Here is a 71,091-nt window from a genome sequence, read left to right on the forward strand (position 1 = left end):
GAAACTAACCCCAGTAAACATCCCTTTGTCTGCGCTTCTGAATTCTGGTCTTTTGCTGCTTGCTGTCTGCCTGACAAGAGCCAGGGAAGTGGGCGGGGGAAGGGAAAGCCCTCTAACAATGGCTCCTTGCTCCTCTCCCTCCAGGCTCAGGGGTCAAGGATGGGCAGGACTCCAGGCTCTGCTTGAGGGATCCTGGCACAGGGGCTGCAGGAGGGAGGGGGGGAGAAAGGATTGCAGGTTCTGACCTGTGCTCTGGAGAGGAGGTAATAATTGAAGGGGGTGTTTTTGACTATTCCCCTGCCTCAGGGTCCCCAGGGCTGGAATTCTACGTTCCACAGGGCCAAATAAGGGGGTGATGCCATGTGGTCAATGAAAACCAGTGCTCCAGGTGAGGTTTGAACTCACAACCCCAGCATAGCTCCTCTCAGCACTGCCCTGTAAGTACTACGCACTAACCAATTGCACCACTAGAGCACCTGTTAATTATAATTCTGAGACCCCCCTAGGCTGATACAGGCAAGGAGTGACCCCTCCAGCCCCTGTGCCAGGATCCCTCAAGCAGAGCCTGGAGTCCTGCCCCTGGCGTCTGTACTATTGACAAACTCTAAGTGACAGGGACAAAACACTCAAATCCTGCCTGGTGCGGGGAGCCAGGTTTGCTCTTCAAATTCTGTCGTTGGTACATTTCCAGGCCTGGGAATGTCCCACAACAGTATTTAATGGGAAGTTGCCTGCAGAACAGTTACACTGCACAGAGCTCCTGTGGAGGAGGGGTGGGAATTAGTAACATTTTGAGGATCGTTTGGGAAATGAGCCTTTGCTGACAAGGTTTGTCTCTGTTCATATTTCACCTTCAGGTGTTATGTTGAGGGATCTTTAGTGTATTTTTGTGAGGTTAATAACTATCTCCTCAACTTTATTTACTCAACTTGAAAATTGGTGTCACTTGATTTTTGCATCTCCCTGTGAAAATACAACTGACACGTGTGGCTTTCTACAGGGGGCCATGATGTTAAAGTTGGGGAATTCAGTCTCTGTACTTCGGGGGGGGGGCGGGTGTTGCTTTTTTAACAGCTGCCTCACGGCCAGGCACACCGGGCTGTTAGCTGCACCCACTGTCCTTGCCAGGGGCCCCTGCTGAACCCTGGGCGGCTGCACTGCCGTGCTGGGGTGACTCTGCAGGGGGAGAAGCTGCTGTGGAGCAATGTAGAGCGGGTGCAGGAAGGAGACAAGGTCACTATTCACATTCTGAACTGCACAGTTTTCACTCCCAGCCCTACCGGTGCCCCTCAGTCCCAACCCGCAGCCCCTGCTATCCCAGTCCTGACCTCCAGACTCACAGCTCTGCTGGTGCCCCTCACTCCCGACTTGCAGCCCCCTGGGCTCCCGCTGAGCTCCCCAGTCACTGCACTGCTGGTGACCCTCACGCCCGACCCGCTACACCTGCTATCCCAGTCCTGACCTCCAGATTCACAGCTCTGCTGGTGCCCCTCACTCCCGACCTGCAGCCCCTGCTATCCCAGTCCTGACCTCCAGACTCACAGCTCTGCTGGTGCCCCTCACTCCCGACCCGCAGCCCCTCGGATTCCCCCAGCCCTACCGGTGCCCCTCACTCCCGACTCGCAGGCCCCTGGGCTCCCTCCAGCTCTGACGGTGCCCCTCACTCCTGACCCGCAGCCCTTGCTATCCCAGTCCTGACCTCCAGACTCACAGCTGATTGCTTTGAGAGACTGGTAGTGAGTTGGGTGTGGTGGCTAGAGAACAGACAAAGTGGTTACTGGTTTATGATTTTCTGTTTGCTCCTTTCGGGTAAGGGAAATAGGGAAAGAAAAATAAGCAAACTAATGAAGAGTGAAGAGCAGAAGAAGCTGGAACTGCACAGGTTGCAAGTTGCTGCCCAGAAAGGCTGAACACTGGGCGCTGGGAAAGTCTCTGTTAACTAAGAAGCCCCCTGAGCTGAGTGCATCCCAGTTTCAGTGAACTGCAGAGGGGGTGTCTCAGCACAAGAAAGGAGGAAAATGACTACCAGTGAGGCAGCTACTTAACTATTCGGTTTGTCCATCCGTCCGTCTGTCCAACCAATGTTTCTTTCTTCATCCTTCTGGTTCTGGCTGCCCCTTACTACAGCCATAACTTTGGTCTTGAACTTTATAGAGTAGTGAGGTACCTTAAGGGTTAAATGCTAAATACCAAACCCAAACAACACTAGTTAACTGTGTCTGGCAAAAGGTGTCTGGCAGTTTTGCCACTTTGAATGATTCAAATGGATTTTCAGAGGCATTATATAAAAATCCCAAAAAAGCAGAACCAAACCAATTCATCTTAAACCTACAAAACAAGAGTTTTACAAACCATGAGTGTCAGTTTAGGTCCTTAAAACCTTACATCATCACACACAAAGTTCTCTTTTGCCTAACATCCCTTGCACTGCGATTACTCTTTTTTACACAACTGTACCCTGATTACATGTCCATCTTGTACAACCAGAGACAGCCAGGGGCAGGCAAGTTAAGTGCCAATAGAAACCCCGGACATTCCTTTAGTGATTTTGCTTACATTACCCAGGAGTCAAATCATTTTGATGAGATTATCTCTCCATCTGCTGCCTGCAGCCGTCCCCTATAGACCATTTCTGTGGGCAAAGGGCCCATTTCCCCTCAGAATGGCTGTAAAGGCTTCTGGGGACAAAACATAGTGGTGGTAGTAGCCACTTTACCTGACCCTCTTGTATAATATAATTACCAAACTTCTATCAAATGTGACTGCACAGAGCTGCACATACAGTTACATTCACTGAAAGTGAGCAACTGTCCCCAGAACTCACTGCCAGTGGCACAGATACCTTTTAAGTACCGAGATGTGCAGTGACATCTTTCATGGGAACCGGCCAGCGTGTGCACGGCCGGCATGTGCAGAGCAAAGGTTGCCCACGGGCGCTGTGTCAGGCTCTGGCACCGCGTGAGACAATGGACCACTTTCTGGTGGCTGGTTTGTTTCCCCAGCAGGTGTGGGGACTTCTGGCTACATGATGGCAGCTGCCAGACTCAGTTGGACAGGATTCTTTTCAGCTCACCTGAGGCTTGTTCCTGGCCGAACGAGGGCAACCACAGGGCGCCAGCAGAACCAGCTGCAGCTGCAGCCAGGGCGCCCTCAGCAGGGGCCCCTGTATAGCGGGCGGGTGTCATGGGACACACTGCGCCTGCTCAATGTCAGAAAATCCCCTTCAGACTAAACCAGTTTGTTTCTCAAAATCAAAACAAGTGGGATGAAAGTTCTTTGCAAAAATATTTTGTTGCCAAACAAAAGCATCTCCTGTTTGTCACAGTGTGTTAAATTGTCTCATCACACACAGAGGGGAGACACTTAGATCACAAACATTAGATAAGATGCTTCAGTCTGAGCTAAGTAGTTGCTGCTCTTAACAATTGCAAAATAAAAAAATACAAATCAAATAGACTATTTCAGGTATTCTATTATGTCATAATCTGATCGGAGTAACCATGATAGGACACCTCATATTATGCACTACTCCTAGTGACACGCTCCAATGGATCCCCGTCCTCCACCCACTGTGAGGCAGGCAGGAGCGGATCATTATTATCCCTACTTGAAAGAGGGAGAAGCTGAGGCTGAGAAAGGAGAATTGACTTGTCTCAGGTCACACACCCAGCCAGTGGCAGAGTTGGGAACAGGACCCAAGAGCCCTGATTTTCAAACTAACCATCAGATCTTGAATTTCACACACTGAATGACCTGAATAAAGTGCTCTCAGATGAGCTCCAGACTAACAACACTGCACAGTAATTATTCAGCAAGTATTTGAGGAGAACTTCAAGGTTAGAGAGAATCATGAACTGCTCAGAGACCATTAATGCAGCGAAGCAGCAAAATTCATCAAACATAGAACTGGTTATGACTTATTTACTTGGTCTTAAAAGAGAACAACAAGGACCGGAATCTCCTCCCTGTCAATAACCCCCTGCTCAGCCAATCAGGGTAGAGACTGAGGACGGGAGGCTGAGGGTTCTCACCAGAGAGCCCAAAGGATGGCCCAGGTCACCGGTGCGGATCACTGCCCAAGCACTATTTCAGCCCCACATTTTTGGGTGGACCTCCCACAGTGGGAGCTGCAGAGCACTCCCCAGCAAAACACACACACACACACACACACACACACACACACACACACACACACCGTTCCTGCTGTTGGGAGGGGAACAGGTGAAAGGACAAAAGAAGCAAGAGATGAAGAGAAAGGAGGGAGGGATGGATGGAGGAAAAGGTGAAACAAAAAGGACAAACCCTAATGTCCCCAGTGATTCTATGGGACATAATCCCAAGTGTGAAATAAAATTCTGCCTCCTTAAGCTCGTGTTTTCCATGCCTAGAATTCAACTGTGACCAGATGGATCAGACTGAACAGGTTTCAAACCTCGAGGAGGCTCTTACCTTCTAAACAGGGACGGCTGTTTTCTAGTAAAATCACTAAAAGGGAAGGAGAAAACTCGAAAGAGGTTCCTCCTGGCGCTCACGTACGTGAACCCGAATACTCTCTCAGTCCTCCAAGAGAGACCTGGAGAAAGAGACTTGCTGAAGCAAAGCCACAGGGGTCTCTGAGGTTTCCCTGGCCCCTCACCCCGTCCTGCCTGGCTGATGTCAGCATCTCTCTGTAAGGTCACCTCCTCCCCACCACCTTTCACCAATAGTCTGAGGTCCTGCAAAAGGCCTTTGTGATGTCACTGCCACACCCCTCCCTTGCTGTGCTAATGTCCTGCCCCTGCCCAGGCACTTTGGAGGTTTGAGCTACTCCCTGTGGCTCACCCCACTCAAGGAGCGTTCGTTCTAGGCAGCAAGCCGGCTAGACAGGAAAACATCAGACGCTGCTCCCAATGCTACATTCAGCTTTTCAGAAATTAGTCAACTTTATGGCCAGAAAAGACCATTAGAGCATCTAATCTGACCCCCTGCATATCACAGGCCTCCTGTATGACACAATAGCTACTTTTGGAGCAAACACATTCCAGAAAGGCATTTAGTCTTCATTAAGTGACATCAGGAGATGGTGAATCCACCACTTTCCTTGGTAGCTTGTTCCTGTGGTGAATCATCCTCGCTGTTGAATATTTGTGTCTTATTTGTAATATGAATTTGTCTCTTTTCACCTTCCAGCCATTGGGTCTTGTTATTCCTTTCTCTGCTAGATTCAAGAGCCCTTTAATACACAACCTTTTCTCTCCATTAAGGCCCTTCAACACTTCAATGAAGTCACCTTTCAATCTTCTTTTGATAAGCTAAACAGGTTGAGCTTGTTCAATAGCTCACTAGAAGGCATTTTTTCCAGCCCTCAGAACATTTGTCATCAGACTCCTGAACTACAGCTGTATGTGGTTCTTGTTCTTCTGCACAACATAGCTCCTGGAGAAGAGGGATCTGCAAATGTGCATTCATATGATACCTTTGTTTAATTGATGAAAAAATAAACTAGACACTTAGAGGATTGGAACTGATTTCAGCTGATGGACAGCTTCGCTAGGTTTTTATGCATTTGGACAGCGAAATCTTGAGTGTTTACATTCATATCAAGCACTCCCGTATAGAGGAGCCCCTGAACAGAATGGAGAATGGAAATGAAAATGTTTTCCTTTTTTTTAAAAAAAGGAAAGAAGGTTATAAGAGAACACTGGGGTTTAAACTGAGGATCACTGGAGCTGCAATCAACCACTCTACCACTGAGCTATACCAGCACAATGAGCTGAATAGAGAATTGTGATTTTCAGGACTTTGAAGGACAAACCCTGCTTCATCGAGGTCCTTTGCCATTCCCAGACCACAGGTGGTTTTAAAAATGGGGTTTGATTAAACTTCTTAAATGTGGTAAACACCACAGCTTGCACACCCACCGATATAGCTTCTCCCACTGACATAGCTGCCACCTCTTGGGAAGTGGATTAACTGCACCCACAGAAAACTCTCTCCCATCAACATAGAGCAGTGGTTCTCAAGCTGTGTGTCAGGACCCCAAAGTGAGATGTGACCCTGTTTTAATGGGATTGCCAGGGCTGGCATTAGACTTGTTGGTGCCTGAGGCTGAAGCCAAAAGTCTGAGCCCCACCACCCAGGTCTGAATCCCTCAAGCTCTGGATTTGCCCTCCCCTAACTGGGGCAGAGCTCAGGCTTTGTCTCCCCTGCCTCTGCTCAGTGGGCAGGGGCTTAGTGCTTGATCCCTCTTTCCAGGGCCATGCAGTGAGGTTTTTTTTGGCAGAAGGGGGTTGCAGTGAAAGGAAGTTTGAGAAACCCTGGCATAGAGCCTCTGGATATGTCTAGACTTGGCTCCCTGTGGCAGATCAGACACTGAAAGTGCAGCCATGGAGACACCACACCCCAGCCTTGCCTAGCAGGCAAGAATCAAACCTCCACAGAGAGATGCTTGTTGTTTTTTAACCCATCTCCCTAAGCCCTCAGCCACCACCACTTAACAAAGGGGCTTTTCTACACTATGGTTCTGGTCTCACTGAAGGGTCATTTCCAATTGTTTGCTCAGACCAGCATTAGGGGAAATGGTGCCCTGGGCAAAGCTTGTACTTTGGCACTTCCCCATTGCCCCTGGACGATCCCCACTCCCCCTTTACTGCTAGCTCCTGCACTCCCAACCCTTGCACCTCCTTCACCCCTAACTCCTGCCCCTGCTGTGCCCCCTTTGCCCTTAACTCCCTGTGCCACCAGCCATTGCCCCTCTCCTGCAGCCCCTTCACATGGCTCCAGTGCTGGGGGTCCCGCACTTGTTCTCCCTTTCCCTGGGCTTTGGCATCACTAGCCCCTGCTTAGCGAGTAGGGTTCAGTAGTTCCCAAAATGTGGGGCATGACTCCTAGGGGGACACAGAGGAACATGCATGGGGGCACCTCAGGGCCTGAGCCAGCCCCTATGGAGGGAGCAGCACTCAGCCCCACTCTGCCCCAGCTCTTCCCCAACCCCACTCTCAGCCTGGGCCTCTGGCTCCCAGCTCGGCCTCAACCCCCTTACCCCTGTCTGCACCCCTCTCCCCACCAAGCAACGGCCCCACTCCCAGCCCCGGTTCTTGACTGCAGACTAGGGGGATTAGGGATAGAGGAGGGTGGGGTTACCAAGGTGCATTGTGGGAAGGTGGGATTTAGAGAGCCCAGAGTGGATGGGTGGGGGTGGGTTGGAGGACCCTACAGTGGCTGAAAAGGGGAACCCGGCAGGTTGGGGGGCAGCAGAGATTGGAGCTGAGGAACCTCACACCCTGGGGATGGACTCGGCCGGTGGGGGGATGGGAAAGTGGGGCCCAGCCATGGGGAAATGGGCTGGAGGCAATTAGGGGTGGGACGCTGAGGGGGAGGAGGAGGGTGGAGTGGTGAGGAGGGGGAGGAGGAGGTCGGGGCAATAAAGGTAATAATTGGAGATATACCAATCTCCTAGAGCTGGAAGGGACCTTGAAAGGTCACTGAGTCCAGCCCCCCGCCTTCACTAGCAATACCAATTTTTGCCCCAGATCCCTAAGGGGCCTTCTCAAGGATTGAACTCAGAACCTGGGGTTTAGCAGGCCAATGTTCAAACCACTGAGCTCTCCCTCCCCCCAGGGAAGTGGGGAGTGGGGGGTGAAGGGAAAGGCCAGGCAGAGTGGACAGGGTGAGGGAGGGGATGCCGGGGGCGGGGCTGGCGGGAGGGTCACAGCGGGGGGGGACACTGCGGGGGCAGGTTGGGGGGGGCTGAGGAGCCCCGCGGCCCCAGGCTGCCGCTTGTGGAGCTGCTCCCAGGCAGCTCAGCCCCGCCCCCCCGCTGCTGCCCCCCAGGCCCAGCTGGGGGGGGGTGAAGCCCTTTCACTCCGCGCTGCCTCTGCCCTGCGCCCCCCCCAGCCCGGATCCCACGCGGGATTCGAATCCCAACGGCCGCAGCGCGCGCCCGGGGAGGGGGGGGAGCAGCGAAGCCTCGGGGCGAGGGAACCGGGGCCTCCCCCCACGCGCTGAGTCTCTGTCCCGCGCTCTCTCCGCCAATCAGGGAGCGGGGAGGGGCGCGGCAAAGTGACGAGTTACGGCCCCTCCTCCAATAGAGGCCGCGTGTGAGAGAGAGAGAGAGAGAACTACGCTTCCCAGAGTGCACCGGGAGGGGGCGCGTTGTCTGAGCAACCGGCCTCGTCTCTCCCCACTCGGGGACGGGGGTGGGGGCAGCTGTTGGATGGAGCCATATGGAAATACGGGGGAGGGGCAGGGCTGGGAGCCAGGACTCCTGGGTTCTCCCCCAGCTCTGGGAGGGGAGGGGGGTAGAGTGGGGGAGAGGTTGGGGTGCCTGCTGCCCTCGCGGTGATCAGCAGAGCCCCCCCCCCTGCAGCTTGCCCCCCAACCATGCGCTGGGTGTGCTGGTGCCTGGAGCCGCCCCTGGTTCCAGCCCCTCTGCCCAGGCAGCTCCCCCAGCCTGACACACACACACAGCCCCTGCACCCGCCCCACCCCAGGGCTCCTCAGCCCAGAGGGGAGCCCCCCGGCTGAGTGGGGAATCAGAGCCCCCCCCCCCCGAAATTACCCTGGGACCAACATGATCTGTCCATGACAAAGTGTTGATCCTCGCTCCCCCCAGCCCCACTCTTGACACCCACACACTCCATCCCCATTCTGTGCACACACCTTGGGTCACTGTGACATTGAATACTTCAATTGGATGGGGGGCCCAGCACCATGGCTATTCCCTGCCCCCCAGGGCTCACGGGGCCGATTGGGGGCACAGGGGGCATGATCCAGTGCCAGCCAAGGGTGGATCAGAGGTGGGGATGGGGCTGTGGTTTCTGCACCACCCGGTTTCTGGCACAGGCTCCTTCGAGGATTTGCATTTCTTGATAGTTTTCACCAGTGATGAGCTGCCAAAATGCTAACAACCGGTTCCCTCCTCCTCCTCCTCACCCCATGAGGGGTCATGCCCCCCACCGGGACTTCTGCCCCATCCAACCCCCGCCATGTCCCTTGACAGCCCCCACCCCAGGACCCATGCCCTATCCACCCCCTTCCCTGTCCCGACTGCCCCTTGCCACCTCATCCAACTCCTTCTCTGATTCCTGATGGCACCCTGGGACCCCTACCCCATCCAACCACCCCTTCTCTCTGTCCCCTGACTGTCCCTGGAATCCCTACCCATAACTGCCCCCCCACTGCCCCATCCAACCCCTGCTCCTTTCTGACTGCCTCCCCCCGACCCTTGCCCCGTTCAATCCCCCTGTTCCCTGCCCGCTGACCGCTCCGACACTAATCCATTCCCCCCCCCCAACTCTCCTGCCCTCTATCCAACACACCCTCCCTGTTCCCTTACCGTCCTACCTGGACCCGGGGCCAGCCCCCCCAGCTGGACCCAGCCCCGGGCAGGCAGGAGCCGCGCCCCCCTCCCACCTCTGGCTGGACCCGGACCCGGGGGCCGGACAGGCAGGAGCCGCGCCCCCCCCGCGGCTGGACCCGGGGCCGAGCAGGCAGGAGCCACCCCCCCGGCCCGCTGGACCCGGGCCGGGCAGGCAGGATTACATGATAATCAGTAAGAACAGAAGGCACAGATATCATTACAAGTAAAACAAACAAAACAAGCTTTCTAGTGACTAAAACTTAACTTCATAGAGTTACAATCTTTATCTAAGCAGGCAAGGTCCCAGGCGGGTGTTGTGTGAGGAGCTGTGTAGGCCCGAAAAGGCGTCCTGCAGGGCAAGGGCAGGTGAGGAGGGCCAGGGCTTTTCCCAGGGCTGTTGCTGCGGCCAAAGCCTTTGGGAAGCAGAAGAGGGCCAGGGGTGCTGTTGCCTGCTGCGGCCCATGCGACGGTGTAGGTGTACGCTGACCATAGCTGGTCTGTGGGAGCTGGGGCCACTCACCATGCCCCTTCCCTCGTTAGTATAGTGGTGAGTATCCCCGCCTGTCACGCGGGAGACTGGGGTTCGATTCCCCGACGGGGAGGGTGACCCCTTTTGAAGGGGGGACAAAGAAATCCCTGGCCTGCCCGCCACATGCCTTGCGTTCTCCTTCGACGGCCACTTCCCTTCGCACCCCGCACTGATGACTTCCACCTCCAGAGATACAGTTACCTCGCAAGGACACGCTCGCCCTAGCCAAAGCCTCCCCCGGGGCCTGCACGTGGGGGCACGTTTCAGAGCGGCAAAGGGAAATAGGCTGGCCAGGGCCATGAGGACAATGGCCCAGACAAACGGGGAGGGACTTGGTCCAGGGGTGGAGGAAGACAGAAAAAGGGACAGGCATGGGATTGGCTTCCTGTCTTTTTTCCTTTGCTCAGCATTTGACCTGTGTCTGTAATGGGGAGACTTGAGAAAGACCTGTGGCCGCCGGCGAGGTAGGTGGCCGCCCCGAGAGCGCAGAGCTGAGCATTTTCCGCTGGGCTGCTGCCTGCGCCCCCAGCGCCTGGCCGTGATCGTATAGTGGTTAGTACTCTGCGCCGTGGCCGCAGCAATCTCGGTTCAAATCCGGGTCACGGCATTGCTTTTTGGTGGGGAGGGGCTATCCTGCAGCACGCCTCGTGGCTCAGTCTGATGGCGTCCGTTTGCAAAGAGAGCCATCAGCCGGTCCTCAGTTTCTGCTTGGTAAAGGCAAGTCAGTGGGGTCCATCGGTCAGAAAAAGAGTACCAGGAATTCTTGCTGGGCGCCAGGGTCCAAAAGCAGGGCATTCCCTCCTGGAAAGGGCTGTGTTTGGAATGTCCGTCCAGTGCGCGTTGAAGGGAAGGATCTGCGTGCCTGGGAAGCTGCGTCCCGCCAGAGGCGCTTGAGAAGCCAAAGGGGCCGTGGGTGAGTTTGTGATGAGGTGAGTGTGAAGTGTGGAAGGGGGAGGGTGGCAAGAGGAGGTTTTGAGAGGAAAAAAGGTGCTGCTGAGCTGGTAGGGGAGGGCAAGGTCCCAGGCGGGTGTTGTGTGAGGAGCTGTGTAGGCCCGAAAAGGCGTCCTGCTGGGCAAGGGCAGGTGAGGAGGGCCAGGGCTTTTCCCAGGGCTGTTGCTGCGGCCAAAGCCTTTGGGAAGCAGAAGAGGTCCAGGGGTGCTGTTGCCTGCTGGGGCCCATGCGACGGTGTAGGTGTACGCTGACCGTAGCTAGTCTGTGGGCGTTAGGGCCACTCAATGTGCTCCTTTTCTTGTTAGTATAGTGATGAGTATCCCTGCCTGTCATGCAAGAGACTGGGGTTCAATTCCCCGATGGGGAGTGTGACCCCTTTTGAAAGGGGGACAAAGAAATCCCTGGCCTGCCCACCACATGCCTTGCATTCTTCTTCTACTGCCACTTCCCTTCGCACCCCTCACTGATGACTTTCACCTCCAGAGAGACAATTACCTCGCAAGGACACGCTCGTCCTGTCCTTCCGCCCCCGGGCCCAGCTTCGGGGTCTGCATGTGGGGGCACGTTTCAGAGCGGCAAAGGGAAATAGGCTGCCCAGGGGCATGAGCAGTGATTTCCCAACACCCCCCCCCTAGTTTTGTGAACTAGTTACATGCCAAACCTGGTGGCTGAACTTCACGACTTTGTCCTCACCCACAACTATTTCACATTGAGGACAATATATATCTTCAAGTCAGCGGCACTGCTATGGGTACCCACATGGCCCCACAGTATGCCAACATTTTTATGGCTGACTTAAAATAACGCTTCCTTAGCTCTCGTCTCCTAATGCCCCTACTGTACTTGCACTACATTGAAGACATCTTCATCATCTGGACTCATGGAAAAGAAGCCCTTGAGGAATTCCACTGTGATTTTAACAATTTCCATCCCACCATCAACCTCAGCCTAGATCAATTCACTCAAGTGGTCCATTTCCTTGACAGTACTGTGCTGATAAGCGATGGTCACATAAACACAACCCTATACCGGAAACCCACTGACCGCTATACTTACCTACATGCCTCCAGCTTCCATCCAGGACACACCACATGATCCATTGTCTATGGCCAAGCTCTAAGATACAACCGTATTTGCTCCAATCCCTCAGACAGAGATAAACACCTACAAGATATCTATCAAGCATTCTTAAAACTACAATACTCACCTGCTGATGTGAAAAAACAGGTTGACAGAGCCAGAAGAGTACCCAGAAGTCACCTACTACAAGACAGGCCCAACATAGAAAATAACAGAACACCACTGGCCTTTACTTTCATCCCCCAATTAAAACCTCTCTAGCGAATCATCAAAGATCTACAACCTATCCTGAAAGATGATCCCTCACTCTCCCAGATCATGGGAGACAGGCCAGTCCTTGCTTACAGACAACCCCCAAACCTGAAGCAAATCCTCACCAGCAACCACAGAACAACAACACTAACCCAGGAATCTATCCTTGCAACAAAGCCCGATGCCAACTCTGTCCACATATCTATTCAAGTGACACCATAATACGACCTAATCACATCAGCCATGCCATCAGGGGCTCGTTCACCTCCACATCTACCAATGTGATATATGCCATTATGTGCCAGCAATGCCCCTCTTCCATGTACATTGGCCAAACCAGACAGTCTCTGTGCAAAAGAATAAATGGGATGCAAATCAGACGTCAGGAAATATAACATTCAAACACCAGTAGGAGAACACTTCAACCTCTGACCGTTCAGTAACAGATTTAAAGGTGGCAATTTTGCAACAGAAAGCTTCAAAAACAGACTCCAACGAGAAACTGCTGAACTTGATATGCAAACTAGATACAATCAATTTAGGCTTAAATAGAGACTGGAAATGGCTGAGCCATTACACACATTGAATCTATTTCCCCATGTTAAGTATCCTCACACCTTCTTGTCAAACTATCTTAAATGGGTCATCTTGATTATCACTACAAACGTTTTTTTTCTCCTGCTGAGAATAGCTCATCTTAATTAATTAGCCTCTTAGAGTTGGTTGGGCAACTCCCACCTTTTCATGTTCTCTGTGTGTATGTGTGTGTGCATATACATATATCCTCACTATATGTTCCATTCTATGCATCCGATGAAGCCATTTATCAACATTGAATTTCATCTGCCATTTTGTTGCCCAATCACCCAGTTTTGTGTGATCCCTTTGTAACTCTTCGCAGTCTGCCTGGGACTTAACTCTCTTGAACAGTTTTGTATCATCTGCAAATTTTGTCACCTCACTGTTTACCCATTTTTCCAGATCATTTATGAGTATGTTGAACAGTAATGGTCCCAGTACTGACCCCTCTGGGATACCACTATTTATCTCTCCATTCTGAAAACTAATAATTTATTCCTACCCTTTGTTTCCAAAATTTTAACCAGTTACTGATCCATGAGAGGACTTCCCTCTTATCCCATGATGGCTTACTTTTCAAAAGTCAATTTACATTAAATACATTTTTTTTAATTATATATATTTTTAGAAATCTAGACCTGTTATGTGTAACTTGCATTATCCTTATATTAAATTTGCATTATCCTAACAAAACATTTACTTTATTCACATCTCTTTTATATATCTCATTGGCCCTGACACCCCCCCTGTAAATTCAAACACCCCCCCCCAATTTCAATTCCTGGGGAAACTACTGGGCGCCGCCTCCTGCCTGGCGAGAAGCCGCAGCACCGGGGGGGGGGTCACAGGGCGTGATGGGTTTCTGCGCACCTCTGTTTTCTGCCGGTCGAAGGGTGACGGTTCCTGCCCGTGGGGGCCGGGGGGTCCCGATGGCAGCTGGGGGCTCTGGCATCCACCTGTGGCAGCTGGGAGCTACAGGGCCATCTGCAATGGCCGGGGGCTGCGGCTTCTCCTCACCCCCCCGGTGACTGGGAGCTCCCGGCTCTGCCTGCAGTGTCTGAGTGCTGGGGGCTCCCTCTCTTGCCTGTGGCGGCTGGGAGCTCCAGGAGCTTCGGCGCTGCAGGGTCTATTAGCAATGACGTGGGGCTGCAGGGTCCTCACGCCATCAATGCCTGTTGGGAAATCCTGGGTCCATCCACAGTGGCTGGGAGCTCTGGGGTCCGCTCGTAGGAGCTGCAGGGTCCATACGCAGTGGTGTGGGGCTGTGGGGGCTCCCCGGCCACCCATGGCTGCTGGGAGCTCCAGGGTCTGCCTGTGGGAGCTGTGGGGAGATGAGGGGTTTGGGGTGGAGGATGGGGCTCCAGCCTGCAGGATGGGGCCGAGGGATTCAGAGTGCAGGAGGGGGCTGTGGGTTGAGGCAGGGGGTTGGGGTCCAGGACGGGGTGATGGCTCTGGGGTGGGGGCAGGGATGATGGGTTCCAGGTGTGGGAGGAAGCTCTGGGCTGGGGCAGGAGGTTGAAGTGCAGAGGGGTGAGGGCTCTGGGGTGCAAGAGGGGGCTCTGGGTTTGGGGGGGTTCAGGGCTGGGGCAGGGGGTTGGGGTGCAGACTTACCTCGGGCGGCTCCTGGTCAGCGGTGCAGCAGGGGGGACCTACTGGCCACTTCCAGGGCACAGTGCGGTGCCCTAGGACACGTAGGGACCAGCCTGCCTGAGCCCCGCAGCACCGCTGACCGGACTTATAACGCAGTCACCCGACTGGGAGCTCCAGGGTCCCCCTGTCACATGTGGTACCTGGGAGCTCTGGGATCCACCCACAACAGCTGGGAGCTGTGGGGTCCATCCGTGGTGGCATGGGCCTGTGGGAGCCCCTTCCGACACTGGTGGCTGATAGCTGTGAGGCCCCCACCGGCCGACAGCTCCAGTCTTGCTGCCCCAGGGCTGAGGAGGAAAATGTCACTGAGATCTCTGAAAGTCACAGATTCTGGGACCCCCTTTATATAATCGTAGCCTTAATAGTTGTTGACTGTCTCTCTCAATCTAGTGGTCTGCTCTAGCGCAGATGGGACAGGGAAGACAGAAGCTCACCCCCCAGCACAGGTTTGGGCAGAAATGGCTCTTGGGCTATTTGCTGTGCATGCAGAGGACTTGTCTAGGCCAGTGGAGCAGCTCAGCCAGATGAGGAGCTGGAAGAAGGAGACCTGAGCAGCCTGGAGATCACACTTTTTCTCCACAGCCACTGCCTATCAGCAGGATTCCTCCTTCTCCTCAGTGAGACCAAATCTAAGCACCTAGACAGCCAGTCCGTCCGCTTCCTGAGCCTCCCTGCCAAAGTCCTGCACCTGGCTGCAGAGAATTGTCTCACATCTCGCTGGGAACTCGACTTCTTGTGCCCAGAGAGTCTCGGCCCCCCTCAGTAGAGGACCTGAGAAACACAGTGTCTGCCTTTTCCAAATAAGTGCTTGGAAAGGTTTTGTTTCTATGACCTTGTGGCCTAATGGATAAGGCATCTGACTTTAAAGCAGGCAATTGAGAGTTCAAGTCCTGTTGTGGTTGTGCAATTTTACCTTTGTGCTGAACGTCCTGCTCCCTTCAGGGCTGGAACCTCTTCTTTGCCACTCAGGCCAATGCTCTGGCTTCAGCTAGTGCCCCGGGAAGGAGTGGGGGGTGGGCGTCACAAAGGCTGGGGCATGAGCCCCAGGTGCTTCCAGTCTCGCCTTTGCCATTCCTGACTTGCCAAAGAAACTGGGCAGCTGCCCGGGCTAGCGTGTGGAGCAGTTTCCCTCTTCCAAGTGTGCACCTGTCCCTGTGCTGGAGGGTACTTGCTACATAGCACCTTGGGAGCCTGGGTGTTTCTCTGCTTCTCACCAGCTGGGGAAAAGCCTCCTGGGGTAAAATCTCCTGCCCCACTGCCAAAGTGAGCACAGAGAGTGGGAACGGTAAGAGGCCCCACCAGGGGGGCTGGCCCTGCTTTCCTACCGTCTTCTGATGTTGGCCACAAAGCATCAGCAGCTGGCTGTGGGTGGTTTTCAGTGGGGGTTCGGCATGCCAGGGAGCAGGGAGCAGCCTGGCTGGGTGTCTCTGTGGCTGTCTGCTGGCCACGCATAGGCATGGTTCTCCCCTCCTCTTGCCCTGCCCTTGGTTGCTCTGTGGCTTTTAAACCTTCCCTTGGATCTGTCAGCACCAGCTGCCTCTGCTCCAGGTGCCCAGAGGAGGAGAGGTGCTGGGCTCCAGCCTGGGACTCTGCCTCCCTCCTGCCTAGCCCTGACTATGAAGCCTGGCCCTGGCCCTCCTTCCTTTAAATGCCATATGGGCAAGAGGAAGAGTGTGGCAGCTGCAGGTACAGGGACCAAAGTTGTGGGCATCAGGTGAAGCAGTGAGAAACAACCATATGGTCAACCCACAGGACTCTCTAGCCAGACTGTTAAGCTCATTGAACCAGACAGACCAAAGCCCTATCTCCAGTGGGCATCAGTCACCCAGCAGGAGGGAAAAACCTCACTCTAGTTCATCCTGAGAGAGGGTAGCCAAGCACATTGAGCTCCAGGGGTTTGCAGCAAAATCACATATCTCCAGGAGGTCCCACTGACATTTAAACTCAGATTGCAGGATTCAAAGTCCTGAGTGCTGCCCATTACACCATGGGACCAGCTCTACGTGGGTGGCAGACATTGGGAACAAGGGGCCTGTCCCTAGAGCATGTGGCCACTGCCAGAGCAAGTGTCCAGCCCGTGGTGTCCCTGCAGCACAGCCAGGGCCTGGGGAGGAGGCCTGGGACATGTGAGGGAGAGACTGTGACCTGCCCTGACCCTCCAGAGACGCTGGTTGTGATCTCCCTGCGCCACAGAACAGCGTGACGTGTTTTCCTTTCCCATCTTTCCTTGTGTTTTACATTGATTGCTGGGTAATAAATGGTGTTTGCTTGAAGCACATGCAATGAGGAGTGGGTCAGGGAAGTGCCCAGAGTGGAGACACTGTAGCCCTGTTCAAGTGATCATGACAAGATTGGGGAGGTCAAGCCCCCCAGGATTCCTGGGCCCAGCCTTGTTGGGGTTACGAGGACTCTACCACACACCAGAGTAGAAAGAGCATCCTTGGGGTCGGGCAGCCTCTGGGTAAGGGGGTGGGGACTCAGATCCTTCCGCCAGCCAATTCCACTGGGGTCTTGTAAAATCCAGGGAAGTTCCCAACAATAGCCAGACCAGACTCTCCTTACACTTACGGTCTGTCCTCATTGCTTCTCTCTCTCCCTTCCCCCCATCTCTGCTGCTCCACCTCTGGGCTTTCTCAGCACCTGGCCCCACAGCGCTTCCTGCCAGCCAGAGACTGCATGTTCTAGGCCTGCTCCTGTGGATGTGGCCTCTCTCCTGATTGATAAGGAAAGGAACCTTTCCAGGAAATGGCCACAGCTTCTGGGAATCCAGCTGTGGCTGTGAACAGAATTTGGGTCCTTGCACACAAGGCTACTTAAAAGCTGAGTGCCCAGACAGGGGCTTGAACCCTGGACCCTCAGATTAAGAGCCTGATGCTCTACCAACTGAGCTACCTGGGCTTGTTGAGAAACATTTTCACCGTTCAGCACAAGAGTGAGCAGGCAGGCAAAAGAGAGGCAAAAAAGTCCCAGGAACCCCTCCTCTTTCTGTTCAGCCACTGCCTGTCAGCAGGATTCCTCCTCCTCCTCAGGGAGACTAAATCTAAGCACCTAGACAGCAAGTCCGTCTGCTGCACCCCAATTCCCCATGCCTGAGCCTCCCTACCAAAGTCCTTCACCTGGCTCCATAGAATTACATCTCACGTCTTGCTGGGAACTCGACTTCTTGTGCCCAGAGAGTCTCCCCCCCCCCTCAGTAGATGACCCAAGAAACACAGTGTCCACCTTTTCCAAAAAAGTGTTTGAAGTAGCTTTGCTCCTGTGTCTATGTGGTCTAATGACTAAGATATCTGACTTTGGCTCAAGTGATTGAAAGTTCAAGTCACTTTACGGTTGTATTGCTGCAGTTTTACCATTGTGCTGAAAGTCCTGCTCCCTTCAGGGCTGGAACCTCTTCTTGGCCGCTCAGGCCAATGCTCTGGCTTCAGCTAGAGCCCCGGGAAGGAGTTGGGGGTTGGGTGTCACAAAGGCTGGGGCATGAGCCCCAGGTGCTTCCAGTCTCGCCTTTGCCCTTCCTGACTTGCCAAAGAAAATGGGCGGCTGCCCGGGCTAGCGTGTGGAGCAGTTTCCCTCTTCCAAGTGTGCGCCTGTCCCTGTGCTGGAGGGGGTTGCTACATAGCACCTTGGGAGCCTGGGTGTTTCTCTGCTTCTCACCAGCTGGGGAAAAGCCTCTTGGGGTAAAAATCTCCTGCCCCACTGCAAAAGTGAGGACCATGAGTGGGAACAGTCAGAGGCTCCACCATGGGGGCTGGCCCTGCTTTCCTACTGTCTTCTGTTGTTGGCCACAGAGCATCAGCAGCCGCCCCGCATGGTGGTCTGCGGGTGGCCTTCAGTGGGGGTTTGGCATGGCAGGGAGCAGGGAGCAGGCTGGCCGGGAGTCTTGTTGCCTGTCTGCTGGCCACACAGGCATGGGCCTGCCCTCATCTAGCCCCGCCCTCAGTTGCTCTGTGGCTTTTAAGCCTTCCCTTGGAGCAGTCAGCACCAGCCGCCTCTGCTCCAGGTGCCCAGAGGAGGAGAGGTGCTGGGCTCCAGCCTGGGACTCTGCCTCCCTATCAAGCCTGGCCCTGGCACTGCTTTCTTCAAGTGCCATGTGGGCAAGAGGAAAGGTGTGGCCACAAGCACCAAACTTGGGGGCATCAGGTGAAGCAGTGAGAATCCCACCCACCAGACAGCCACAGCCACTTCTGGACCCCAACCAAAGACCTGGCTCCAGTGGGGAAGGAGTCACCCAGCAGGAGGGAAATGATTCACTCTTATATAGGTGGAGCTAGGAAAGCACTTTGAGCACCAGATCTTTACCACCCACTAACACAAGGTCCTACTGACATTTGAACTCAGATTACAGGATTCAGAGTCCTGTGTATTACACCATGGGAGCAGCTTGTGCTGCCATCTCTGGACATTGGTGACCCTCACAAGACTGGCTTGTGTAAGGGACTGTTGGCCCTTTACTAAAACTGAGTGGGTTTTTTTTGGTTGGCTAGTTCCCAGTCCCAATAGAAGGGGGAAGGGTCAATGGGAAATCAGGACCCTGAGACTGACAGGCCCCTGGGGCAATGGTCACCAACTGGTAGGGAACAAGTGAGAATTTGTTAATGGAGAAAAATCCCTGGTGAAAATTGGCAAAGTTGTGCAGATTTTGAAAAGTTCCAGTGAATTTACACATGAAGATACAAACAGAGAGACAAACACACACAGAGAGAATGAGAAAATCACAGACTGCACAGGCCCACACAGACATAAACAAAAACCAAACCCACACAGCACACAGAGCCATATACACATAAGGGAAAGCCACACAAAATATAGAAAGAACAAATCCACACCAAAAATACAGCAAAAGCCCACAACAGGAAACACAAAACCCACATACCAAAAGAATACTAAGCAAAAACCAATCTGCATGCAAAAATCATACACACACCCACGCACACAAAACTATGCCAGGCATCCACCAAAATCGCACAGGACCCACATGCACATCAACACGACAGATGAAACCCCCCCCCCCAACATAGAGAAAGCCAGGCAGGGTTTGAGTCTCACAGCGAAGAGGGTGAGCACACAGGTGGTTTGGGGAGCAAAGACTGAGGGGGAGTCGGGGGCAGTGCTCTGGGCTCTGCCTGACCCCTCCTGACACAGGTGGCTGGTGGAAAGCAGAGCCTGGTAGATCTGTGGACTCTGCCCTGCTCTCTGTAAAGCAAGGGGACCCCGGTGTCTTCTGAGCTGCAATTGTATTTTCTGCAGGACAAAATGATTGGCAGAAGCCATTTGCTTAAAAGAAACTAGCGCTGTAGGTGAGGTTTGAACTCACAACCTCAGCATGACTCCACTCAGCACTGCTCTGTAAGTACTGGGCACTAACCCATTGCACCTCTGGTGCCTGAGTGAGTGTCTTTTCTCCTTGATTCATGGATGGATTAGGGGTTGAGGGGGGTTGCATTAGCTAAAACAAATCCATATTAAAGGCTGCAGGATGGCAGCAGCAGAGGTGGGGAGCCTCCTTCCATGTGATAGAGCTGGTTCCCCCTTCCGTTGCTGAGGGGAAGGTTGGTGCTTTGAGCCCACCCGGTGCTGGAACGTCCCATGGGTGAGATTAACGGGACTCTTGGGAAGGGAGGGGAAGTCTTTTCTATCCCTGCCTAGCTCCATTGGTCTCCTGTGGCCCTTTCGGCTCCCTGCTCCCCTGTTGGGGAGATGCAGAGACAAGCCCCCATCTGAGTAACTCACCGAGAGGCTGTGTCCCATGGTGTGTGTGGGGGAGAGGGGGAGGGTTGGATTGGGCTCAAGGGGAGACGGTTGTGTGTGACAGTGTGTGGGGGAGGGGGAAATAAATAATGGAAAACACAGGGGCAGTGACAGTGAAGCCCCGTGTCTGAGTGTTATGACCCTGTGTGGTGCTGCCGTTCACCTTCCCCTCCTATGGTCTCAGCTTTCATTGAATCCAGCATTTTTTCACCTGTCCTCACCACAGAGGTGTCCCACATGCCTCAGCTACCGAGTGTCCCTCTTAGAGACGCTGAGGACTGGAACTGATTTCAGCTGCTGGACAGCTCTGCTAGGTCTTTATTGATTTGCACAGGAAAATGCTGAGTGTTTAAATTCATTTCAAACCCCTGCCCCCCTGCTGGGGATTGGGGTGCAGGAGGGGTGTAGGCTCTGGGGGGAGTTTGGGTGCAGAAGGGGTGAGAGGCTGGTCTCTGGGAGGGAGTTTGGGTGGGGGAGGGGTTCTGGGGGGCAGGCTCTGGGATGGAGTTTGCAGCGCCGTAACAAGGGTGAGGCGAGTGAAGCACTTGCCTCGGGTGCACAGAGTGGAGGGGCGCAGCTCTACCACGATCAGCGGCGCTTCAGCGGCAGCTCTACCGCTGCTGCTTCTTTGGCAGCAATTGGGCGGCAGGTCCTTCCCTCCAACAGGGACTCAGGGACCTGCCGCCAAAGATCCTGGAGCCGGCCCTTGCCTCGGGCACAAAAATTCCTTGTTATGGCTCTGGGAGTTTGGGTGCTGGGTGCAGGCTCTGGGCTGGGGCAGGGGGTGGGGGGAACAGGAGGAGGGGTGGGGTGCAGGCTCTGGGAGGGAGTTTGGGGGGTGGGGGTGGGGGTGGGGAAGGAGGGCGTGCAGACTCTGGGAGGGGCCAGCAGCCACTGGAGCGAGCAGGCAAACGCTGCTCAGCTCCGCTGCACTGATGGGGCCCCTGGGGGGGAGCGCCTGGGGGTGGCCAGTGGGGCCAAGGGAGTGACCTGGTCCCAAAACTGCTGGAGCCCCACAGGCGAGACCTGGGAACCAGGACTGCCAGCCAGACAAACACCTTTAAGAGGAGGCATCCCTCTCCCTGTCAAAAACTGATCTTCCTCCTTCAGTTCAGTGACAGCCTGAATTGTTCCTTATCCCGGCAGAGCCGGAGGATTGAAAGCAGCAACATCCAACCCCTGTGTAGCTCGCAGGAATGGACATAAACACTCCCTGGTATCTGAGGAGATGTTCAGCTTTGCCCTTGGTCAACTACAAGGCTAAAGGGAAAGGAGGTGGCGCCAGATATAAAGAGTGAAACACGACACATCATAGTTATGCCCATGGTGGCTGCAAAATCTTTTGACATACTTCTTCTTATCAGCAGTGTATTGTTTTCTCTGGAGCCTAGGCCTTGACCAAGAAATTTGTACTTTGCTAAAATAATCGACTGCCCCTGGTGAAGACAATGGACTTGACACCCACTGGGGTGTCCCTACACAGGTACAAGTACTAACAACAGTGGCTGCCTTTTAATCAGGGCAATAAATTGAAACAAACCCCTGTTAAATCATTTCTCAGCCCGAGTCCTTCACCCACATTCCCTAGAGCATTGGGCCACCATGTGGACGTTTCATTTCTGACCTCAGTTTCACACAGAGACAAAATTTCCTTTGCACAGATCCATAAACAGCAAAACCTCCCTGTGTCTCTGGTCTGACCCACCGCATTCGATGCCAGTGAACCTTTTTCTCCTGCTGTGGCGACGGTCAGACAGAGGGGACGTGGCACCTGCATCCCTGCCAGGGAGATATTGGCTCAGCTCTTTCTTTCTGCTGCTGTTGTTAGTCCATGAAACATCAGGGATGGAATGCAAGGCTGAGTTCACGCACCAGCTGTCTGAAAAATTTCAGTGCCCAGAGAAATCCTGACCCCTGCTATTGGAACGATGTGCTGGAGATTTGACTAGGAAAGGGAATGTCTGAATTGTCAGAGTGGGGAATGAACAACAATCTACAGCAATGTCATTAACACAAACACACTCTCATCCTGCTCCAGCCGGAAGGGAAATGGGCAGGAATTTTCGCTGTTCAGCCAAGGACACACTTACACTAATGCGCAGTCGTGAGTGTGCTGGGGAAGCTGGTCTGAGCAAACAATTTGAAGTGACAATTTAGTGAGAACAAAATCATCATGTAATGATACAGGAGTACATCAAGTAGTTGTGGCTGAGTGATTAAGGCGATGGACTAGAAATCCATTGGGGTCTCCTTGCGCAGGTTTGAATCCTGCCAACTACGCAAGCTGTGCTGCTGCTGTTGTTATTATTGTAGTCTTAGTGCCTGAGCATCCACAGTGCGAACTGGAGATAAATCTAGTTTCACTCTGTCTACACTTAAAACGCTGCTGTGGCACTGCTATAGCACTTTGGAGTAGACAGTGACTGGAGGGGTTTTCCCATCCCTGTAATAGCTACATGGACAGAACAATTCTTACTTTCCTTCAGCACTATCTAACCAGGGCTTAGGTCACCTTAACTCTATGGGTTTGGAGAGGGGGTCACACCCTGAGAGACGTCGCTCTGCCAGTTCAGTGCCCAGCATACACCAGCCCTTATATCCCGCTGGGTATTTCAATGCAGGCACTGACCTGTGAGAGGAAAACATCAGCTCACAAACACAGAGACTGAATTTCCCACATTTAATCTTGCTGCACTTTCCAGAAAGTCACAAAATTCAATTCATTCTTGCTAGGACAGAGAAAAAATAAGTGATACTAAGTTTTTGGCTTGATTAAATAAAATTAAGTGTTTAATTAATATAGTAAAAATCTGTACTGATTCCTCTAACTAACACCACAGCATGAAATAGGAACAGAGACAAATCTTGTCAGTGACGACTAATTTCACAAATGATCTTCCCATTATTAATTTCCACATTGCCCCTATTGGAGGTCTGGGCATCTCCAGTGTCATTGCTCTGCGTTCACCTTCCCCTAGAATTGTTCTCGGAAATTCGACTTCCTTTGCAGCATGGGGCTCGGGTCACTTGCTGGAGGATTCCCTGCACCTTGAGGTCTTTAAGCCACAATTTGAGGACTTCAATAACTCAGACATAGGTTAGGGGTTTGTTACAGGAGTGGGTGAGTGAGATTCTGTGGCCTGCATGGTGCAGGAGGTCAGACTAGATGATCATAATGGTCCCTTCTGACCTTAAGTCTATGAATCTATGAATCTAGTCCCAAATTTGGAAAACTGTGCAGTTCAGAATGTGAATAGTAACCCCATCTCCTTCCTGCACCTGCTCTACATTGCTCCACAGCAGCTCCTCTACCTGCAGAGTCACCCCAGCATGGCAGTGCAGCCGCCCAGGGTTCAGCAGGGGCCTCTGGCAAGGACAGTGGGTGCAGCTAACAGCCCAGTGTGCCTGGCCCTGAGGCAGCTGTAAAAAAGCAGCCCACCCCCCCAGAAGTACAGAGACTGAATTCCCCAACTTTAACATCATGACCCCCTGTAGAAAGCCACACGTCAGTTGTATTTTCACAGGGAGATGCAAAAATCAAGTGACCAATTTTTAAGTTGAGTAAGTAAAGTTGAGGAGATAGTTATTAACCTCACAAAAATATACTAAAGATCCCTCAACATAACACCTGAAGGTGAAATATGGACAGAGACAAACCTTGTCAGCAAAGGCTCATTTCCCAAACGATCCTCAAAATGTTACTAATTCCCACCCCTCCTCCGCAGGAGCTCTGTGCAGTGTAACTGTTCTGCAGGCAGCTTCCCATTCAATGCTGTTGTGGGACATTCCCAGGCCTGGAAATGTACCAACGACAGAATTTGAAGAGCAAACCTGGCTCCCCGCACCAGGCGGGATTTGAGTGTTTTGTCCCTGTCACTTAGTCTTTGTCAATAGCACAGACGCCATGGGCAGGACTCCAGGCTCTGCTTGAGGGATCCTGGCACAGGGGCTGAGAAAGGAAGGTAGCTTCTGACCTGTGCTCTGGAGAGGAGGTAATAAGTGAAGGGGGTATTTTTTATTAGCCCCCTCCTGAGGGCCCCCAGGGCTGGAATTCTACATTCCACAGGCAAAATGAGGGGGTGACGGCACTTGGTTAATGAAAACCAGTGCTCCAGGTGAGGTTTGAACTCACAACCTCAGCATAGCTCCTCTCAGCACTGCCCTATAAGGGCTGTGCGCTAACCAATTGTGCCACTGGAGCACCTGTTAACTATGACTCTCTGAGACCCCTAGGTTGATACAGGCAAGGAGTGACCCCAAAACATTCTCAGTGGAGTTGAGAGCAGGTAGCGACAAGTGTTGTACTCGGTGGGGTGGATTCTTCTTAAGGGTTCCAGGCACCATTTGACCCTTTTGTTCTTCCCTGTGTAATAACAGAGGTGGTTAAGACTCAATGGAGAGTCTTGCTGCGGACCAACAGATCTGAAATCACTGATAACCAGCTCTAAGCATTAGTCCTGCTTTGGGACAGTGTCTCTCATGCAAGAAACTGCCCAGTCTGCGCTAGCAGTGAGGCTCCCTCACTAAGAGCTGAAATCAGGGAGAGCTGTGGGAAGTGCAGGGACCCAGGGGTGCCTGAACAGGGGGGAACAACACCCCAGGTGCCCAGAGGAGGAGAGGTGTGTTGGGCTCCAGCCTGGGACTCTGCCTCCCTCCTGCCTAGCCCTGACTATGAAGCCCGGCCCTGGCCCTCCTTCCTTTAAATGCCATGTGAGCAAGAGGAAGAGTGTGGCAGCTACAGGGACCAAAGTTGTGGGTATCAGGTGAAGCAGCAAGAAGCAACCATATGGTCAAACCACAGGAATCTCTAGCCAGACTGTTAAGTTCTAGGACCCCAACCTATAGCCCCAGCCCATTGAACCAGCCAGACCAAAGACCTATCTCCAGTGGGCATCAGTCACCCAGCAGGACGGAAAAACCTCACTCTCTACCTGAGAGAAGGTAGCCAAACACATTGAGCTCCAGGGCTTTGTAGCAAAGCAACGTATTGCCACGAGGTCCTACTGAGATTTGAACTCAGATTCCAGGATTCAAAATCCTGAGTGCTGCCCATTACACCATGGGACCTGCTGCTATTTTATTTTCTAGACCCCTGTGACTCTTGGCTGGTTTGCACTCTGCACTTATTGCTTCCCACCATCAGCTTCCTCTCGCGGGACTCTCTCTCCTCCTCCAGCGACTGTGGTCCTGCACTACCAGATCCGCAGGTCCTGCTCTGAGTCCCCGTATCCCCCTGCTTTGTCTCCATTCCCTGCAGGCTGCAAAAATGTCAGGGGAGTCTGCTCCTCCCTTCACTCGATGCTCCCGCTCATATCAGCCAACTGCAGCCTCATCTCCTTGAACTCAGGCAGCTGTCGCTTGATCCGGTCGTACAGTCACACGCTGACTGGCTCCCCTGCCTGGATGCTCTTGTGGAAATCCCACAGGCGACACTGCAGGACTTGGCACTGTTGGTTTCTTTAATGTTGTGGTGTTTCCCCAGCCGCCGGAACAAAGCAGCCAACTCCTCCCTCACCGACTCCCACCAATCCCCCTGGTAACCACAGAACCCTCTGATGCTTTCCCGTTCTGCCAACACCGCCAGGCCTCACCCCCCTGCTCCTTTATCTTGCAAGCTCTGGATGTTCAGCTTCCAATGTCCTCTGCCCTGGGTCAGGGAATTGCCCACGTTGAGCACACGGTGAGAGCTGCGTGATCCGAACAGTCCATTGGCTCCAGCCTGCACTGGGCTGTCGATGTACTCTCCTTCATGTAAATCCGGTCAGTGCGACTCCTGGCCTGTCCCCGCAGAAAGGTGTATCCCCTCTGCGGCTGCTGTGAGCTCGGGTCAGAGGAATAGGAGGCTACCGCCCGCCCTCCACTGGTTCACTGTGCAGAAACATGTTCTCCAAGCCGACCTCGCTACAGACCTGCGCCAGGTAGTGCTCATCATAGAAGAGTTTCCTCTGACAGTCGGGAAAACAGGACCAGCAGTCCTCAGGCCGGTGCAACAATTGAAATACCCCCCAACACCAAACACCGTGCGGTCTAGAAGAAGGGAGCAGTTCCTTCATAGAACTTTCCTTTTCCACCTTAACTGGGGACCATACACACTAATATAGCAGTAACCAGTGCCATGGAGCACAAAGCCACCAGTAATGCCCTCCCTGGTCGGAGCTCCAGCACCTTCTGTACTCGCACTGTGAATGTGAAGAACACGACTCCAACCCCATCATTCTTCCCTGGCCTGGAGGACCAGAGAGATGGGCCCTTCCTCCAATCACCCTCTGCCCGTCAAGCTACCCTAGAGTTGTTAATGTGCATTTCCTGAACACCCACCATGTCCAAGCCCAGCTGCTCCAAGGCACTGAACATCAAGTGCCTCCTCCTGGGCCCCCAACTCCCTTCCACAGGGCCACTTTCACACATGCCCCTTCCCTGGTACTGCCCTCCCTCAGCTGCACAGAAGAGTTTTCATCCTCTATACCTGCCTGTCACTGTCCAGCACCCCCTCTGGCACTCTCTTCCTGCCATATTGGGTCCACCAATAACTCACTTAGGAGAGACAGCTCCTGTCCCTCATTGTTAAATGTCAGGCCAGCCAATTAGGGGTGGAAGCCCACAATAACTTTTCCTACTGCAGAGCCCAAGCTCAGGGACTCACCTTGGGTGCAGGGACCATTGTGCTCCCAGAAAACAAGCCAGCACTGTGCAAAGAGGGGACAAAGGGCCTGCCAAAGCCTGGGATTGAACCAGGGACCTTTAGAACTTCAATCTAATGCTCTCCCAACTGAGCTACTTTGGCAGCTGCGTGGTAATACTTTGGCCTGTTGCTTCTCCGCCCGAGATATTTTTGCAGCGGTTGCACACAAAAAGGACGTCATTGTGAGCGGCCCATGAAGACAAGACTCGCTTTTGCCTGCCTTGCTCAGCTTGACTTGCTGCCTCACCCCGTTCCTGCCCTAGTGCCCGGATTGACCTGGCGGTGGAAGGGGACTGGGGGCCAGTGGTGCGGGGAGGAAGTTGAGCTGGACCCTGAGCTAGACTAGACCCTGGCGGTGAGAGTCTGGCCACCACTTGCCGCCCCACCCTGTTGTCCTGGCTTCCCCCACTGGGCGTCATTTCGGGAGGGAAGTGGGGCTTCTGCCTCCCCTCCCCGATTTTCACACCGCAGAGGAGTGCGAACAGGAAAACGAACGGCTGCTCCACACCCCCACCGGAGGATCCCGACGTCCTTAGCTGCTCCCCCTGCTCCCCCCAGCTGTGCTACTGAGTGGAAGTGTCCTGTGCCCATCACACAGAGGTCGATTAATCAAAACCCTCTTCTGCCAGCACCGGGCCTCCTGCTTCTTACACTGGGCCTGCAAGCGAGGGGGCGGCTGGCACAGCACCCAGAGTCTAACCTGTGTGGCAGGAGGTGGCTGATGCCCTCAGCCTGCTGGGGAGCTCCCAGAAGTTATTAAGGGACAGAGACTCCTCAATGCCCTTAGTAACAAGGGTTTGGGGGTCACCGAGGCCAGTAAGGGGGTCACTATATCGGCCCTATAACCCTGGGTGTCAGGTCACTGTGCAGCTTTGATCTAAAGCTCGGATCCCAACAACCAACCAGCAGCCCACAGCCTCCCCCTGGGTCTGCCCCACCTGGTTACTCCTTACAGGGCGATCTTACCCCCCTTCCAGCCCCGGATTCGCCCCCTAATCATCCTACTGCCACTCAGAGCCACAGCCGTGGAGGTCCTGAAGGAGGGAGGGGTGACTCTAGGGTGGGGTTCTTCTCTAAAGATGGCTGGCAGAAAGGTGGTGCTCAGCTCTGTCAGCGACCTGCCCAGTTGCCTCGCTGCCAGGGGATGCAGACGTTTCTGTAAGGCCATTAAATGGGTATTTGGCTTCTGAGTGAATGTGAGGAATGTGCAATCCTGAGAGGGAATTTCCATCCTTCTTTTTACTGCTCTTCTGGGCCCCAGTGTCCTAATGGATAAGGCATTGGCTTCCGAAGCCAGAAATTGTGGGGTCCAGTCCCATCTGGGGTGGAAAAACTCCTTCCTTCTTGTATATTGCAACAAAGCCTTGGTGTTATTTTCCCCAAGGAAGCTGGGAGACATTTGAACCCAAAGTACTGGATCTTGGGAGCAATCCCCCAGAAACAGCAACTTCCACTTGACAAATGCTTTCTAGACCCATCAGTAGCAAACACTTAATACTAGTGTTTGTCTGAGAATAGAAGGAAGGGGAGTGTTTACTCCAACACCTCAGACAGAAAGAGCAAGGCCGTCCTGAAAGAGAATGGATCTGTCTGGAGACAAAGCCGAACCTGAGAATGAGCAACAGTGTGAAAAGAAGAAATTCAAATGGGTGTTAGGTGTTAGTTAGGTTGGTCTGAGAAATTTCAAGAAAATACCAATGCTCATAGACTGATGCGGACACTGGCTGCTTCTGATCTTTTACTGAGAGTTCATTGAGAAATATTTTCCTTAACTATGTTATGGAATATTGGGTGGGCTCTGAAGGCACCATTCCTCCTGCTTTCGCCCTTGGAGACAACACGGCTACATGGCATGTGGCCAATGCTCACCTTCCAGTCAACTGCTAGAGAAGACAACACAGACAGGGATGGCAGCAGGGCAGACTGGAGCTCCACGGAGATGGTGGGACCAGGTCTCACCAAGGGGGAGGTGGCCACCCCACCATGCACATGGCTGAGCCAGCAAGTGTGGTGTGTGCTTCACTGTGCCCCTACTCACTGCACATGGTGGTGGAGGGCAGTTACTGAGTTCAGTTGGTCTGGCAAATTTAGGGCTTGGCTACACTGGCAGATGTAGAGCACTGGGAGTTAAACCACAGCAGGGAAACCGCTGCCGTGTGTTCACATTGACAGCTGCAAGCGCACTGGAGTGGCCACATTAGCAGCTCTGGCAATGCCACAGAGAGCAGTGCACTGTGGTAGCTATCCCAGTGTGCAAGTGGCTGCAACGTGCTTTTCAAATGGGGAACGGGGGGTGGAGTGTGACAGGGAGCGTGACAGGGAGCGTGTTGTGTGTACGTGGGGGGAGAGACAGTGTGTTTGGGGGGCTGAGAGTGTGTCAGCATGGTGTCTTGTGTGTTCGGACAGCAGCAGACACCCCACACACACACACGCACTCACAACAGCAGCATTCCACACTAACGGTTGCTTTGTCCCAGAGCAGATAAGCAGCCGGCTGTCAGAAACGGAGCGTTGAAAGGGGATCTCCGCATGCCTGCAGCCGATTTCAAAACAATGACCAGAGTGGGCACTTGACTTCAGGGGATTATGGGACATTTCCTGAGCCCAATCACAGTGCAGTGATGCAACACGTCGTCCACAGTGATGCCCGGGTATTTCAGCAGGGCTCAGCGAGCTTTATGCTTCTCATGGAGGTGGATTACCAGGAGCGCTCCACCTACAGAGCCCAGGTGCTCCATGTGCCTTGCCAGTGTGGACACCTCAGGAGTTAGGACCCCTGGGGCTCCTTTAATGCGCTCTAACTTGCAAGTGTAGCCAAGCCCCTAGACTATGTCACTTGTGTGACTTACTTGTGCTATTGTAATAAATACAATAGATGTGCAATGGCCAGAAATCGCACCAGCAGAGACGTATATTGCAGGGAAACCGTAACAAAATTAAGAGTTTAAATTATCCTCCACATGTCCCGCGTCCCACTAAAATGAGTCCAACCCACAGGGCACGTGGGCAGAAGTATCGGTGTCAGGATGCTACATTGTTAGCGCAGTAAATGAAGCTGCAAAATAAATGATGTTTAAATGACCTCACTCTATTTTTTACAATCCTGTGTTAAGAGGTAATAGATACAGATGGACACCAGGCAGGGTCGTTTGGAGGATGAAGCCTTTATGCTTCCATCGCCCACCACTGTCAAGTTTGAGCCAGTTAGGACAAGTCAGCAAATAAGAACAACCTCAGGTCTCAGTAACTGCTGCAGGTAGCAAAGTCCTACAGGGAGCAGTTTCTGGCACTACACCTGCCCAGCTCTGCTCCCCGGCTCTTCTCGGGCTCCTGCTCTCTCCTTAGCTCCGCCCCACTCTGGCCCAGGCAGTTCCAGCTCCCACGGAGGATGGGACCCCCTGGCCTGGTGACTCCCTCATTACACTGCCTGGCCTGTCAGTGCAGCTAACTTAGAGCTTTGGCCTCTCCCCATTGCCCCTGGGGACTGTCAGTTTCAGGGTCTTGATTTCCCATTAATCCTTCCCCCTTCTATTGGGACTGGGAACTAGCCAACCAACCCCCCCCACACTAAGTTTTAGTAAGGGGCCAAAAGTCCCTTACACAAGCCAGCCCCATGAGGGTCACGACTGTGCAGAGAAAGCAGCACGAGCTGGTGCCATGGTGTAACGAGCAGCACTCAGGACTCTGAATCCTGCAAGCTGAGTTGAAATCTCAGTGGGACCTTGTGGTAAAGCCCTGGAGCTCCCAGTGCTCAACTTCCCTGTCTCCAGCTGTGCAAGAGCCAGTCTTTCCCCTCCTGTTGGGTGACTCAGGCCTCTGGGTGGGACGGCTGCAGTGGGTCAGGGCTCTAGAACTAGCTACTGACACCTGAGGGTTGGGATTCTCACGGGTCCACCTGGTGCTCACAAGTTTGGCACTTGCCTCTGTGCTTTTCCTCTTGCCCACCTGGCGCTTGAAGGAAGGAGGGCCAGGGCCAGGCTTCATAGTCAGGGCTAGGCAGGAGGGAGGCAGAGTCCCAGGCTGGAGCCCAGCACCTCTCCTCCTCTGGGCACCTGGAGCAGAGGCGGCTGGTGCTGACAGCTCCAAGGGAAGCTTAAAAGCCACAGAGCAATGGAAGGCAGGGCAAGAGGAGGGGAGAACCATGCCTATGCATGGCCAGCAGACAGCCACAAAGACACCTGGCCAGGCTGCTCCCTGCTCCCTGGCATGCCAAACCCCCACTGAAGGCCACCCTCAGGCCAGCATGCAGGGCGGCTGCTGATGCTCTGTGGCCAACATCAGAAGAAGGTAGGAAAGCAGGGCCAGGCCCCCTGATGGGGCCTCTGACCGTTCCCACTCAAGGTGCTGACTTTGGAAGTGGAGTCGCCCATTTTTTTGGCAAGTCAGGAAGGGCAAAGGCGAGACTGGAAGCACCTGGGGCTCATGCCCCAGCCTTTGTGACGCCCAACCCCCAACTCCTTCCCGGGGCTCTAGCTGCAGCCAGAGCATTGGCCTGAGCAGCGAAGAAGAGGTTCCAGCCCTGCAAGGAGCAGGACTTGCAGCACAAAGTGAGCACAACCACGATGGGACTCAAATCCTGAATCATCTGATCCACATGATGAGGGGGTCTAAGCACTTCTTTGGAAAAGCCAGACACTGTGTTTCTCAGGACATCTACTGAGGGGGCCGAGACTCTCTGGCCACAAGAAGTCGAGTTCCCAGCGACATGTGAGACTTAATTCTCTGGAGCCAGGTGCAGGACTTTGGCAGGGAGGCTGAGGCATGGGGGAATTGGGGTGCAGCGGACAGAGTGGCTGTCTAGGTGCGGAGATTTAGTCTCCCGGAGGAGGAGGAGGAATCCTGCTGACAGGCAGTGGCTGTGCAGAAAAAGAGGGACTTTTTTGCCTCTCTTTTGCCTCCCTGCTCACTCTTGTGGTGAACGGTGAAGGTGTTTTTCAACAAGCTCAGATAGCTCAGTTGGTAGAGCATCAGGCTCTTAATCTGAGGGTCCAGCGTTCAAGCCCCTGTCTGGGTGCTCAGCTTTTAAGTTGCCTTGTGTGCCAGGAGCCAAGTTCTGTTCACAGCCACACAGGGATTCCCAGAAGCTGTGGCCATTTCCTGGAAAGGTTCCTTTCCTTAGCAATCAGGAGAGAGGTCATATCCACAGGAGCAGGTGTAGAAAGCGCAGTCTCTGGCCCCCAGGAAGTGCTGTGGGGCCAGGTGCTGAGAAAGCCCAGAGGGGGAGCAGCAGAGATGGGGGGAAGGGAGAGAGAGAAGCAATGAGGACAGAGCACAAGTGTAAAGGGGGCATCTGGTCTGGCTATTGGGGCAAACTTCCCTGGTTTATACACGACCCTGGTGGAATTGGCCAGTGGAAGGATCTGAGTCCCCAGAGGCTGCTTGACCTCGAGGACTGTTAGGATACAGAGATTCAGGCCAGTCTGCAGAGGCCTGTACTTTAAGAATTTAGGTGTATTTTTATCACTTAGCTAGTTATAAAGATATAAAAGAAAGAGTAAAAAGTCACTGTCTGTCTATGTAATGGCCTTCTCTTACTGTGACAGTCTGAGGCCTGGTTCTTCGGCTAAGCAGCGAAGGCAGCCATAAGCTGGGAAGTGTATGGTCACACCCTCACATTCCCAACTAGTCACATTGAACTAAGGTGCTATTGGGCTGTGAGGAATACAATCCTGTCCTGATATTCCTATCACCTCAAGAGAAAGGGAAACTTAGTTTGGTAGCATCCTGTCTGGCAAGAACTCACTTATCAATAGACACAGCTGGAAAACCCTTATGTCTGTATAGATGTAGTTGTGAAATCCTCCCTTCTGTATTGTTTTGTATGTTTATTTGCATGGTCTCTGGTTCTGTGATTGTTTCTGTCTGCTGTATAATTAATTTTGTTGGGTGTAAACCAATGAAGGTGGTGGAATATAATTGGTTAAATAACCATGTTACAGTATATTAGGATTGGTTAGTTACATTTCAGTAAAATGATTGTTTAAGGAATAGCTAAGCAGAACTCAGGTTTTACTATATAGTCTGCAGTCAATCAGGAAGGCGGGGGGGGGGGAATGGGAACAGGGACTGGGGATGGGGGAATTGGGATCACGTTTTGCTACAGGGGGAAATGGGAACTGGGATGGGAACAGAAACAGGGACACAGACAAGGCTCTGAGGTGTCAGAGCTGGGAAGGGGGACACTAAGGAAGGAAACTGGAATCATGGCTTGCTGGACGTTCACCCCAATAAACTTCGAATTGTTTGCGCCTTTGGACTTCGGGTATTGTTGCTCTCTGTTCATGCGAGAAGGACCAGGGAAGTGAGAGGGTGAAGGAATAAGCCCCCTAACCCTGTCATTTGTTGCTCTAGGCTCCATTCACATCCCACTCCTGACACAATCACTGTCTTCTATCTGACGAAATAGTCTAATTTCAACCTCTCCTGTAACTTTACACCACCAACTATTCAACATTTGTATGAGAGAAGTTGGAAGGAATTCAAACATCTTCAAATGGCAAAACTTTTCCCCCGGCCTGGTCAGTGAATCCTATGGTGAGAAACTTTCTGTGCATTTCAGTTTCTTGTATTGCTGGATGGGGCCTGAGGTGCTGAAAGGGAAATGTCCATGGAAAACTTGGACATCACTGTTGTCCAAAAAAAGGCAGGTGTTAGACACAATCGCTTCTCGTATTCCCGTGGAATCCGAGTCTAGCTGAAGAATTTCTGTCTATCCTAGAGAGAATCATTCCATTGTAAATACAAATGAAATGAGATCTTCAGGTCGAGTCAGCGCCTTTTAAAAATATTTACTGAGAAAAAAGCCATTCTTTGTCTTGTTGATAAGGACAAGAAGCCCTCTTTTCCTTTCCATTTCAAATGCAAAATGAATGGAGATTTTCATTGAAAAACTTCTGGTTTTTAGGGGGAATTGAACCCAGGCCATGGGTGTTTAAAACACAGGAACCTACTGCTTAACGCACCAGGGAGGGCTGTTTTTTTCTGACAGCCAGTGTTGTTTTTTTCAGCCTCCTACGTCACCAATGTCAGACTCTGAGTGTAGTTAAGCTCTGAAATAGGCTCCCAAGGGTGTCTGTGGTGTCTCTGTCCTCGGAGGCTTTTAAGAACAGGTTGAACAAACCTCTGTCGAGGATACTCTGCATATACTTGGTCCCATAGACAACCTGCTCTGGCTCTATCTGCTACCTTCATCGTGTTTGGATGTAAAGGTGGGAAATGATGGGGAAATTGGCCCCTCTTTCAAGTTTAAATGTTGTAACTTCTACATCTAGACCGGGGTGGCCAACCTGAGCCAACGTAACTGCCAAACGTGCACCTTTGTATGCAACTGCTGAGTCAGTTGTGAACCTTGCTACCATTATCATTATCCCTTTGAAATAATGATGGTGATGGACACTTGGCTGTATATCCCAGAGTGCCCTGGATGTCTACAGGCTGCATTAGCCAATCCAACCATTTGGCACTTACAGATGGGCACCTCTGTATTGTGCCTGAGTCTTGTATAGCTATCAAAGGCTGGTAGATGCCGATATTTTCCCGTCGTTTTAACCAGCACTAATACCCAGCCAGGCCAGGGCTGGGAAGAGAGACAGAGCAGCAGGTTTCCCCTATTGTGGCTGTCTCGCTTTTTCTTGACTAGCTTCACCTCTGCACCAACTTTCACTTTTCCTATGTGAGCCTGGCTAGCTCAGTTGGCAGAACATCAGACTTTTAATCTGAGGGTCCAGGGTTCAAGTCCCTTGTCAAATGAAAAACTTCTCACTGTGATTATAAAAATCTGTCTTTCTGGAGTCTTGTTCAGTGTTATTCTTTCTCTCCAGGATTTTGCCTTTCCTAAGAAGGGCCTTTCTGTGGGGGGGATTGAAGGAGCAACTCCTTGACATCCCCTGTGTCCTTGAAGGCTGGAGGAATAAAGTCCTCTGGGCGTATAGCATGTTCCTCCCCTGCACACACAAACACACAGAATAGTCATAAGGAATTAGAATTAGAATCCACCACTTTCCTTGGGAGCTTGTTCCTGTCGTGAATCATCCTCACTGTTGAATATTTGTGCCTTAGTTGTAATATGAATTTGTCTCTTTTCACCTTCCAGCCATTGGGTCTTGTTATGCCTTTCTCTGCTCGATTAAAGAGCCCCTTCATACCCAATCTTTTCTCTCCATTAAGGCCTTTCAACACTTCAGTGAAATCACCTTTCAATCTTCTTTTGATAAGCTAAACAGGTTGAGCTCATTCAATAGCAAAGAGCCACCAAATGTTCTGAGGGCTGGAGAAAAATGTCTTCTAGGGAAAGTGGTGGATTCTCCATCTCTTGATATCATTTAATGGAGACTAGGGGTGTTATGGTCGTGTCACAGTTCGGATGCCAGTGGCCCCCCTACACTGTCAGGAAGTTCCCACCACCCTGCTCTGTGTTCACAGTGCAGGAGAGAGCAGCATTCCACGGTGGTGATTTGCTCCTGGTTGCCGGAGCAGAGCAGCAGGCTCAGCTGTCAGAACTTCCCAGAGCGATGAAAGGGGAGGGGCCCATGGCTCTGTAGCAGGAATGCAGGGCAGACAAGTTCACGACGGGCATTGTGGGATACTGGGGAAGGCCAGTTATGGTGATATAATGAACAGCAACATTTACTCTGTTACTTTAAGTTTGCTGCAAAAAGCTCTAGCCTTCTCATTGAAGTCGTTTTATTTTGTCAGCAAAACAGGGCACTTTTGTCGCCAGACATGGCATTGCAGTGTGTTCACCAGCCACAAGCTACCAACCGAGAGAGCGTTGTGTGTTTTTCATACACCTAAGCAATATAATTCTGCTGAAACAACTTTGTAGTGCAGACCTGGCCAAAGATTCACTCACACACAGCTTGCAAGGAAAACCTCACCTGCTCCTCTGCTTTGCAGAATCCAAACACAAGCAAAGCTTGTCAGGCCCTGGTGGCGATGGCAGGGAGTCAGGTGTGGGCAGATAGTGTATTATAGCTACCCCCAGGCACCATGGCTTAGCTGGCTAAAACTTCTGTTTCATAAACAAAAGATCCTAGGTTCAACTCCCAGTGGTGCCTTGTTGACTGATTGTTGGGGCACCTGGTATTGGCTACTGTCAGAAAACAACATTCAGAGCTAGATAGGCATTTGGTCTAGCCCAGTGTGGTTTTTCTTATGGTTTAAATAACACTCACAGGCACTGATACCAGAGTTACTGAACGTTTGGGAGTTTGGAGCGGGTAGGTCAGTGGTCCAGTCCCCACACAGATGACCCCTGTCTCCCTCTGGGACAGGGGCAGGTCTGAGCTCTCACCCAAATGCTCATTGTGGCTGCCAGAATCTGTGAGCAGCTTGTTTAGTTTACGGCAAAGGTTGAGTCTTGCTTTGTGCACTGTGTGTGAGAATGAAAATCCTAAACTGCCCTTTGAAATAACGAATGCAGCAGGACGTATTATTGTCCCTGCCCCAAAGCAGACAGACCAATGGAGAAATGCCGTCGAGTTCAAGGTAATACTCCACTGCCATTTTACCTTTTTTGCTTGCTAAACTCCTTCTTATCTGCCCGGCCCAGGCTGTCCTCTGCCTCAGCTGCTGCTCCCGGCCTGCTCTAGAGTCAAACATGCAGGGCCCCCAGGGGAACAGAGGCTGGGACAGGGCAGCAGCCTGGGCTGGGCTGGGAAGATGCTGGGAGTTCTCATTCCCTGAGAACTGGCCTGGCTCCCTTCTCAACAGCGAACAAATCAATTCCACGTCCCCTCCCCAGAAAAACCAGCTTGGAGCCAAGGGCAGCAGGGGACGATTCCCTCCAGTTCCCACCAAGGCAGGAGAGAACCCAGGGTGTTTCTAGCAGAGCTTATGGAACTGAGGTGGGGAAACCAGCCTTTAATAACAGGCAGTTCCAGTTTAAGCTAAGTGTTTTTAACAATTTCTACAACATTAAATAACCCTTTAATCGTAGTGTCACCATCTATAAAATTGCTTCAGCCTCCTAAGTGCACAACTAAACATCTCTTCAAATCCAAGGGAGTGGAGATCAGTCAGTGTTCAGTCATCCCACAGAAAAGAACCATGTTGTGGTACATACTGGCCCCATCATGTGGCCATCGCTTTTCCCTCCTCTTCCAGAGTCAGAATGTGATCAGCTCACACTGAGAGGGTGTAACACCCCTCCCTTGGTCTCTGTGCCAGAGCTCCTATCAGCTCAGTGTCCTTCCCACAAGAGTCGGCTGCTGAGAGGGTTGCGATGGGGTAAATGAAGGCAGAGGAGGATTGTTCCTCATGGGTTTTTTTGTGTGGCTCTGTGATCCTGCTGGAGGAAGCATCATTTGAGTTTTTTTCAGTGGCTTGGGTTGGACTCAGGTTGTGACCCTGAGTACAGGGATTCCTGCACTTTCTGCTCTTAGCCCCTCAGGGAATGGACAATGGAGCAGCTTCAGAAATTGGATAGAAAGTAGCCTAAGAAAGTGTAACATAAGTGAGAAGAAAAACAACATTATTACCTCCCTAATGGTCTAGTGGTTAGGATTTGGCACTTTTACTGCCATGGCCTGGGTTCGATTTCCAGTCAGGAAAAAGTGACTTTAAACCAAAAATGCTTTAGTCATTCTTCACTTGCAATGTAAACAAATCCATGGTATTTTCCTGATTCCCCTGTCTTTCCAGTATCTCCATGGCAGGGTTGGCACCAGCGCAGCAAGCAGGTGCCTGGGGCAGTCAATGGAAAGGGGAGGCTTCAGAGGCAATTTGTCCCTCTCAGAGCAAAGGACTTGAGGCCAACAGCGGCAGAGGTAGAGCTCCAGTTGAGTGCAGCTTTTTTTTTTTCCACTTGGGATGGCAAAAACACTGGAAGTGGCCCTGCTCCATGGAAGACAATTTGTTAAATCCCAGGTGAGTGCAGTTCTATCAGGTCTCAGCCTGAGTCCTTAGGTCTTAATCCTGGGGATATTGTCCCATCATGGGGCCATTTCCCGCCTCTCTTTCCTAGGGAAGCACAATTTTCCTTGCACAGACACAGGAACAGCAAGATCTTTCTCTGTCCCTTGAGCAAAGCAGGGGGCCAAATTCCAGGGAAACAATGGACAAGCAGGGGGCCCTGGGCACATCCAGCCCTGGCTGTGAGATGTTCCCTCGCCTCTTTCTTTATGCCCCTGTTGTTATTTCATGGAATGTCTGGGATGGGGGAAAAGCTGAGTTCACTCCAGGTAGAGGGTAAAAAGGACCCTGAAAATCTCAGGCCCCAACCCCTGCTACCAGGATCACCGAGGTGCTGGGGATTTGAGTAGGAAAGGGACTGTGTGAATTGTCAAGGTGGGGAATGAATAACAATCTACAACTAGATCCACCTCATTAACAACTGACATAGGCTAATCCTGCTGCCGATAGAAGGGAAACTGGGAGTGATTCTTTGCTGTTCAGCCATGGAAACAGTGACCCCGTTGCACCGCAGTGAATGTGCTGGGGAAAGCTGGACTTCACAGGCAGGTGGAAAGACCAGATCCTAGAAACACCTGGAGCTCCCCACAGCACTTCTGCCACCAGGGTCAGGTGTTGAGTGACTCACAGTGCCCCCCCCCCGACACATTACCTTCCAGCAGGGGGTGGCAGCACCCCCCACCCAATGCAGGGGAGAGGGCTGAGTGTATCTCTGCACCCTGAGTACAGGGCACCCACTCTCTCTGCCCCACACATAGAATCTGGCCCTGCTGCAAAGCGACTCCTAAGAACCAGCAGCCTCCAGGACAGCAGGTTTGCCCTCAGAGCAGGGAATGTGTCCCCCATGCTGCTTTTAGGCCACCGGGTGCTCTGGAAACAGGAGGGCTCTGAGTCTAACCTATAACACCCTTGGCCCATCTGGGGATGTAGCTCAGTGGGGCAAAAGAGGAAAGTCAATCTGAGGAAGGCAGGGCAGAAGCTAAGCACCTCAGTGCAGCTAAGTGCGGTTAGTAGAGCACCAGCAGTTGTTCTGCAAAGCCTGGGGAGGTGCGGTTGGCTGCTGGGAGGCAGAATCTTGTGCCTGCCTTTTGGCTTCCCAGGGATGGCTACTTGCAGCCCAGGAGAAGAAGGAGGGTTCTGGGTGAAAGGAAGACAAGCAAAGCTCTGGGAGGAAATTTGGGTGCACGGTGCTGGCTCTGCGCTGGGGGAGGGGGTTGGGGTACAGGTGGGGTGGCGCTTACCCCGGGCACTGCAGCTCCCAAAGTGACTGGTACACACAACCCTCTGGCAGCAGCTCCTAAGTGGGCCGTGCCAGGGGGTCTCCGTGTGCCGCTACCTGCAGGCGCTGCCCCCAGAGCTCCCATTGGCTGCACTTCCTGGCCAATGGGAGCTGCGGAGTTGGTACTTGGGGCAGGGACAGTGCATGGAGACTCTCCCGCCACCCCAGGGGATGCTGGGACATGCCGGCCATTTCTGGGAGCGGCACGGAGGGATGGAGGCAGAGTGGGCAGGGAGCCATCTCAGTGCTGCTGGCACATCTCTGCACACCCATGAGGGGAGGGGAGCAGAGGGCCTCCATGCGCTGCCTGGGGTAGGGGCAGTGCACAGAGCTGCCTCCCCTCCCGGGTCTATTACAGGTGTGGGTGGGTGGGATCTTTTGGCCTGCAAGGTGCAGCAGGTCGGACTAGATGATCACACTGGTCCCTTCTGACCTTAAAGGCTCTGACTCTAAAAGGGAGAGGGAAGTAAAGAAAAAAAAAATAAACCAAACATTGTAATACCAGGATGACTCCACCTGCTCATTGTATAGTCCCGCCCCTTTCTTCCTCCCCTGGGTGTTGAATGACCTGCAGCACATTGATTCTCTCATTCCATTGCTAAATTGATACAATGTGACTGAAATTAAACCCATTCCCAGCAGAGAAAACATCACATCCCTGCATTGGCTGGGAATTGAACCCAGGTCAACTGCTTGGAAGGCAGCTATGCTCACCACTATACCACCAATGCATCTGGCAAAAGTGCCACTTATGCTTGCCCAATGAGGCTAGACCAGAATTGAGGCATTTTACTGCCTGTTAAAATGTACTGGAGTCTCATCACTAAAAAGAAACTACCTCCATCTTCACTTGGGTTTGAACCATCAGCCTCTCAATTAAGTCACCCAAGTGGTTAATCACAGACACAGGTAACTATCCTACTTCCAAAGTTTGTCTATGAAGCACCTACAGGGGTACACCTGGCTGGTGAGGGAGGCGCACTGCTGGGGTTATGAGTTCAGGCCTCACCCAAAGCATCGGTTTTCATTAGCCATGGAGCTTCCCCCCCTCACTTTGTCTAATTCACAAGGAAAGTGCCATACGAGGGTGATGAGAGTAAATTCTAAACTCTGAAATGTGGAGGTGGCCCATAGATTGGGATAAGGAGTTTGAAGAGAAAAAGCTCTAAGGATATAAAACCAGACAGTCTCCAGGGGCAGGTATGGTACAACGCCTCAACAGGGAGCCATTTGGGGGAGGGGGTTTCACTTCCTCTGTTAAATGTCCTGAGAGGTATTTTAAAATGAAGATAACACCATGGCTAACAGTTGACTGGCACGTCCTGGGTTAAAGGAAGGAAGGGACTTGGGTTAATAGTCGGAAGATTTGTGTTACCGTCACTGTCTGACCCCCCTTCAGTGCAGAGGTTTGTACTTTGTTGGGTGGAACGCACAGACTCCTGGAGAGGAGCAGCAGCTGTTTCCATGGCAGAGAGCCTGGCACTTAGGAGACTTTCTTGACTTGCTGTTTTGAAGCAATTCAATAAAATGACGGTGGAGCTACACTGTCCAGTCCAAAATTTCAGCCCCCTCCCCCCCTGGTGCAAAAATGCTATTTGAGGATCTAAACAGGAGGCTTCCGGCGCTAGGACACCTGACCAGAGAGCTCAGTGGGGGGTGTAAGAGCTGCTGACTCTGAGGGTCCTGGGCTAAATCCACTTGCAGGTGGAAGGGTTTTGATTTACTTGATGGATAATGAGCACCAGCTACCAGGGGAGAAGCCCTGCCAACCTGCTGCCACTCCAGCTGCTGCCCCGGGGGGGGAGCCCCAGGGGGCCTGCTGCTGCTCCAGCCACCCCAGGAGTGCTGCCGGGGGCCACCGAGCTGCGGTTGCTCCTGCTGCCCACGGAACCACAGGAGGGAGATGATTTTTTGACAGTGACAGACGCCTCGCCCTAAAGGCCTTTGTCTGCCCCCTTCTAGTGACTGTTTGGTACAGGAATGCAGCCCTCACTCCTGGGTCTCTCCTGGGGAAATAATGTTTCTGTGCAAAACACCAAAGCTTTTGACAGAAAGGAAGAAAAGGAAATGGCCACACCATGGGACTAGGACATAAGGAATGAAACACAAGATGCTTCTCCCATGTGCATTGACTTTGAACCTTGTTGTTTGCGGTGTTGTGTCTCATGTCTTGGGACCAACATGGATACAACAAGGGGGAGGGGGGTCACATAATATCTTCTAAAGGACCAAGGAAGGAAGTATTATTTACTCCTTCTCATAACACAAGAACTAGGAGGGGTCACCAAATGAAATGAACAAGCTGCAGGTTTGAAATGAACACACTTCCCTCAATCTGCTGGCAATGCTTCTACTAATGCAGCCCAATCTGCTGTTAGCCTTCTTGGCAACAAGGGTACTGTTGACTCATATCCAGCTTCTCATCCACTGTAATCCCCAGGTCCTTTCCTGAAGAACTGCTGCTTAGCCAGTCGGTCCCCAGGCTGTAGCAGTGCAGGGGATTCTTCCTTCCTAAGTGCAGGACTCTGCACTTCTCCTTGTTGAACCTCCTCAGATTTCTTTTGGCCCAATCCTCAAATTTGTCTAGGTCACTCTGGACCCAAACCCTGTCCTCCAGCGCTTGGATTCTTTACATGCTTTCACAGAGTGAAGAGCACATGTTCCATGATTTCATATGGCAGAGTTTTATGCTATAGGGAGCTTTCCCTGTGTGAATTTGACAGGTGAATCAACATAGAGACACATTGTGACCCTTCTCAGGGAGCCGAGGGCTGTGAGTTTCCTTGTTGCCACCTTCCACTAGGAAGAGGGAGTTTTGCATTTGGCAGCTGGATGTTAGTGACCAAACTCACCCAGCCCATCAGGCACTCAAGGACCCTCCTCTGAGCTACAGCAGCCACCCTAACCCCTGAGTTCCTTCAATGTGTCCCCCTCTGGGGTGCAGCCCGGATCACCAGATACTCAGAGAAATCCCAGATTCTCTCTGCCCAAAGCAATGGTATATCCCAGGTTACTAGTTTTACTGTGGACCACTGCTACTGTATCTCACACCGCACTTGAGTATAGTTATCAAACAAGCAGAAGTTTATTTAACAACTGAGAGATTTAAACAAACAAACGTGAGTGATGGAAACCAACTGTTACCAACTAAACAAAATCAGAAAATGCAACCTACACTTTTTAATAGTTACCTTTCCTATCTAAGTAGATTCTCACCTCACACTTCAGTCAATTTCACTGATTCCTAGTCCCTAGGCACCACAGCCCTGCCTTTCATGAAGTGCCACTGGCCATTAGGAATCTCCTTGGTGAATGGACCCAGAGTGTTTTTCTCCACCCTGAATCAGTCTTTTGTCTTTATATTCACAGAAAGGACAATCTCCTCATTCTCATATTGTCCTTGTCACTTCCACAGGGTTTCGATGTCTATAATTTGTTTTTGATGGTTTTCCATTGGCTTTTCTGGGTTGGTGCAAAGGTTGACAATAGAGCAATACATCACATAACTGGCTAGCAAGGGAGAGGTGCCAATTCCCTCCCACTGGAATGGGCAGTCCCCACCAAGACCGATGATTGGGATGACTCACTTTCACAACAATACCATATGGGCATAATTTTCCATGTACTTACATTACCCCTTAACTATGACTTGGACACACCTCTCGCAGTGAGTAGGAGTATCAATAATTTACAAGCTTTCAGTAGAGATCTCACTGCTATGCTTCCTGGATAAATATCATAAAATCAGTGTATTAGGTGTGGAGAGTTTGTCAGGTCTGACACAGGAGTTGCTTGTGAAGAACAGTGACCCCCTTTGCCAATTGGCATCAATGAGCTTTTGTCACAGATGCACTGAGCTATACAGTCACCCCCTGATAGAACAGAAAGGCCAGCACAAAAAACAGTGAGAGGAACAATAAGATACTAAAATGACAATGGTTGGAACTCTCCATTTCTCTCAGTCTTTGCATTCATGGGCACTAAGAGCTGTAGCTACAGTTGAGGAACCAGGTGAGCGGACAGCTGGCTCAGCCCTCCATACGAGTAACTTTCTCACACATAGGGAGATGGGTCAAAATTGGAATTGATGTTAAGGCTGTCTCTACACTTCAAGCACTGGAAATATTCTTCTGACAACCTAACACTGTCTACACTGGGGCTCAGGTCACATTAACGACTTCTCTCAGTGGAGAGGACTTTTCACACCCCTGAGAGATGTGGCTATGCCAACACAGCTTTTCTACATCGACCAGCCTTTAGCTGGCTTATGGATTTCAGTCTTTTTCTTTATATTGATGGTTGATGAGTGCAGCTGTCCTACCTGCTGGACACATCCTGTGACAGATGTCAGGCCTTTCCTTTGCAAATTAGAGAAGTGGGGAAGATAGTGACCCTTACAGTCTAAGTGGGTAAAAATGTATACAACTTGTCACCTCGAGTAGCTTTCCTTTGAACAGAAATTGACTTCGAAACTAAACAAAATAAATTCTATTTGAAAACATAAAATATTAAAATCTATACTGGGCCAATATTCTCTTATACACACTTTCTCACACACATTCTCCCACCCCAACCTTTGGAGTGAGGTTTTCTACCAGAACCCTTTATATTACAGGGGGTAAATTAAATCAAATTAACTTTTCAAGATTAGCCACCATTTCCTGTACGACTAACAAAACAAAACAAAACAAAAAAAGACAACTTTCAGTTTTCCAAAATACTTCAGATTATCACACATTTAGTCTCTTCTTCTTTAACCAATAACTTCACCAATAATCTCATTTTAATAGATGATAAAAACATTCAAAGATCACAAATTCTTATCATATATGTTAGTTTTCTTCTAATGCCCATTGCCAACAACTGAACCTTGGCTCAAGTTGTGGTTTGTCCCAACCACTTCTGTGAGTTCATATATCTCAGGATCTTCTGCAGTATGTGTTGGTGGAAGGGGTCTCCTATGTGGGAATCTTTGCATCATGAGGAAAAATACCTCTCGTGTCACACTTTTAATCTTTCAAAGTGGGAGAGGATAGAGGAGAAGTGATGTAAATGCATAAAACACAAGAGAGAACTGTCTGGTCTACACTAAAGACATTTATCGGTTAACTATATTACTCAGATGTGTGAAAAATCCACACCACTGAGCAATGTAGTTACACAGCCCTAACCCCCTGTGTAGATAGCGATACATCAGCAGCAGAACTTCTCCTGCCAAAAGAGCCACTGCCGCTTGCGAGGGTTGGACTAATCAAGTCCGATGGGAGAAATCTCTCCCATTGGCTGAAAGCGTCTGTAATAGCAGCGCTACAGCAGCGCAGCTACATTGGTGCAGCTGCACCAACATCAGCTTTATTGTGTAGCCATAGCATCAGACACAAAACCATAGAATCAGAACTCAACATGCGAGTATCCGGAAGTCTGAAATTGGAGCCTGATACATTCATTGCCTCATTGGTTACCATCATTTCTACAGCCTTGAAGTCCTTGTTACCCAATCAGACAGCCAGTTTGGGATCCACGGGAAAGGAATGTCCTTTGAAGCACTCTCTCTTTGGATCCAAATGGTGAAGGATGATTGTTCTCAATGTAACCTGGCATCCTTTGGAACTGTAATCAGTGACACTGAACTAGGAAATGGAGTTGTACAAACAATTTTCCTTGGGTCATTGGTCACCATAGCTTCCTTTACTGGAGTGGAAACCAAGAACTGGGTGTGGACTCTTTCAGCCCCAGCTCTTTCCAAATCCTTGGCCTTGGTTAAAAGTAGAATCCTTTACAAAACCACTCCAAATCTCAGCAGTGTTAGTGAGGCTTACCAAAACATGCCCAGCTTTTCTTTAATTTGGTGGCACAGTTCCAGGCAAGGGACTGGATACAGGGCTGGATCACAATCTTCATTAGTGACCAGAGCTGGAGTTTCTATTCAAAAATAGCTATTTTTCTGCAGCTATTAGATTTCCAAAACTGATTTGATTCGATATACATTTTTAGCACCTACAAAGGAAAAATTCAACAAAACTCCGCTTCTATTTCCTCAACATCTGCATCATGAAGGGCAGCATCACCGATACAATAAGATTAGCTAGGAAAGATCTTCTGTAGGGCCTGGGTTACAAAGGCTTTGGAACCAAATACATGGGCATTGTGCCTACAAGTGTGGTAATCACTTACCATGGAATTTTCTCCCCAGATCATCTGGGACAATATTGACTTAAACAATTGAACTACACTGTGATCATATGCACTTCCTTCAGTTAGTTGGGGTTTCGCTGATGTTCACCATTTCTGAGTAGAGATTTTAAATCACTGCTGTTTCTTTGTTAGCCTGTCCAGTAAATTGGAGAGTTCTCTAATGCTGACAGAACTGCACCTCAACCTTCTCCATGACATCATGCAGGGATGGGGAAAAAGCAAAGCTGAAGTGAGAAATGATGACTTTAGCAAATAGTCATTTGTCTTAAATTCTCCAGTAAATCTGAGCTACATCCTATCAAACTGAACTAATATCCAACTGAGTGACCAAACAGCCTTCAGGAAAGATAGAAGCCCACATCACAGAAAGATAGAATACACAGCAATGGAAGTGTGAAGTGAAATTCCAGAGCAGGTTACATCTGATTATTCAGAATCAGGACAAGAGATTCTCCCATCACATTCTCCTCTGATCCATTCAAACATACTTCACTCAGCACTGTCTCAATAGCCAGTTATGTTATTTACAAAATGTTTAGTATCCGAGCATTGCCATAATGGGGGACAAAACCACTCACCTTGCCAGAAGTGGCTTTACCAATAGATGGAACCTGCGATTTAAACTCCCAATGAGCACACTGTGTTTGGGATCCATTTGAATTCCCCTTCCAGGTCTTTGACACTTTCATCTCCAGTCAGAGCAACTCTGATATAAGATTAAAGAAGTCAAAGCATCATCTCCAAGCACAGACAGCTGAGAACTCTTCCTCACAGGACACTTTGAGAAGTGGATGGATAGAATGTGATGATGATACCTTTTGTCTGAGCCATGCAGAGGTTAACAGTTCTGCAGTGATGGGGAAGGAGGGAATCTCTGCGTCTCCCCATCTCCTTCCAGTGTCACAGAGGCTGAAATTACACTTTTTTTCCTGCCCCTGCTCCTCTTCATTTAACTATAATTTGAAAAATTCCCATTATATCTGCTCTTCCCAGAGCACAACCCAGAGCAACGTGAGAACAAGTGGCAATGATACAATCAGTATCACTGGTGACTAACAATAACTTTGAAATAGGAGGAATAGTATGAATGTGGTGCTCTCTGGTTCCTGATAGGAAGGACACACTAGAATTACTCATGGGATAATGGAGTTGATAGAAAGGACAAATGGGTCCACCTCAAAACAGGGCAAACGGCAAAAGGCAAAAATGGGCCACTCATCTGGTCAAACTGAGGGATAACCATGCTGTAAACAGTTCAAACAGCTTGAAAAGTTACTATGTGGGAATAAGGAAAATTATTAAAGAAAAAAAAGTATTGATAGCCCTAGAGGTGTTTATGTTGTAGTTCTCCCCTGCAGATTCTCTGATGACTAACATGGGCTAAGTGCCCACAGAAGGTTTTCCCGCACTCACTGCATTTATAGGGTCTCCCACCGGTGTGGATTTTCTGATGTTGATAAAGGCCTGAGCTGCTAGTGAAGTTTTTCCCACACTCACTGCATTCATAGGGCCTCTTCCCTGTGTGGATTCTCTGATGTTGAGAAAGGGCTGAGCTGTCAGTGAAGCATTTTCTACACTCACTGCATTCATAGGGCCTCTCCCCTGTGTGGATTCTCTGATGTTGATAAAGGCCTGAGCTGCTAGTGAAGCATTTTCCACACACACTGCATTCATAGGGCCTCTCTCCTGTGTGGATTCTCCGATGCCTAATAAGGACTGAGCTGCGCCTGAATTTTTCCCCACACTCACTGCATTCATAGGGCCTCTCCCCTGTGTGAATTCTCTGATGTTCGGAAAGGGCTGAGCTGCTAGTGAAGCTTTTCCCACACTCACAGCATTCATAGGGCCTCTCCCCTGTGTGGATTCTCTGATGTTTAGTAAGGCCTGAGCTGCTAGTGATGCTTTTCCCACACTCACTGCATTCATAGGGCCTCTCCCCTGTGTGGATTCTCTGATGTTGATAAAGGCCTGAGCTGCTAGTGAAGCATTTTCCACACGCACTGCATTCATAGGGCCTCTCCCCTGTGTGGATTCTCTGATGGGTAAGAAGGTTTGAGCTGCGATTGAAGGTTTTCCCACACCCACTGCATTCATAGGGCCTCTTCCCTGTGTGGATTCTCTGATGTTTAGAAAGGCCTGAACTGCTAGTGAAGCTTTTCCCACACACACTGCATTCATAGGGCCTCTCCCCTGTGTGGATTCTCTGATGTTGATAAAGGCCTGAGCTGCTAGTGAAGCATTTTCCACACACACTGCATTCATAGGGCCTCTCTCCTGTGTGGATTCTCCGATGCCTAATAAGGACTGAGCTGCGCCTGAATTTTTCCCCACACTCACTGCATTCATAGGGCCTCTCCCCTGTGTGAATTCTCTGATGTTCGGAAAGGGCTGAGCTGCTAGGGAAGCGTTTCCCACACTCACTGCATTCATAGGGCCTCTCCCCTGTATGGATTCTCTGATGTTTAGAAAGGCCTGATCTGCTAGTGACACTTTTCCCACACTCACTGCATTCATAGGGCCTCTGCCCTGTGTGGATTCTTTGATGCCTAATAAGGTGCGCACTGCGATTGAAGGTTTTCCCGCACTCACTGCATTCATAGGGCCTCTTCCCTGTGTGGATTCTCTGATGTTGATAAAGGCCCGAGCTGCTAGGGAAGCTTTTCCCACACTCACTGCATTCATAGGGCCTCTCCCCTGTGTGGATTCTTTGATGCCCAATAAGGTGCGAACTGCGATTGAAGGTTTTCCTGCACTCAATGCATTCATAGGGCCTCTTCCCTGTGTGGATTCTGTGATGCTTTATAAGGATGGAGTAATCACATACGTTTTCCCCAAACTCAGTGCATGTATTTTTTCTCTTTCTGCTGAGGATTTCCTGCTGGGTTGTGGTTTCCTTGAGGTCCTTCTGAGTTTCCTGACAGGAAATACATTTACCCACTTTCTCCCCTGGCTGCTTTCCCTGCCCTCTTTCTGGTCTGTGCTGAATGTCATGAGATTTTTCCTGCGTATGACTCCTGGACACATTCCTTTTCGATCTTTGTGATAATGCTCTGTGTTTAGCCACTTGCTCAACATTTTTCTGCTGAGAATTCTGCTCCTCTTTCTCACATACCATTGCGTCACCTGCTGTGATAGAGACAGAAACCTCAAACAGGGATGGAAAGGGGAAGGCCAAACCAATACAAGTACTGGAGAGAGGTCAAATAAAAATCAGGAACTGAACTCCCCCACGTTCTTCCCCCAAACAGGAGAGAGGAGGGGATCAATTCAGCCTTCACATCCCATCCAAATTCACGGGGGAAGGGAGGAAGCTACTGTCTGTTGTCTGCTAGGGTCTACAGGAAGCCATGAGCTATATTTACCCTAAGGTTACGACCCCTGCTAGGGACAATAATGAACTGAGAGACCTTCCAAGGGCATTGTAGGGCATCCCAGATGATTCCTTCAGGCACTTACAGATTCTGAGATGCTTTAATGTTTCTTCAGCTGTGCAGGGAGCTCTCAGGATCTCTCTTTCTTCTGAACCCTGGAGGTCTGGGACCAATGGCTCTTCTTGTTGTTCCAGCTGGGAGATCGCATCAGGCTGGGAAACTGGAAACCCTGCTCAGATGAAAGAAAACAAAGGAGTTCAGTTGATTTCATAAGACTGTCATAAAAAAAACATTCTATTAATTTAACTTCAGTGCTTAGTGTGAGCTGGTGTGCCTGGGGCAGTCCACACTGAAAATGCCAGGGTTAGGGCAGGCTGAAAAAGGGAGAGCAGATGCTCCCAAAACTGGTGGTTAACACTGAAGTTAAACTCACTGACCAGTCACAAACTGTGCTTCTGATCCCCCACGCTGGTTATCGAGAAGCTGAAAAAAGAAATCACACGGCCCCTTTTATTGCATTCCAGTTCTCCAACTCCCAATCAGCACCTAGGTCCAGTACAGTGAGAGGTTATTTAAAAACTCTGCTCATATACAAAATGTTTTTCTGACCCCAAAGGGTCAGCCACATTACAAGATCACTAGAGGTTTGGATCTTACCCAAAAGACCACACTGCCAGCCAGTCCTTTAGCATGGAAAGACAAGACAGGACACGAAAAAACTTGTTAAATGGGAAAGCAGTTAGATGCATTCCAAAATCTATATATCAAGTTCTTAGCAGTATTGGTGAGTTGTTGGCTTAAAAGTCCGTCTGGAACACATCCACAGTTTGGATGGGTCATTCAGTCCCTTGTTCAAGGCTTCAATATGTAGAGAAGTTGCTCCAGAGGTAAGAAGAGGGATTGAAGACAAAATGGAGATGATGCAGCTGCCCTTTATATTCCCTTTGCCATGTGGCTTGTACTTCCTGTGTCCCAAACACAAGCTTCACAGCACTTGGCATGGAAAAGCCTCGGAGGTCTCAGCACACAGACATACCCCTGCATGTCTTGCTGACTCAATAGGTTTATGCCCTTGATCAGGGATGGGCAAACTACGGCCCACGGGCCACATCCAGCCCACAGGACCGTCCTGCCCGGTCCCTGAGCTCCTGGCTAGGGAGGCTAGCCCCTCCCCCGCAGCCACACCACCGTGCGGGCAGCGCTCCTGCGGGGCGGGGCTGTGTGCTCCTGCAGGGCAGTGTGTCTGGCTCTGCGTGGTCCACGTGGCTGCCAGACACGCTGCTCTGAGCGGCATGGTAAGGAGGTGGGGGCGTTGGATAAGGAGCAGGGAGTCCTGGGGGACAGTCAGGGGACAGTTGGATGGGGCGGAGGTTCTGGGAGGACGGGGGCTGGATAGGTGTGGGAGTCCCAGGGGTCTGTCAGTGGGCAGGGGGGTGGATAGAGGTCAGGGCAGTCAGGGGACAGGTAGCAGCGGGGTTGGGTAGGGGGTGGGGTCCTGGGAGGGCAGTTAGGGAGGGGGGTCTCTGGAGGGGGCGGTCAGGGGACAAGGAGCAGGGGGGGTTGGATTGCTCGGGGATTCTGAGGGGGGCAGACAGGGGGCGGTAAGTGGGAGGGGGCGGATAGGGGGTGGGGCCAGGGTGTTTGGGGACCCCAATGTGGCCCTCGGGCTAAAAAGTTTTCCCACCCCTGCCCTTGATCCTTTCCATGGTCTCACTGTACAGGTGATGGGCCATCAAACAGCCTAGGCAGCGCTGATGCCAATACGTCTCACCCAGAAACACTGCACAAGTCTGGAAATACAGATATACTCTACAAATCTATAACTCACAATACAAAGGTGATACAAACATAGAAACAAAATTATCATACTTGGAAAAACATAACATTTTCACTGACACCTTACATGGCATATCTAGCACGAGTCATTTCAATTGTATCAAATTGCTATTGATAATAAAAAAAAAATAATATAAAATGTCTCACAATTCCATACAGTGTCACACTTGGTAAAGCGGTGAATTCCCAGGACCAGCTCCCCCGGTCCTTGAAGATGCTGAACACTGTGCTTATGATGTATTGAAATACCCACATATCTGCTGGGAACACACACAGACAGACACTGTGTCAGTCTGTCCCTATGTTCACTCTTCTGGAAAATTCCGATCAATTTGGTACACAGAATGGCATTTTGAAAACACATAATCTACTGAATATTATCCTGTTAAAATGTGTAGCAACACTATGTAAAATTATGAGATTTTACTGTATGATATTACTGAAAGTTATAATTCCGGGGAAGATCAGTTTCTCGGAGACAGCAAGTTAAACAGCTGGTCAAACAGCCACTCTGCAGCAGGGGGAAGGTGTGAAGACATTTACATTCCATCACAGGGACACTTGAAGCTCATATGTACAACGGACAGCCTGGCACCATGACTCAGCTGAGAACTGAAGTTGTTTCTAGTACAAAGGACTGAATTATAAAAAGAGGTGAGAAAAATGCTTGAGACTCTCTCTCTCCCCTTCCCCTCTGCTCATGACAACTCCTGCAGAGCTGAACGTGGGCGGCAGGGGCGGGTTAGGGGAGTCCTGGCTGAAAGGAAAACCAGCCTGTCTCAGCAGATGGTGAGAGAACATTTGCTTTCAATCCGTTTCAGCTTGTTAACTTAGATCGGGGTGGGCAAACTTTTTAGCCAGAGGGCCACATTGGGCTTCCAAAATTGTATGGAGGGCCGGGTAGGGAAGGCTGTGCCTCCCCAAACAGCCTGGCCCCGCCCCTTATCCGACCTGACCCACTTCCCGTCCCGACTGCCCCCTTCAGAACTGCCGACCCATCCAACCCCCCCTGCTCCTTGTCCTCTGATCACCTGCTCCAGAGACCCCCACCACCACTAACCACCACCCCCAGGACTCCCCTGGGATCCCACCCCCTATCTAAGCTTCCCTGGTCCTTGTCCCCTCCCAACCCCCCCCACCCTAACTACCGCCCCCCCCCAGAACCCCACCCAACCCCTCCTGCTCCCTGTCCCCTGACTGCCCCGACCCATATCCACATCCCTGCCCCCTGACGGACCCCGGGACTCCCACGCCTATCCAACCCCCCATTCCCCATCCCCTGACCAGCTGCCCACCCGCCCCCTGCTCCCTGTCCCTTGACTGCCCCCGGGACTCCATGCCCCTTATCCAACCCCCCAGCCCTGGCCCCCTTACCACAGCCACGCGGCTCGCCGGAGCTAGACACAAGGTCCCTCAGGAGCGCGCAGACCGGCCCCCTTACCATGCCACTCAGAGCAGTAGGAGCTTGCAGCCCCACCGCTGCAGCACTGCCCAGGAGCGGTGGGCCAGAGCGCTGGCGGCGCGGCATGTTGAGGCTGCAGGGGGACAGCGGGGGCGAGGGGAGGGGAGGGGGGATCCTCCCCGGCCAGGAGCTCAGGGGCCGGGCAGGCTGGGCCCGCGGGTCGGATGTGGCCTGTGGGCCGTAGTTTGCCCACCTCTGACTTACATGTTAGTTTGTGGTTTATCTTGCATTTCTTTTGTAAACAATTCTGACTTTTATGCCTCGTTACCTGTAGTCATTTAAAATCTTTTTTTTTTTTGGTAATTAACAATCTTGTTTTATTGTTTTATCCAACTAGCGTGTTTGGATTAAAGTGTGTTGGAAACTGCATTTGGGATGTAGCGGGGTGGACCCCCGCTCCTGCCCTGAAGGGTTAAAAACAGCCCTGGGAGGGGGCTGTGGCTGGAGAAAGCAGCTTTTAGGCTGGGCTGCTTGGGGGAAGTGGCTGCAGCTGGGGCCAGGCCCCAAACAGACTCAGCTGCCCTATAAAGGCCGAGAAGCCAGGGGCAGATAGTCTCTCTCTGTTTGTAGAGGGAGATGGGCCTGGCTGCAGGGAGCTGGACACAGGGTACCTGAGTGGAGCAGGGCTGGGGAAAGGCAGAGGAGCTGGGGAGCTCCAGCCTGGAAAGCCCCAGGCTGCGGCCTAGCAGAAGGCAATAGGTACTGGGGGGTTGCAGAGGGCAGCCCAGCGGTAGGCAAAGGCAGCAGGTCCAAACCCTCCTTGCCAGTGATGAGTGGCTGATACTGCAGCCTGCCCCAGGGTGTGGGGCTAGACGATGACTGGCCTTATACTGAGCCGAGGTGGGAATAGAGGGTGGGAGATCCCTGGGGAGGGGAGACCCTAAGACTGAGGGGTTACTGCCAGAGGGCAGCACCCCAGGTAAAAGGGGCACCAGGTCCGGGGAGGGACATGGAGGGCCAGAGGACAGGTGGATCTTCGGCCTGCAGAGGGTGCACGGGAGCTGGAATGAGCTAATTCCCAGAAGTCACCAGCAGGGGGTGCCGCAGGGATGAGTCCACTCATCTACATGGGATAACAAGGCTGGTGCATGTCAGTTTCCACTGATGAAATGACAGACTTCATATGAGCTTGCCTTGTTCAGTAGTGTGCTGGACAGGGAAAGATGCACATTTCTGGGGGAAGTCTGGGAACAGAGACTTTTCTGGGGTTTTCCTGTGCTGCACTGTAACTCATGAGTCGCTGACTAGCAGCACTCAATACTGTGTAGCTGGGAGAGAGTTACATGCTGGAGACTGTGTGTTAACTGCCCAGGAGCGGCTGCTCTCACAGTAAAACAGTGTAAAAATCACCCCAGCTTGGGAAACTGAGGGGACACAGCTGTTCAACACTCCAGATTGCACTGTGGTTAATGTCACAGACACTCAATTTCAAAGAGGCTCCCAAAACACAGAGAAAGTAAATCCATGTCCCAGAAATCCAAGACTCCAGAGAGAGGGCAAGTCTCCCTGCCACTGCTTCTTGCTGACAGAGAGGTCCAGAGACAATGAGAGAGTCCCGGGGAAGCTGGGGACAGTAACCATGGGCTGGTGGGGTTCAGTGGAGAAAGGGAACAGGAAGGGCAGGGATAGTACTGAATGCAGAATCTCAGCAGTACTAGATGTCAGGATAGCACATAGTGCAGCCCATTGGAAAACATAATCCCAACTAGACATATAAAACGATGAGGTCTAAATTAGCTGTTTCCACTCAAGAGAGAGATCTTGGAGTCATGGATAGTTCTCTGAAAACATCCACGCAATGTGCAGCGGCAGTCAAAAAGCGAACGGAATGTTGGGAATCATTAAGCAAGGGATAGAAAAGACAGAAAATATCATATTGCCTGTATATGAATCTATTGTACGCCCACATCTCGAATACGGCTGTAGGAGCTGGATTTTATAATGTACTGGGAGAATTTAATGCATGATTTGATTTCGTCCTGTCAGCCACCCTGTTTGAATAGCAGAAAGGAATGACAGACCAGAACAATCCTTCTGACTGATTATGGTCACCTTTTGTTTTAGGATAAGTTACACTGTCTACTATGGTTTCCTCTATGTATTACAAATTAGGCACTCTAGTTAAATCTACATTTCTTTGTTTTAAGGTTTAGTAAGTTAGAGACAGGATTCTCTATTGTGTCTATGTTAAGTAGATTAGAGAAACATTGAAGGCAAGGTTTCATTTGCAATGCCTTTTTGCTCGATATAAAATATTACTGTTTGTATTCTCAGTGGGTTTGTGTGAATGAGGATGTATGCATCAGGAAAAGAGAAGGTGTAAAGGCCATTGTTACAGCCAGAGTCAAGGAAGGAGTCAAGAGACTTAAAGGACATCAAAGAATCATCGACGTGCATCCATAATGAAGGGCAGATTGATGAGCCTGAGGTAAAGGCTGGCACCCCTGAGGACAATTGATTAAATCAGAGCAAAGGACAGGCTGACCCTCTCGGAGGTGCACTGGAATGTTTACACCAGTTAAGAAGTAACCGATCACTAACTGACACAGCAAAATCCATAGAGTTCAACAAAGGCAAAAACCCTATAAGAACCAGGGTGCTTGGCCATGGGACTTTGGGTTTGTCTTGCCACACTCCAGGAGCACTGGATCGTGACCGACAAGAGCCTAGCCCCACACTCATGCTCAATCTAACTGGACATTAGATTGACGCGAGCTACAAGAGACTGGTAACTATGAACATCACGGGTGGGTGACTAAAAAGCATATGCTAACTGTTGTATTCTCAATAAATGTTGTGTATTTACCTTCCTCTATAAAGATCCCATGTGCTTTGTAGGAGCATAACACTGCGTGCAGATGTGGTCGCCCCATCTCAAAAAAGTTTACTTGTGCAAACAGGAGATATTTGACACTGTGTGACACTGCTCCTGTGCTCTGTTCCCAAACTGTTCTGCAGCAGGGGAGGGTCTGTGGCAGTGTGTGGGTCACTGGCATATTGGGGTGATGCAGAGACAGGACAGAGCAGAGGTGGCATTGTGGGGCTGGCGTGAACCTTTTCTCTTCATTTCCCCTTCCAAGAACTGAGGGGACAGGAATCCTTACCCAGCGAGGTCACATTATCATAGTTCTCCTGCATGACGTCTCTGTAGAGGGATCTCTGAGCAGGGTCCAGCAGAGCCCACTCTTCCCTGGTGAAATACACAGCCACCTCCTCAAAGGTCACTGGCATCTGAAAGAGCAAGAGTCCAACACTCAGTACCTGCTGCCTCACTCACAGCCCCACTATTTGTGGGGGAGAGAAGCCAATCAAATGCAAGCTCTGGGTGGATCACAGTCAGAGCCCCACCCCCACTCCACTCAGAGCATCCTGGAAACACCAAGTTAAGGGGACAAAGCAAGAGCCCCTTGTCTCTCTCAGCAGATCCATCACAAGCCTACTAGCCACAGACCGATACAGGAGATGGAGCCCCTAGCAGGGACCAGGGAGAGCTCCCTGGTAGGAAGCCCAACACCCTCCCCATTGTGAGGAGCTGGATATGAAGGGAGGGGAATCTCCCCTAAACCTCACTGATGGGTGCCCCTTTCATATCTCACAGCAGCGGCTGGTCAGTCAGGTCAGGCTCCGGCACTGGGATTCTGGTCAGTTTTCCTAGCCCCAGGTAGGAGGGTTATTTTCTGTTTCACAAATTAAGATATTTCCACCTCCTAATCTCATGGGTCTGTTCCTAGAATCATAGAATTCAAGATCAGAAGGGACCATTATGATCATCTAGTCTGACCTCCTGCAAGATGCAGGCCACATAAGCCGATCTACCCACTCCTTTAGCAATTTGGACCATTTATTAAACTCCCCCCAGCAGGAATGTCACAAGCTGTCCTCCTCCCTTCCCCACCCTGTGCATTTCCTGCCCCGCTCCAACCTCCAAACCAGACTGTGCAAATCTTCCTATCTCCGGTGTATTTGCTGTCCCTCTCCCTCCAGCAGGAACCCACCAGCAACCCCCCGACAATCCCTACCTGAACAGGCTCCTCTGCAGCCATTTCTCTCCCCTGTCCCATGGCAGGATGGGATGAGCTGGAGTGAAACATGGACGTCATTCTGCAGCCTGGGAGGGTGAGAAGGGCAGTTGTGGGGGTTTCAGAACAGGCTTTAGTTAATGTCACAGGACGATTCCCCCAGGCCCTTTCCCTGCAGACAGACATCCTAGATTCTGCCATCCTGGGAAAATGCTCAATCTCTTTATTACAGTGTGGAGCTGGCCCCTCCTGCCAGGCTAAGCCCACAGAGAGATTTTTAACCTCCCTCCTCCCTCCCCCGATCACATAACAAAGTCTCTGAACACAAGGCTAGAAAAGAACAGAACCAAAGGAGTCATTGTGGGGGATTCCCTTGGACACTGACCCCCCGGCAGTCACACCCCAGCAGGGGGAATATGGAGTCAAGAACCAGCTTTTCCTCTGTCTGATCCTTCTCTTGTTCACTGGAAAGTGGTTCTGCCCAGGGATGCTGCAATACATGTGTCTGGGTGGACTAATGAGTGGGAAGAGAGATTTCTAGCTCTCTTCTCCCACTTCCCCTTTCCGTCTCTCCTTCCCCGTCCTCTCTCCCTGCTCCTCTGGCTGGGAAAGTCCCATGCCTGGAGGCTTTGCTCTCCCATGGCTGGATTTGCTCCTGGCAATTGCTAATGGGAGGAGAAATGACCAGGGGCTGTTTGTGCAGAGTCACTTTCTTGCCAGTCCCCAGCACTTTCCCTGAGGTCTTTCAATAACCTGGGGTCCGTAGCTCAGAATTTGTATTAACAGGGCCCAGGGCTGCCCTAGGGGGCTAGTACCAGCTGCAGAAAGTCATCCCCTGGGCCGGGCAGAGAAGCAGCTTTAATTAAGGTCACATCCCAGCAGAGAGCCCCTGCTGGGTGAGCAGCAGCTGCTAAGCCTGGTCTCCCAGATCACAATGGAGGCTGCAGCGTCTGACCCAGGAAGCTGAACCCCAATATCCTGAGCAGAGAGGGACAGAGCGTTGAGCAGCTTCCCTCCTTTAGCTCTCTGGGGAGAGCAGCTAATGAGAGCCCCTCCTCACAGGGAGAATTGCTGATCTCATTTGCCCCACTGTCCATCCGGAGTCACTCCTTGTCTTTCCATGCAGTGACTCTGGATTAACAATGGTCTCAATGAAACCAGATTTCAGGAAGAAGGAGTCCAGAACGCTGTGGAAGAGACCATCGTGTGGCATTTCTAGCCCCCTTCCCACCTGCCTCACCCATCAGATCTAGGAAAAGGACAGGGTGGAGGGGGGGAAAGAGCATTAATATTCCCTGCGGGACCAGAAGTTTTCAAGAGGGGAGAAAAGACAAATCTGTGATTTCACCTGACAGTGTTTGGTAAGTGGATAGAAAGTTATCAGGGTGACTGGGCCTAGCTGGGGGCTGCCTGGCCGCGCTTGGAGCCAGGATTGTGGCACAAACTGATCCGGGAGCAGGATCAGGGTTAGCAGCAGCCCCCAGACACCCCCCAGTGCCCAGTGCCCAGACCCCACAGCCGGGGCCCCAGACACCCCCACAGCCCCAGCCAGGGTCCTGCCAGATCTTCCCTGGCCCCCAGTCCCCAGAGTCCCTGGCCAGGGGCCCCAGACACCCCCAGAGCCCCCCCCAGCCCCAGGGAGAGCTGGACACTGGCGAAGGGGAGAGAAAATGGGGCACAATCGGGGGGGGAACAGGGAACTTCTCAGGGGTTGGGGGAGGGGGGGTCACCCTGGGGGCTGCTCGTGGCTCTCTAGGGAGAAAGGGGGCAGGACGGGAGGGGGCGGGGGGTCCCCACGGGGGGGGCAGCGGTAAATCCGAGGGGATCTCAGCCCCCCCCCTTTCTCTCCCCGCTCCTCGGGGGGGTCACTGGCTCCCCCCCCCCGGCCATGTCCGGGCTGCACCGACACTTCCCCCCCCCCGCCCCTTTCCCAGCCCCCCCGGGACCCCTCCGCCTGGGTCTCACCCCCCGGCAGCGCTGGGCTCCGGCGGGGGCAGCAGCTCCGAGCCCCCCGCGGGCGCGGCCCCAGGGAGCAGATCCCGGCGCTGCGAGATGCCGGGTCCCCCCCCCTGACACTGGGGCGGAGTCACCGCCCCCGGGCTCGCGCCGGGACCTGGAGGCTGCAGCTCCGCAGCGGGGGCGGGGCGGGGCCGGGCACGGGGGGGGGGGTTAATGAAGGTCTCTCCCGCCGCGATCTGCGCATGCCCAGAGCACAACGGCACAAACCTTCTCCGGCCCGGGAGAGGCTCCAACGGCCCCGCACGAGCCAGGCAGAACCGCGGCGCCCCGCACCCATTCGCGCTCCGTCTTCGCCTCCCTCGCTGACGTCACTTCCAGTCCCGGGAGAGTCCGGAACTACATCTCCCAGTCTGCCCCGGGGGCGCGTCAGCCCTCTCCAGCCCGGGTGAGGGAGGGGTCAGCAGCTGGAACTGCGCATGCTCCGTGCGAGCCCCGCTGGGGGCGGGAGAACAAAGCTGCTGCTGCCGCCTCTGTGTGAGCCGGTGAGTGAGAGGCCCGGGCCCGGGCTGTTGTTTCCTCGCTTGAGCGGGGGGAGCCCCTGCTGAGTGGCGGGGCCCGGGGCGGGGTATTAAATCGCTCGCCGTAGCCCTGTGCTACTCCCGGGCACTGCGCATGCTCAGTAACAGCTGCTGAAGCCGCTGCCCTTTCCCCTGCCCGTATCAGCCGGAACGTTCCGCTGGGTGCAGGTTCCAGGCGCTGGGCGGGCGGGGGGCGATGGGCGCAGCAGGGACCGGGGGGGCAGGGGCTGAACAGATAAGTGATGGATGGTTGGTTGGGGGGAGGGGGAGTTGAGCTGTGGGGCGGGGGGGGTGAGTCGGGGTTGCACGAGGGGGGGGGGGTCTGTGGGGAGGGAGATTCGAACTGTTTTGTGCAGCCAGGAAATTCCCCGGGGGGGGGGGTAAATTCACTGAATCCTTCCGTGTTTGTGCCACGTCCTCCCACATACAAAGTCTGTCAAGTTTTTCCCCTTTTCTCTCGTTATCACAGGTGGCTCTAAAATCCAGGGAGTTTCCCCCCCCCCCCCCATGATCAGCTCTCTGATCTCCCCCCATATTGCCCTGGTCTCCCACACTTCTCAAGTGTCAATTTAAAATCTCTCCCATGGGGCAGTTTTTCCCACCCATTTTACCTGCAGCGATTTGTCCTTGTTCCGGTGGGAAATTGTTGCCCTGGGTCATTCCCCAGCACGTGGCTGCCCCTGGCGGGGGGGGCGGGGTGAGATGCCTGTTCTCTGCCAGGGCGGGGACGGGAGGGGCACGTGTCCCCATGGGGACTGCCCAGACCCCGGTTTCCCAGTCCCACCCACTGGCCCCAAACTGCCAACACAGTTGCCCTTAGCCGCCAGTCACCTGCCCGTCCCCCACTGCTGCCCCCTTCCTTTGTCCAGGGAGCCTTCCAGCCCCCCGCCCCTTTGCCCTCTTAAATCAGCTCCTCAAAGGGCTCCCTGCTTCCCATGTGAATGGTGGCAGATGGAGGAGCCATCACTTTGTGTTTATGTATTGGACAGTCATATAAAATCCAATCAAACAGTCCCCCCTTTCTCTCTAGTTATTTAATAGCAACATAAAATCCCCTCAGATCTTGGTGTTTTTCTCTCATGTTGTCAATTGCTTACCTTGTGACATGTTTTCTCTGCAAGTCTCAAAGACTGATATAAAATACCCTAAACCAGTGGTCTATTCATTTATCAAATATTGATGTGAAATACACTCAGATTTTACCTCATACCAACAACAGATATAAAATCCCTCTGATTTTCCACTTTCCATATTGGCAAAAATGGATCCAAAATCGCTCAGATTTCCACCCTTTCTCTTTCATTTCTGAACATTGATGTCAAAGCTCAGGATTTCCCTCTTTCTACGTCATTATCAAATATCAATTAAATCCTCTCGGGTTTGGGGCTGTTCTAAATCCCAGCAACTTCTCCTTCCTTGGAGGGAACCTGTTGCCCTGAGCCGTTCTCCATCCTGAAGGTCGCAGGGGGTTAAATTGCCCAGTGATCATCTTTCCCCTCTCCTTTGAGAATCATTTCTTCCTCCTTTATCTCTGTTGAAATGTTTGCTGATGAAAGAGACCAGACACATGTTTAATACCCATCAAATCCAGAGGCCTCCCCCTGTTTGGGGGATCAGTGGTTCCCAGCTGGTAAGAGGAGGGTTGGCTGGACCCTTTTCTTTTCTCCAGCTGGCACTGGGTGAGGAGGTCACTCTGAGTGCAGCGTGGGTCCAGAAGTGTCCCAAAGCCCATGACAAATGGTCTCTGGGAGGGGCTGCTTCCCACAGTGCTAAGCTGTAGCCACCTTGGGGTGGATCCATGGTGACCATTATTTGCTAGTGACAGGGCATGGACATGTCTTACCTTTCTGCTGAAGGGCAGGCGGGGGTCCTAGGCAGGCAGTGAGTTCTCAATTGGGGTCCCTGGCTGGTGGGGGGAACCCTTTGGGATTCCTAGCCTGGCAGTGAAGATCTGGTCGGGGTTCTCTGGCTGGTGGGGCTCTGAGGGGTCTCTGGACAGGGATTCTGGAGGTTGAGTCCCAGGGAATATCTGGTGGGACCCTGGCTGGGGGTCTGGGTACTGGGGGTGTTTGGAGGCCCCTGGATGGAGGCTCTGGGGCCTACTACTAACCATGCTCCTTCTATCTCATCAGCTTGTGCCAGAATCCTGGCTCCAAGCACTTCCTGGCATTCCCCAGCCACATGATAACTTTCTATCCACTTATCAAACACTGTGAGGTGAAATGACAGATTTTGTTTTTCTCCCCTCTTGAAAACTGCAGGAACTTCTGGTTTCATAGGGAAAATTCCTGCCCCGATTCCTTGTCTTAGTTCTGGGGGGTGAGGCAGGTGGGAAGGGGTTTAGCGCTGCCACACAATGGTCTCTTCCACAGCGTTCTGGACTCCTTCTTTCTGAAATCTGGATTCATTGAGACCATTGTTAATCCAGAGTCACTGCATGGAAAGACAAGGGGTGACTCCAGATGGACAGTGGGGCAAATGAGATCAGCAATTCTCCCTGTGAGGAGGGGCTCTCATTAGCTGCTCTCCCCAGAGAGCTAAAGGAGGGAAGCTGCTCAAACGCTCTGTCCCTCTCTGCTCAGGATATTGGGGTTCAGTTTCCTGGGTCAGATGCTGCAGCCTCCATTGTGATCTGGGAGACCAGGCTTAGCAGCTGCTGCTCCCCCAGCGGGGTTCTGTGCTGGGATGTGCCCTTAATTAAAGCTGCTTCTCTGCCCGGCCCAGGTGACGACTTTCTCCAGCTGATGCTAGCAGACCTGGGCTTTGTTAATACAAATTCTGAGCCACAGACTCCAGGTAACAGACAGACCTCTGAGAAAGTGCTGGGGACTTGCAAGAAAGTGACTCTGCACAAACAGCGCTCCCCCACCCCACAATATCTCCTCTCATTAGTAGTTGCCAGGAGAAAATCCATCCCTGGGAGAGCAAAGAACCAGGAATGGACTTTCCCAGCCAGAGGGGCAGGGAGAGAGGACAGGGGAAGGAGAGACTGAAAGGGGCAGTGGGAGTAATGAGTGGGGGGGAGAGATTTCCAGCTCTCTAGTCCACCCAGACACATGTATTGCAGCATCCCTGGGCAGAACCACTTTCCAGTGAACAAGAAAAGGCTCAGACAGAGGAAAAACCAGTTCCTGACTCCATATTCCCCCTGCTGGGGTGTGGCTGCCCTGGGGTCAGTGTCTGAGGGAATCCCCCACAGTGACTCCTTTGGTTCTGCTCTTTTCTAGCCTTGTGTTCAGAGACAAAGGGCAGGTCTATCCTACCACCGGATCGGCAGGTAGCGCTCTCCCATCAACTCCAGTACTCCACTGCCTCAAGGGGCGAATGCGGAGTCGATGGGTTAGCAGCAGCAGTCAGATGCTGCAGTAAGTTGATCTAAGTAAGCCGACTTCAGCTACGCTATTCTCATAGCTGAAGTTGCGTATCTTAGATCAACCTCTACCTGCAGTGTAGACCTGGGTTTTGTTATGGGATGGAGGGACGGAGAAGGGAGGTTAAAAATCTCTCTCTGGGCTTAGCCTGGCAGGAGGGGCCAGGTCTACACTGTAATAAAGAGATTGAGCATTTTCCCAGGATGGCAGAATCTAGGATGTCTGTCTGCAGGGAAAGGGCCTGGGGGAATCGTGATGTGAAACTAACTAAAGCCTGTTCTGAAACCTCCACAACTGCCCTTCTTGCCCTGCCAGGCTGCAGAATGACGTCCATGTTTCGCTCCAGCTCATCCCATCCTCCCGTGGGACAGGGGAGAGAAATGGCTGCAATAGAGCCAGCTAAGGTAGGGAGTATTGCATGGTTGCTGATAGGTTCCTGCAGGAGGGAGAGGAACAGCAAATACAGTGGAGATGGGAAGGTTTGCATAGTCCGGTATGGAGGTTGGAGCGGGGCAGGAAATGCACAGGGTGGGGAAGGGAGAAGGACAGATTGTGGCAAACCTGCTGGGAGTTGTTTAATAAATGGCCTACACTCTAGGAGCAGACCCATGAGATTAGGAGATTGAAATGCCCTCAATTCTGGAACAGAAAATAACCCACCTACATGGGGCTAGGAAAACTTACCAGACTCCCAGTGCTGGAGCCTGACCCGACTAACCAGCGGCTGCTGTGAGATATGAAGGGGGCACCCATCAGTGAGGTTTAGGGGAGATTCCCCTCCCTTAGTCAACATGGTTTCTGTATAGTCAACATGGTTTCTGTAAAGGGAAATCGTGTCTTACTAATCTATTAGAGTTCTTTGAAGGGGTCAACAAACATGTGGACAAGGGGGATCCGGTGGACATAGTGTACTTAGATTTCCAGAAAGCCTTTGACAAGGTCCCTCACCAAAGGCTCTTATGTAAATTAAGCTGTCATGGGATAAAAGGAAAGGTCCTTTCATGGATTGAGAACTGGTTAAAGGACAGGGAACAAAGGGTAGGAATTAATGGTAAATTCTCAGAATGGAGAGGGGTAACTAGTGGTGTTCCCCAAGGGTCAGTCCTAGGACCAATCCTATTCAATTTATTCATAAATGATCTGGAGAAAGGGGTAAACAGTGAGGTGGCAAAGTTTTCAGATGATACTAAACTGCTCAAGATAGTTAAGACAAAAGCAGTTTGTGAAGAACTTCAAAAAGATCTCACAAAACTAAGTGATTGGGCAACAAAATGGCAAATGAAATTTAATGTGGATAAATGTAAAGTAATGCACATTGGAAAAAATAACCCCAACTATACATACAACATGATGGGGGCTAATTTAGCTACAACGAGTCAGGAAAAAGATCTTGGAGTTATCGTGGATAGTTCTCTGAAGATGTCCACGCAGTGTGCAGAGGCGGTCAAAAAAGCAAACAGGATGTTAGGAATCATTAAAAAGGGGATAGAGAATAAGACTGAGAATATATTATTGCCCTTATATAAATCCATGGTATGCCCACATCTCGAATACTGTGTACAGATGTGGTCTCCTCACCTCAAAAAAGATATTCTAGCACTAGAAAAGGTTCAGAAAAGAGCAACTAAAATGATTAGGGGTTTAGAGAGGGTCCCATATGAGGAAAGATTAAAGAGGCTAGGACTCTTCAGTTTGGAAAAGAGAAGACTAAGGGGGGACATGATAGAGGTATATAAAATCATGGGTGATGTTGAGAAAGTGGATAAGGAAAAGTTATTTACTTATTCCCATAATACAAGAACTAGGGGTCACCAAATGAAATTAATAGGCAGCAGGTTTAAAACAAATAAAAGGAAGTTCTTCTTCACGCAGCGCACAGTCAACTTGTGGAACTCCTTACCTGAGGAGATTGTGAAGGCTAGGACTATAACAATGTTTAAAAGGGGACTGGATAAATTCATGGTGGCTAAGTCCATAAGTGGCTATTAGCCAGGATGGGTAAGAATGGTGTCCCTAGCCTCTGTTCGTCAGAGGATGGAGATGGATGGCAGGAGAGAGATCACTTGATCATTTCCTGTTAGGTTCACTCCCTCAGGGGCACCTGGCATTGGCCACTGTCGGTAGACAGATACTGGGCTAGATGGACCTCTGGTCTGACCCGGTACGGCCTTTCTTATGTTCTTATGTTCTTATCCAGCTCCTCACAATGGGGAGGGTGTTGGGCTTCCTACCAGGGAGCTCTCCTTGGACCCGGCAAGGGGCTTCATCTCCTGTATCGGTCTGTGGCAGTAGGCGTGTGATGGATCTGCTGGGAGAGACAAGGGGCTCTTTCTTCATCCCCTCACCCTGGTGTTTCCAGGATTCTCTGAGCGGGGTGGGGGTGGGACTCTGTTGACTATCATCCACCGGAGCTTCCATTTGATTGAAAGTGTGAGTGGGGCAGCAGGTACTGAGTGCTGGACTCTTGCTCTTTCAGGGGCCAGTGACCTTCGAGGCGGTGGCTGTGTATTTCACCAGGGAAGAGGGGGCTCTGCTGGACCCCACTCAGAGAGCTCTGTACAGAGACATCATGCAGGAGAACTATGAGAATGTGACCTCGCTGGGTAAGGATTCCTGTCCCCACGGTTCTTGGAAGGGGAAATGAAGAGAGATGGTTCATGCCACCCCCCAATGCCATCCCTACTCTGCCCTGTTTCTGCATCACTGCAATATGCCAGTGACACACACACTGCCACAGACCCTCCCCTGCTGCAGAACACTTTGGGAACAGCGCACAGGAGCTGTATCACACAGTGTCAAATATCTCCTGTTTGCTCAAGTAAAACTGGGGCTTAGGTCCAGCATAACGCAAGAACATAAGAGTGTCCGTACTGGGTCAGAGCAAAGGTCCATCTAGCCCAGTATCCCGTCCACTGACAGTGGCCAACTCCAGGTGCCCCGGAGTGAGTGAACCCAGCAGGCAATCACCAAGTGATCTCTCTCCTGCTATCCATCACCCCCCTCTGACAGACAGAGGCTAAGGACGCCATTCCTTACCCATCCTGGCTAATAGCTATTAATGGAGTTAACCTCCGTGAATTTATCCAGTTCTCTTTTAAACCCTGTTATATTCCTAGCCTTCACAACCTCCTCAGGCAAGGAGTTCCACAGGTTGACCGTGTGTTGTGTGAAGAAATACTTCCTTTTGTTTGTTCTAAACCTGCTGCCTATTAATTTCATTGGGTGATTCCTAGTCCTTGTGTTATGAGGCGTAAATAACATTTATTCACTTTCTCCACGACAGTCATGACTTATAGACCTCTCTCATATCCCCCCTTTGTCTCTTTTCCAAGCTGAAAAGTCCCAGTCTTTTAATCTCACCTCATACAGAAGTTGTTCCATATCCCTAATCATATTTTTGTCCTTTCCTGAACCTTTTCCAATTCCAATATATCTTCTTTGAGATGGGGAGACCACAGCTGCATGCAGTATTCAAGATGTGGGCGTACCATGGGTTCATAGAGAAGCGATATGATATTTTCTGTCTTCTTATCTATCCCTTTCTTAATGATTCCCAACTTTTTGTTTGCTTTTTGACAGCCACTGCACGTTGAGTGGATGTTTTCAGAGAACTATCCACAGAGACTCCGAAATCTCTCTTGAGTGGAAACAGATCATTTAGACCCCATCATTTTATATGTCTAGTTGAGATTGTTTTCCAATGGGCTGCACTATGTGTTGTCCTGACATCTAGTACTGCTGAGCTCCTGCGTTCAGTAATCTCTGCCCTTCCTGTTCCCTTTTTCCCCTGAACCCCACCAGCCCATGGTTACTGTTCCCAGCTTCCCCAGGACTCTCTCATTGTCTCTGGACCTCTCTGTCAGCAAGAAGCAGTGCCAGGGAGACTTGCCCTCTCTCTGGAGACGTCAATATTTGGGACATGGATTTACTTTCTCTGTGCTTTACTGTGAGAGCAGCCACTCCTGGGCAGTTAACACACAGTCTCCAGCATGTAACTCACTCCCAGCTTGACAATATTGAGTTCTGTTAGTCAGTGACTCACGAATTACAGTACCCACAGGGGAACCTCAGAAAATTCTCTGGTCCCAGACATCCCCCAGAAATGTGCATCGTGTCCTGTCCAGCACACTGCTGAACAATGGGAGCTCATATGAATGGGAGCTCTTGCATCCGACGAAGTGGGTATTCACCCACGAAAGCTCATGCTGCAAAACGTCTGTTAGTCTATAAGGTGCCACAGGATTCTTTGCTGCTTTTACAGATCCAGACTAACACCGCTACCCCTCTGATACATATGAAATCTGTTATTTCATCAATGGAAAATGACATGCACCAGCCTTGTTATTCCAAATGGAGTTTCCAACACACTTTAATCCAACCACACTGGTTAGATAAACAATAAAAAAAAATAACTGCCGGAAAAAAAATCTTTTCAGTGACTACGGGTAATGAGGCATAAAAGTCAGAATTGTTTACAAAAGAAATGCAAAGATAAAACACAAACTAACGTCTAAGTTAACAAGCTAAAATGGATTCAAAGCAAATGTTTCTCTCACCATGTGCTGAGACAGTCTGGTTTTCCTTACAGCCAGGACTCCCCCTAACCTGCCCCTGCTGCCCAAGTTCAGTTCTTCAGGATTTGTCATGGGCAGAGGGAAAGGGGAGAGAGAGATTTTCCTCACCCCTTTTTATAATTCAGTCCTTTCTATTAGAAACAACTTCAGTTCTCAGCTGAGTGATGGTGCCAGGCTGTCTGTTGTAGATATGAGTTTCAAGTGTCCCTGTGATGGAATGTAAATGTCTTCTTCACACCTTCCCCCTGCCAGCGAATGGCTGTTTGACCAGCGGTTTGCCTTGCTGTCTCTGAGGAACTGGTCTGTGAGTGTTCCCCAGAATTGTAACTTTTTGTGATATCCTACAGTAACATCTCATCACTTTACATACAGTGTTGTTACACGTTTTAACAGGAGGATACTATTCAGTAGATTATGCAATTTCAAGTGATACTTCACAAACCATTCTGTGTACAGAATTGATCATAATTTTCCAGAAGAGTGAACATAGGGGTACAGGCTGACACAGGCCCTGTGTCAATGTGTGTTCCCAGCAGATATGTGGGTATTTCAATCCCTCCTAAGCAGAGTGTACTGCATCTTCAAGGACCTGGGCAGCTGGTTCTGGGAATTCACTGGTTTACTAAGTGTGACACGGTCTGGAATTGTGAGACACTTTATATTATTATTACTTTATTATTAATACCAATATGATAAAATTGCAGTGAATTGTGCTAGATATGCCACGCGGCAGAGGGCTGGGGGGAGACGGCTGGGCAGCTTCTCAGCTTGCCCCAGGGGGCTGATGGGGGCAGTACGGGCTGGGGGGGAGTTTCTCAAGGACTGAGCCAACCATTCTCAGCCCACCCTGGTGTCTCCCCCAGGACCTGTGCTCCCCCTCCAGCCAGGAGAAACCAGCAGTGGGCCCCCCCTAGTGCTGGGCAGGGGGACAAACCAAAAGGCATTGCTCCTTTAAGAAAAGTTTGCCCTGGTGTCTGATGAGTGAACTTGGTCTGAGGCCAGCTGCTCACCCCCTCCCCGTGCTCCAGCCAGCCAGCCGGGTGTGCCTAGCCACGGCCAAAGGGGAGAGGGGCTTCACTGCAGCCCTAGCCCCAGGTGCAGCTGAGCAGCCCCCCTTCCCAGCCTGGACCCTGCCTGTGCCCAGACTCCTCCCATGTGGCCTCTGGGAGCTCCCACCCCTACAGTTCTGACCCAGGTCCCAGGGCTCTGCATCCATTGCCCCATGTGTGGGGGGGACAAGAGGGGCCAACACACCACCAGTGCTTCTAGCCGCATCCTCCCCGTGGGGTCTTCTCCATGGCCGGCTCTCATGCCTGGGAAAGTAACGCTTGCCCCCCTCAAAGCCGTCTCCTCCTCCCCTGCCCAGACCAAGCTTGGCTGAGGGGCTTTTCCTCTCCGAGAGGAAGTTTATCCCTTCCCGCGCCGACCAGCATCTGCATCAGGAAAGATTGATTTCCTTCCCCTGGATCCATCCACCCCCCATCTCCTCTTCCCTGGGAGCTGCATTCACCCCCCTGTATCAGCTTCAAGTCAGGAGACACGGCCCTGCTTCACCTTGGGATGCCTGAGCTCGTCTTCCTTCGGGGTGCTGGGCTACTGCAGCCCGGGGGAGGAAGCAACCCCTCCCCCCTGCCTTTGGCCATGATCCCACCGGGGCTCCCCACCCACAACGTTGAAGAGTGGGTGAGGGAGTCAGCGAGTGAGCTTCAAAGTGGGGGTGGGCTGCAGCCTGGGGGACTGGGAGGAGCTGGAGTAACACAGGAGCCATACAGCAGGATGAATAAATGGGCCATTTCTATGCTGGGCTGTTGAATTAAATTTCTCTCTCTGGCTCAGGGTGGGCAGTTTCTGGGCTGGCCACAGTGGGTGGGGCTTGGGGGAAGACAGAGCTGCTTTGAGTGCGTGGGTGGGAGCGGGCACTAAACAGAGGCACCAGGAGGTGGGGAGCAGAAAGAGAGAGAGAGATGGGGAAAAGGGACCCAGGTAGAGAGCAAGAACTGGGAAACATCAGGAAGGGGAGATACCAGTTATAGACACACTTTCAATGAGGACACTGGAAGTGTATAAATATGCTGAAAATAGCCTCCCCTCAAAACTGGCAGAGCCCCCCTCCAGCACAAGAACCATCGCCCTTACGGCAGGAAGGACCACAAAGGAGCGAGCAGTAGGTAGGAGGCATTTAGGGCAGGGGGCCAGTAAGGAGGCGGCATTCAGGAGAGTCTAGGGAGATGGGGCAAGAAGAAGTACAGTGGGGGCGGGGCTTTGGAGAAGGGGGCGGGGCCAGGATGGGGCACCCACCGGCAAAACCAAAAGTCAGCATCTATGCAAACTGAAGCCATGAACAAAGGACTGAATGACCCATCCAAGCTGTGGCTGTGTTCCAAACAGACTTTCAAGCTGGCAACTTACCAATACTGCTAAGAAGCTGATATATAGATTTCTGAATATATCTGACTCCTTTCCCATTTAACAACTTTCTTTCTGTTTCTGGTTCCTTTCTCTTTCTTATCTGAACTTTTAGTTTAGATGCTAAAGTATTGCCTGGCATCATGGTATTTTTGGTAAGATCCAAACCCATACTGACTTGGTAATGTGGCTGACCCTTTGGGGTCAAAAGAACATTTTGTTTATGTGCGCAGAGTTTTTAAATAACTTCTCACTGTACCGGACCTAGGTGCTGACTGGGAGTTAGAGAAGTGCAATGCAATAAAGGGGGCTGTGTGATTTCTTTTTTCAGCTTCTCAATAACCCGTGTGGGTGATCAGAAGCACAGTTTGTGACTGGTCAGTGAGTTTAACTTCAGTGTTAACCACCAGTTTGGGGAGCATCTGCCCTCCCTTTTTCAACCTGCCCTGACCCAGGCACACCAGGTCACACTAAGCACTGAAGAAAAATTAATAGAATGTTTTTTATGACCAAGTCTTCAGAAATCCACTGAACTCCTTTTGTTTTCTTTTATCTGAGCAGGGTTTCCAGTTTCCCAACCTGATGTGATAACCCAGCTGGAACAAGGGGAAGAGCCATGGGTCCCAGACCTCCAGGGTTCAGAGGAAAGAGAGATCCTGAGAGCTCCCTGCACAGGTGAGGAAACATTAAAGCAACTCAGAATCTGTAAGTGCCTGAAGGAAACATCTGGGATGCCCTACAAAGCCCTTGGAAGGTCTCTCAGTTCAATATTGTCCCTAGCAGGAGTAGTATCCTCAGGGTAAATATAGCTCATGGCTTCCTGTAGACCCTAGCAGACACCAGGCAGTAGTTTCCTCCCTTCCCCCGTGAATTTGGATGGGATGTGGAGGCTGAATTGATCCCCTCCTCTCTCCTGTTTGGGGGAAGAGTTTGGGGGAGTTCAGTTCTTGATTTTTATTTGACCTCCCTTCCGCACTTGTTTTGGTTTGGCCTTCCCCTTTCCATCCCTGTTTGAGGTTTCTGTCTCTATCACAGCAGGTGACGCAATGGTATGTGAGAAAAAGGAGCAGAATTCTCAGCAGGAAAATGTTGAGCAAGTGGCTAAACACAGAGAATTATCGCAAAGATCAAAAAGAAATGTGTCGAAGAGTCATGAGCAGGGAAAATCATGCGAGACAGCACACACCAGAAAGAGAGCAGGGAAACCAGCCAGGAGAGAAAATGGGTAAATTTATTTCCTGTCGGGGAACTCAGAAGAGCATCAAGGAAACCACAACACAGCAGGAAATCCTCATGGGAAAGAGGGAAAATACATGCAGTGAGTGTGGGAAAAACTTCACTTGCAGCTCAGCCCTTTCTGCTCATCAGAGAATCCACACAGGGGAGCGGCCCTATAAATGCCATGAGTGTGGAAAATGCTTCACTGTAAGATCAGCACTTTCTGATCATCAGAGAATTCACACAGGAGAGAGGCCCTATGAATGCAGTGAGTGTGGGAAGAACTTCACTCGCAGCTCAAACCTTATTGCCCATCAAAGAATCCACACAGGGGAGCGGCCCTATAAATGCTGTGAGTGTGGGAAAACCTTCTATTGCCACTCAAAGCTTATTGCCCATCAAAGAATCCACACAGAGGAGTGGCCCTATAAATGCAGTGAGTGTGGGAAATACTTCACTGAGGGCTTGGCTACACTTACAAGTTGCAGCGCTGGGAGTTACAGCGCTGGTCATGCAGCTGTGGAAGGGCCAGCGCTGGAGTGTGGCCACACTGACAGCTACCAGCGCTGCAGTGTGGCCACACTTGCAGCACTTTCCAGCGCTGTATTGAGAGGTGCATTGTGGGCAGCTATCCCACAGAGCACCTCGTCCCGTTTTGGCGCCGTTTTGGCGCTGAGTATTGTGGGAAGGGGAAGGAAGTGTGCGGGTCATTCCGCTTCCTGTTTGCCAGCGCCCCGTGGTGCATCGCTTCACATCCCAGCATTCACTCTTTCCAGCAGCGTTTGGCGCCATTGTGAGTGTCTTTCTGTTACTCTCTGTGTGAATCGCGATTTCTGTGGCAAATGGAGCCCGATCTGCTGAGGACTCTGCTGATGAGTGTCACCAGCACAACACGTTTGGCAGTCCAGCTATTCCTTCAGCTCCAAAGTGACAGTGAGGATTCCGACGATGATATCAATATGGATTTGCCTGCCGCGTGTGACACTAAAGTGCTTGCGGCATTTACGGAAATGCTCAGCACCGTTGAACGCCGCTTTTGGGCTCGGGAAACAAGCACTGAGTGGTGGGATCACATCGTCATGGAAGTCTGGGATGACGAGCAGT

At 51.5% G+C, this 71,091-nt stretch overlaps 5 non-coding genes across 5 annotated transcripts; 1 reads left to right on the forward strand and 4 right to left on the reverse strand.

Annotated features, from left to right (window-relative positions):
• Positions 1 to 17,206: 17,206 nt before the first annotated feature.
• Positions 17,207 to 17,279, reverse strand: TRNAK-CUU. The gene has a single exon. It is a non-coding gene; the product is annotated as a tRNA-Lys (tRNA).
• A 6,954-nt stretch (positions 17,280 to 24,233) lies between these two features.
• Positions 24,234 to 24,327, reverse strand: TRNAI-UAU. Its single transcript has 2 exons — positions 24,290 to 24,327; positions 24,234 to 24,269 (listed from the first exon to the last, which is right to left on the reverse strand). It is a non-coding gene; the product is annotated as a tRNA-Ile (tRNA).
• A 2,510-nt stretch (positions 24,328 to 26,837) lies between these two features.
• Positions 26,838 to 26,910, reverse strand: TRNAF-GAA. The gene has a single exon. It is a non-coding gene; the product is annotated as a tRNA-Phe (tRNA).
• A 4,839-nt stretch (positions 26,911 to 31,749) lies between these two features.
• TRNAK-CUU lies at positions 31,750 to 31,822 on the forward strand. Its single transcript has one exon. It is a non-coding gene; the product is annotated as a tRNA-Lys (tRNA).
• A 7,835-nt stretch (positions 31,823 to 39,657) lies between these two features.
• TRNAG-UCC lies at positions 39,658 to 39,729 on the reverse strand. Its single transcript has one exon. It is a non-coding gene; the product is annotated as a tRNA-Gly (tRNA).
• Positions 39,730 to 71,091: the final 31,362 nt, after the last annotated feature.

The sequence above is a fragment of the Mauremys mutica genome, unplaced genomic scaffold, assembly GCF_020497125.1.
Source record: "Mauremys mutica isolate MM-2020 ecotype Southern unplaced genomic scaffold, ASM2049712v1 001048F_np12_obj, whole genome shotgun sequence".
NCBI lineage: Eukaryota > Metazoa > Chordata > Testudines > Geoemydidae > Mauremys > Mauremys mutica.